The sequence below is a fragment of the Akebia trifoliata genome, chromosome 3, assembly GCF_017979445.1.
Source record: "Akebia trifoliata isolate Shusen 1 chromosome 3, ASM1797944v1, whole genome shotgun sequence".
NCBI lineage: Eukaryota > Viridiplantae > Streptophyta > Magnoliopsida > Ranunculales > Lardizabalaceae > Akebia > Akebia trifoliata.
Window position 1 is genome coordinate 35,667,506 of NC_141377.1, and position 53,218 is coordinate 35,720,723.

Here is a 53,218-nt window from a genome sequence, read left to right on the forward strand (position 1 = left end):
AATGACCATCTTTATACTTTCTGTGGGTAGACTGACTCATGAATGCTCATCTCCCTATTGCAGACTCAAACTAAAAATCAGGCTGATTGGTGATTTCTTGCCATCAGATCTCTTTATATAAAAACTTGCTCAAGTCTAGTAGCTAGAAATGTTCTTTAATCCAACATTTATACATCACCAATCAGACTGAGTTTTTGTGCGAGTCCAATAGGGGGACTAAACATTCTTGGGATAGTGGATCCGATCCCAATCTGTAGAAAATAGGTCCACATAAAATATTTCCATCTAAATAAATGATCACACAATAAACAAACCAACAAGAATAATAGGAACATGGCTCATTCATCAACTCCTTCATTTTTATTCTACCAACCAACTCTACTCACATAGGACTCTTCACTGCAACAACTCACATTAACTGATAAATTGGCACTACTAGCATGCCTCTTCTGTTTACAAAATAGATAATCTTGGGTTATTTTGCAGTAACTGCAATCTTCATCAATGCTTCACAATGTCCGATATGATTGCAGATAAAGTAGTTCTTACCCTTAACTAGTTCAATTTGTTCATTTCCAGAGTGATACATTGGGGATCCAATTGGGGTTTTGCAACTGTTGTAACCCTCACTGTTTACTACAACCACATTGTGGAACATCGGGTTGTACATGAATACTGCAACATGAATACAATTTTGATCAACAAAGATTATGGTCAACAACATGAATCCTATTTCACTACTTGAATTTAAACAAATGAGTCATGATATTTACCGAGTACATCACCGGCCTTGAAATGCTTTCCCTTGGGCCAATCAACCACATTAAAGGTCCAACCAGCTGAGTCTCCAACCGTATAGTTGGCCGCATGAACCGTGTGGCAACGAAGAAGGAGGCATAGTAGAAATGCAACTACAGCAACCAGAGCTAGTCTTGCAGTGTCTCTTCCTTGAGCCATCTCACTACAAATAACACTACTAACAATGGAAGAAGAAAAGATGGTAAATATTTACTAAGGAGGTTAGGGTTTTTATAGGAGTGTTTGCATGAATTAAATGGACTAGAAGACCAAAGTTACAACAATAGAAAGACATTACTGACAATCCCAGCTCACGTAAGTGACAGATGACAAAGATGCTAACAACCCAAACAGGTCATTGAGCTGTACTTTCAGGTATGCTGTGTCCACTTGGCAAAATTTTCCTCTGCTGAAACTGTCAATTAAAATGCTCATTAAATTTGGTCCCAGTGGAGGATTGTTTGAATTTTGAAATTATTTCAAAATCAGATCCTGAATAATAATAATAATAAGATTTTCACTCACCCATCGTGCACATTACCTTGAGATACAAGATAATTAATAGTACCTTGTGAATCCGAAATGACAAATGAAACATGATCGAAATGGATGACTCCCTAATTGTATCAAAATGACAGATGAAACAGATGAATCTTGAAGTATGCAAATTCCAAAAATCCCCTGCAAGTAAAGACACTAACAAGGATGTTTTTAGTGTGTAGATTAGCCAAAGAGTGAGCTTAAGCATCAATTGGTCAGAGGACCCCAAAGAGCATGTCATGTGGTGCCCAGATATTAAGTGTAGGATACTGACCTGCGTGTAACACAAGATTAGCACTCATCTAATTAATATTAGTAATTAATGGAAAAAACACCAATAGGGATGATTTGCCTTCCTAATTCTCCCAAAAGTTAGGTGATCCTATTTTCCCCATACGAATCCAAGCTATGAACGGAAAAAACACACAAAAACCTAACAAATTAATATTCACGTGTGCCTCTATGAAGGGTTGCCAATGTAATACTCTCGGCATGCATGCATATAAACTGTGTACAACAAAAACACACCCTACAAATAAATTCTCTCAAATACAATGAGGTCCCATCGACATTAACATCTTCGAAGGATCAGTATGTTTTAACATTCCTTGCCTGTGTTGGAATAAACTATAAATGACAAAGTGCAAAATAATGGAAACTGTGTTTTACCCCTGAAAAAGTCAAATAAATAAATCGTTTCCCTAAGAATTAAACTAATTGTATACTCATTTTCTTCAACCACTGGTCTCCTTCATTCACATTACCTATTGGGTTGAAAATAAAAAACCTGACTATGAGTTTTCTTTAACATCAATGATGTCTTCCACATTCAAAATTACAACTTATCCCCTTCTACACTCACCCCTCTAGAGTCTGGGCACTGGTTGAAAGATCATTCACTTCAAACAAAAAAAATATCACCAACTCAAGAATACATGTGAGAAAGGGATTGTTCCTCCATGAAAATATATAGATCTTTAGTAGTTTAGTTATGGACTAAATTCGGTTTTAGAATGTCCTACTTGTATATGTAACTCAAGCGACACAGCCTCTTCTATAAATCAAGAACCACCTATTACAATTAATTGTATAAAATATGATACAACATTTCACGGGCATAACACTCGTCCAAGACTTTACATTAACGGAAACAAAAAATTAATAACGTTCAAAAATCTCCGATTAAGCATCTTCACAAACGAGTTGGAGAGAACCCTACGCTACCAAAAAGGGCATTAGTTTTAGAACAAACTGCAGAGAAAGCAGAAGAATCAGCTCACTGGTTTCCTTCCCAATGAACACTAGTAATCTGCCTCCCAGTTCAAGGTTGCAAGTCGTTGAGTAAACCGAGTTACTCAATGATCAGTAAGGAAATCCTTCCCCTTTCGGCACAGTTACTGACAAAACTGAGTCAGATTGTATCATGATAGATGACCAACCCTCTTAACATTAATTCCATACCTACAAAATAAAGCTTGAAACTCAGTAAAAACATTTGTGCATTGGATCACTGAAATGAATGGGATCACAATCTAGTTACTCTTTGATTTGTCTATAAATCTCTCTCTTAAGAGAGAAAGAATGACAACTCCAAATCTCTTTGCAACTTTAGAGATTTAAAACTACTCATTTTCTTCCACCTTTTTTTTTTATAGATAAAGGGAAAGCAAGAAAAATACAAGCAACAACAAAAGGGAAGGTTAAGATGACCAACCCAAGAAAGAGAAGAAAAAAAGAAAAAAAAAAAAAAAAGAACAAAGCTATGACTCTGTTTTCTTTGAATTCATACATCCTCCCAAGTTGAATACTCATTTCCAACTACTCGTTCTCAAGATCATTCTAGCTTAGGTCAGAGATTGATAAATATCCATTTTGTCAAGAGTTGGTGGCAGCACTCTTAGACTTAGGAAAAAATCAGGAATTGTTTTCATTCATTCAAGACTGAACTCATTGATTCTTGGACGAATACTAATTGCTTTTATGGGGCTATGCCTTACCAGGTTATTGAACTTGCTCATATGAATGAAAATATTGGTGACATAACATAGATAGAGGAAGAGATGGGGTGTCAAAACACACGAGTTCTTCAATTCCAATGAAGTTGCAGAGTTGTACTATTCCATTAGAAAAACCATATGAACAGATATCTTAACACACACTTGTTTGCCTGGTCTCCCATCCTTTCCTCAAATTGATCAGCCTAGTATTAATTGTACCAGTTTCCATGAAGTCAATCAAAATTTGATAGAATCATATAAAATGCATATAGACAAGTTTACTAGTATATATATTGCTAAGCAAGCTAGACCAGTGGTCAGTAATTAGTAGGTGAAGGAAGGTTTTGAACCCGAGTCATGGTATCAACACTCAGACTTTAACCAACCTAGCAAGCAGGCACCTTCAGCTTATTGATAAAGGTTTACATGTGTGATTGGCATTGAGATTGAACCTTCCACATCTTCTTCTTGGCCAGTTCAAAAAGACTTTAAATCTATTTGGACTCGCTCATAGGGCCCTTTCAATTCTCTTTTCACTATTATAATCATCCAAAATACTGTTATGCACTAATTATATCTAATTTCCACCTCTCATTAGAAAAAACCTATTACAAAGGTATCAAAATAATTTTTCTTCCGAACATAAATGTAAATGTGCTCTGACTAGCTTCCTGGGCAACTTCTTGATCAAACTTCCTTATGGACTACCAAGGACCATATGAAATGCATCCATGGGGACGACAACACACCATATGCTCTCTTCATTGTATATCCCAACGGAAAAGCAATCCTTTCCGGGCCAATGAGAGATTGGCAAATCAAAATAGAAAATGGGATATTGCTGACAAAGGTGACTATCACAGAGTCCTCAAAAAGGAGAAAACGTTTGGTCACTAGCACAATTCTTGCATATTTTAACTTGACAAGTTGATAAGAGAGTGGATGTGGCTTTGTCAAGAGATACTACTTTTCATCATTTCTAATAAGACAGTTTCTAAATGATCTCATCAATGGAACATCGACACTTTTTTTTCCTACAACCCATAAAATACATTATTGAAAGAAAAATATGATGAGATCTCCTTTCATGCATGGGCCATCTTGAGAGAAATATAATTGATATTACTAAAAAATATACTAAGATCCATCACAAAAATCATGATAAAACCGAATAAGTCCATAAATATGCTAGAAGAATAGAAACAACGTATGAAGTTTCCCAAAACAATTATGATAAAGACTCTCAAAGTCAAATCCAATAACAAAGGGGATTACTCACAATCCCAAAAATCATGGAGATAGATGTACTTGGGATCAATGAATGAAAATCCCCAAAAGAGAGAATGATACTAAAAGATAAAGATAAAAAAGCTTTATAAATAAGAATACAAGCGCAGTTGAACATCAAAATTTCTATTAAAGAAGGACTACTGGACAAATGCTTAACTTGAGCGTCGGAGTGTCTTTGGCATGCAACTCATTGGCAATAATTTTGAAGTGACAAAAAGAAGATAGAGATATGAACAATATGTGGAATGGATATTGATGTATGAAGGTACCCAAAAAACCTATAGGGACGAATATATTGTCATTCCCTATCACGAGAAAACTCGAGATATGATCAATTCATGGTATATCCTACCATGACTTGTGTGTTCCCATTTTTAGACCATGCAGCTTGATAACAGTGAAATTTGTTTATTATATCTTAGTCTTCTTTGTAATCTCCAATCCTCATTGATGAGGTACCTGCCAAAGAAACTTCGATGCTCAAGTTAGGCAATGGTCTATTTGTCTTTCTTACTAAGAATTCAATTCTTAACTACGTTTATTCTACAATTCTTTGTTGCCTTTTTATCTTTATTTTTTAATCAAATTCCATTTTCACTTGAAATTCTAATTAATTGATTATAATCTCATATATCTCCATGATTCTTGGTATCACGATCGAGATCTTCTATATTGAAATGGACTGAGAGTGTTTAATATATATATATATATATATTTTTGACAACTTAATCTTCTAACATAATTGTTAACTACTCTCTAGGATCTATCCCAACATCTATGACGGAGCCATACTGAGCATGTCTCCAAATTCATATTGAGATCTTCAGCAATATCAATTTTCTCTTATCACAAGACAGTATGTGTATGATAAGGGATAGAATCATATTGATACATGTCCATAAAACTAACTCTCTTGGCCTCACAAGTCAACTTATTTAGCTTCTGAGATCATGCAATGCACATGCCACTCTAGGAACTTTCCCTACCTTTGAGCGAACATTATGGTTTTAGAAATGACACCCGTTTTTTTCATTGATGGCTACCATATTGTCTCTAGAGATAGTTGTTTCATGCATACAATGATGGCACTAGTTTTGGCAAATCATCAATGTTAAGTCAGTGATGTCACATCATCCTGAATGTTGTTTTCTTTTAACTTTAAATTGTCATCAATGTTTATGTCATTAGTGAGGGTGAAATTAATTGCACTAACTTAAGATGTGTCACTTTGAGATGTGAGAATTTTAGCACCTAAGAGCCATAAGAGGACTTGAGAAATTCTATCTCCTAATACTCACTATTCAAAGTCTAGGTACAGCCTAGATTGAAATCGAGATACTCCCTAATTCAAAGTTGGGGATTTCAGATATATCAAAATCCAAGTACATCATCTAACAATAGTGGGATTAGTATGAAATATAATTAGGCCAAGGGAATCTATGCTAACAAAAGAATATTTAGAAGGAATATAGTTGGCAAAGGAGTCCATCCCTTGGTTTAAAGGGAGTAATTACTATTTCTATAACATGAATGTTCTATTTAAAGGTCCATTTTCTGATTGGAGAAGGGAGAAAAAATTGATACATAAAGGCTTGTACTACGAAGAAGGTTAATGGATGAACTCTTTTGAGCCAAGGGAAGTGGTCTTCAATTTATGTAGCAAACCTCATAAGATGGATTAACACTTTCCCTCTCCCTTTCTTCTTATATTCATTTTTGTGACTTAAAGATAGATCCTATAAGATGCAAATCCTGTGGCATCAACTACAACCTATAAATTTTTCTTTCACTTCAAGCACTGTCAATGGGTAAATAAGGCTTGAGTGCTCTCCGCCATCTCCTTGAGATTTCATCAAGATTTATTTAGTGTAGAAGGGATACTACACAATTAGAGTTATCTCCTTAAAATATCATATAGAAAAATGACAGATAGAGAATGAGAGAAAGATCAATAATTGGTTTAGAAGCAATTGAAAGATGCAACCACCAACTTGTTAAGTTGGTTAAAGAGTGTGTTGACACCACAACCTAGGTTTAAAACCAACCTTCACCAACTAATTACGAACAACTAGCTTAGCTAAAACAACACCTAAACTTTAACTGATAGAATTTTAGGACCTTCTAGATCATTTACATCTTGGCCAGTTGACGAAGACCTCCATTCCATTAGATATTGTTCAAAGGCCATTTTCAACTCTTTTTTTTTTCTTTTGTTTCCTCTCATTGCTATGTGCAAAAGCATCCAAAATATATTTATGCGCTAATTGAACCCCGTTCCACACTGCTTCTTCAATTCTTTTCCCTTATTAGGAAAAGCTTGTTTCAAAGATTAGAAATATATTTCTGATTTCGAACATATATATATATGTGTGTGTGTGTGTGTGTGTGTGCTCTGAATAGCTTCGTAGGCAAATTCTCAATCACACTAAGAATATCATATGCATCCATGGGGACAACAGTCCACCACATACTTCATTGTACTCGCAAGGGAAAAGGAAACATAGTGTTTGGTTACAAAGACCATTTTTACATATTCTTTCTAATGAGTCAATATGAGTGGATGCATTTCTATCAAGAATTTTGATTTTTCACCATTTCTAACAAGACAAAGTTCCCAAATAATCTTGTTGACAAAAAATCAATGCTTCCCTTCGTAATATACAATTTCTAAATTATAAAGACAAAAATAAGATTTTATCCTCTATCATACACGTGTCACCTCGAGATAAGAGATGACTAATATTACCAAAAATCATGAGATGGATGGACAAGCGTGCACAACATGAATCCATTATAAAAGTGATAAAAAAAATCTAGAAAAGTCATTTAGATGAATATGTTAGAAGTTCAAAGGAACATACTAAGTTGCCAAAAATATTTTAAAAATAACAATAAACTCTTAAAGTCAGACCCAACAAAGGGTCTCAATCATGATCCCAAGAAACACGAAAATATATGTGATAGGGGTGACTCAATGTGAATCTTGAATAAAATGCAAATTCGCTAAAAGATAATGACTAAAAAGTCCATAAACAAGAGTAAAATAGACATACTTAAGTATTAAAATTCTTGCTAAAGAAAGACTATTACATTGTCACCTAACTTGAGCATCGGAGTATCTTTAACAAATACCCCATTGTCTAGAATTTCAAAGTAACAAAAAAGAGACTGACATACAGACTACCTGTGAAATGGATCTTGATGCATGTAGATACCCAAAAGTCCCCTAAATCTTTGGCTTTGTTTGTGGAACCACAAAGATACAAAGTTTTGGACAAGCAAAAGCCAACTACACAATCAAGGTGCAACATGGTCGTAGGCTATTCGAAAGTTGCTGTTGCAAGTTTAGATTATCCTTTACCAAAACTTGAATCTCATCATCATTGGAAGATTTTTTTTTTTTTTTTTTTAATAATTAGATAAAAGAAGATATTGAGAAAGCAACAATGAGAACATATAGACCATCTTCAAGAGTTGATCCAAGAAAATACTCGACTTTACCAATGGATGAAAAATGAAGGACCAAAGTGCATCCCAAAAAAAAAACATATTGTAAACCAAAGCTCAAGAACTACCCCGAGTTAAGAACCTGCAAGGAGAGGAAAGCCGATTGACGAATTTGATGCCATACCTTATCATGTGAAAACCCAAGATTCAATTGAATCATCAGTAGACCTTATCGATGAATATTTTTGCAATGCTTTATCATGAGAAAACCCAAGATTCAATTGATACATAGGTAGACCTTTCAAGACTCGTGCTTCTTTAATTGTGGAATGTGCACACCTTGATATCAATGCCATGAGTTGCTTGAATTTTAATGTTCTTTTTGTGGACTTAAATTCTCGTGGATGAGATATCTATCAAAGACACTACGACAATCAAGTTAAACAACAATTTACAGTCATTCTCAAGCAAGAATTCAATTTTCAACTATGTTTAATCTACTATTTTTAGACTTTTTTACTTTGTCTTTAGTAAATTCGTTTTCATTTGAAATTCTCATTGATTGACCTCAATAACTTTTGTCTACGTAATTCTTGGGATAATGATTTGAGGCTAGTTTTATATTGGAACTAATTGAGTCATTACTTGTATTTTATATTTTAAAAACTTAATCTTCTAACCTATCTGTTGACGACTTTCTAAGATCTATCAAGCTCAATGACAAATCCTTTTCATGCATGTCTCACAACTCATCTTAGGATCTTTGACAATATCAATCATCTTTTATTTTAAGTTAACATATGTACAATAGGGATATAATCATATTCTATTCCCACAACTGCCCATTTTGGGATCACAAGTCAAGTACTTGAACTCCCAAAACCATTGAATTCACATTTCATTCCATGAATCTTACATGCCTTTGGGAGAAACACTTTGCTTTTCTCATTAAGGTAAATTCCACCACATTTTCATCTTTTGAAGCACTATTTGGTTTCATCCATACAATGATACCACTCATTCTTTTAGAGAGAGAAAAAACCCATCAACGTCTACATCATTGATGTCTCATTTTCGTGATGAGTGTCTTTTTTTATTTTTTTTTTCCTGAAGGTAATCCTAAACCATTATCAATGTTTATATCATGAATAAGGAAGTTGCTAGATCTCTTTCAGCTAAACTTGTTTTAGTCCATCATCATAGTGTGTACAATAAACTGTGCTAAATGAAGGATGTACATGTGTGGCACCTTGAGATGAGATGTAAACATCTAACAATCTAAGAGTCATGAGCAGGCTTGAGAAATCTAAGCTCAAATACTCCCTAGTTCAAAATTCAAAGTTCAGAAAATACTGCCTAATTCAAAAATTGACACTCCCCCTTTCCCCTATAGTCTGATAGATATTGCAGCTACCATTACCAACTTGATTTGTAAACTATCAAATCAAATCGAGTCGAGTCGAGTTTAGATGGAAAACACAATTAAAATAAAATAAGAAATATTATCAGAGAAATCGAGATGAAGAATCGATCAAAGCTTGAACCCGACATCACCAAATATCATCCGAGTCGCAGACAGTTTTACCCTTACCCACAGCTGTGAAGCACTGCAAGCCACAAATCAATACCTTAAAATAGTCAGTTGGACTGCTTTGGCTATGTGTATGTATGTATGTGTTTGTGATTGAAAGAGAGAAGAAAAATGACCAACCGAGATGACATCTCTCTGTATGACAGTGAATGGGAGCCATGCCGTTTGGGTGGAGCTTATCAAGAAAAATATGCATACATTACTCCTAGAAAAGAGATGTATGGTTTTCGAACCCTAGATTAGAATCACGCACATGGTTTCTAAACCCGGTTTCCTCTCTCTTAACGACACCCACCACACTCCCCCACAAAGTCGGGCACTCTCCGACTCATCTCGTCTCGAACGAGACAAACATTTTCAAATCGGTTAAAATCATCATCTCGTCCATGTCAAAAATTGAGTCATTTCAGCTAAGTTTTCCGATACGTTTGAGACGTCTAGTTCAAAAATGGAAAAAATAAACATAGGATTTTAAATCTCGTTTGAAAATTTGGCTTGTCCATCCGTCTCGTCCATGCTTGATACCGATACAATTCGGACAATACGTCTCGATCTCAGACGAGTTTTGAAACTATGATTAAAATAAATTTATCACTAATGCTAGAATGATACAAACGGAGACACTGGTCGCACAAATGACATGGTGGCTCACTCATAACTGTATATGTTTTTTACTCGTATCTCACAGAAAAGCATCTACGGTCATGTGTGCGTGTGCACGGTTTTAAAACTCGATTTCGCATCTCGTTTCATCCATGCCTAATATCAAGTTGATTCGGATAATATGTTTAGTCTCGTTGAGTCGTCTCGTTTCGACATTGAGACAATGGTTTTTAACCATTTAAAAAAATCTAATGAAGAAGATGAAGTTTTTCATCCCATTTGGACCCAAACCCTTTGTTCTTTGGTTCACTTAATTGAGAAGATGAGCAAAATTCGATTTGTGGGTGAAAATGATAAGGTTTCAATCATGAAAAGTGGTAAAACTCATTGGTCTCGATTATCTCGGATGAGATTTTCGATATCTCGTCTCGTCCGAGACATCTTGTTCGTTTCGCGAGATTTAGCCAACTAAAAAAAGATCGTTCGTCTGTCTCATCAATGAGTTTTGAAACAATGTCACCATGTCATTGTGTCACCCTTGTATCCCTATTTGTGTCACCCTAGCATGACTCTAAATTTATATATATATTTTTTGTAATAATGTTGAAATAACCTGAAGTTGGAACCTCATATTGCATTTCTTGATGTGAAAATATATGGGAACCATAGATGTTTTTCATCGAATCTTCATGAAAAACATATATGGTTCATGTAGCTACATAATTTTTGAATCTGAAGATCACCACTATGGGGATATGGAGTCGTCACCATTCTTTTTTAAAAAAATGGTGTGAATGGTCACTTGGAAAATATTTTTTGAAAAATTGACATTTTGAGCATTATAGTGACTCTCGTACGGATTCGAGCATTGATCTACCTAAAAGTTAGGTAAGGGTTCTATTAGAGATCGGGGAAGGTGCTAAGCACCCCTCTCTCCTCACCAAAATGTGGTAACCTTAAAATACATAGTCATTTTAGAAGAAAAAAAAAAGTTGAAAAATACGATTTGTACCCCTCAAACGAAAGGGACATTAATTTTGGTCTAAGTCATGAGAATCACCTCATTGAGAGAAAGAATCTCAATATGACTTTACTTTAAGGTCAAAGAATTTTAAAAAACTTTAAGCTTTGATGGTTATGAGTCCATTCTTATGAAAGAATGGTCAAAATACCTTAGTCTCAAAATTAGTTTTTGTGATATGTGCAACTTGTGAGTAGAGATTAAAGATGACGAAGTTTTATTTTGAAAATGACTCCAATCCCTATAGTTTCGACCGAGTCGAAGCCTGATCTATCAGAGGTAGGGAAGGGTTGACATTACATCTTATGCCTTTCTAAACAAAAATTAAAGAGAGTGTGGGAAAGTAGAAGAGGGAAAATGGAAGGGATAAAAAAGGGGATTAATATATTTCTCTTTTTGTCCTTGTCCTACCTTGTTCTTGACTTATTTTTCTTAAAGATTTCTTCTTGATCTTCAAAATGAGAGTTCTTAACCTTGAAATTTGAACTTTAAGAGTGAAAGTAGGGAGTATTATAATGTAGGGATTAAGATTGTGAGAGAGGTGATTTTAAAATGTTGAGTAAGAATTTGAGAGAAATTTTAGAGAAATTGAGTGGTTGAGAATTTTTTTAGAGTTTAGAGATTTGAAAGAGAAGGTTCAAGCATTGGGAGTTTTGTGAAGAATAGGGGGGTTTTATAGGTTTTTTAGATGACTTTTAGGGGGTAGGAAGAGGCAAATGTAAAAGTTGAAAGGAAATGACATAGGTTTAAGGTATGAGGTTTTGAATTTTGGAGTTTAGGAAGGGTAATTTTGAGAAAGGGGTTAAGTGAGTTGTTTTTTTTACCTATATCCATGAATAAGATTTAAATGGGTTGGTTAAGCAACTAATACTTATGTTGAGTGAGGGTTAAGTTAAGGAGTATGGGTATTTGATTAAAATAATGGTTTGTGTAAGGGATTAGATGGTTAGGTTTTGAGAGGCTGAGTTGGATGGTGATATATGTCCAATTATATGTGATGAATAGGTTAGGTGAGTTGATTAAGAATAATGGGTGTGAGGATGAATTGTAATGAAGATTTGATGATGTTGGATGATAACATGTGGCGTGGGTTGATTAGCTTTTGAGTGTGATGCTAAGGTTAGGTAAAATGATTTTGAGAAGTAGATTGTGATGGTGACAAATGCCTATCTTGATGATCATATGTTATATGGACTTTGATTGGTTAAGGTTATGGATATGAGTATGGGCTTGAGTAGGGGTTTGAATTAGAATAAGTTTTTGCATGTTGGACTTAGGATTTGGTTATGGTTTAAGTTAGGTTGGTATTGGATTAGATTAGGGTTAGGTTGGAAATTGATTGGATGGGCGTACCTTGGAATTGAATTGGGTTAGGTTAGGAATTGATTTAGGATAGGATTTGAAGAAGGTTTGGGGTTTGGAAGTGGTGGATTCTAGATGGATGGACTTGGTAATGGGCTTAGGACTTGATTCTAGATTTGATGTTAGAGTGAGAATCGGTTCAGAAAAAAGTTAGAAATTAGATATGCCTTGTTGTGGGTTCATATGTCTATTAAGAGTCTTAGGACCTTTGATTTGAACAATAAAATTGAATTTTGAAGATTTGAGTCCTTAGTCCCGTTGATGATTTTTTTTTTTTTGTGGATAAAAACATGTTTTGGACTCTTTTTCGAGTAGGGGCCCGATCAAATTGGGGTGTCTACAGTTCCCATACACTTTCACATCAAAAAAGTGTGATATGAGATTCCACCTTGAGATCACTCCAGCACGACTCTTTTTGTATCTATCTCTATGTCCATAGTTACAAAGTTGAAGTAGGGTTTAAAACGACAAGGGAAAACTTCGGAAAAAAACATAAAAAATGAAAGAAAAAAAGGATCAAACATAAAAGATAAAAAAATTATGAAACATATATATATGGAAATGTTAAGCACCCAACCATTTATCCAACAATTTGCCCAACATGTTTTGTCCTACATGGGTTAGAAGTTTTGAAATGGGCTGTTTTTTGGTGAGGATGATCTCTATGGTTAGAAGATCTTCCTCACCAAAAATCAGCTCATTCCAAAATTTCTAGTCTCATGTTTACAAGTTGAAAAACCGTGCACCGTCCAATTTTTGTAAACCATTTTTGATGAGGTTAGAAGTTTTGGAATGGGCTGATTTTTGGTGAGGATGATCTCCTCACCATAGAGATCATCCTCACCAAAAATCAGCCTATTCAAAAACTTATAACCCATGTAGGACAAAACACGTAGGGTTAAGTGTAGGGTAAAACGTAGGGTGTTGAACGGGACCCATATATATATATATATATATATATATATATAGAAATTTATTTTAATTTGTGACTATGAATATTGATTTAAATACAAAATTACCTTAGTTAATATTTTAAATGACAAAAACACTATTATCAAATATTGAATGATAAAATATAATATAAATTAGATTATTTATTAAATAAAATATCTATAAAAAAAATTTACTATGATTTTTTTTATGACAAGGGTTCCAGATTCGTAGACCCGAGTAGCAAAAGCAAGGCAATTGGCCTCTTACAACACCATATCTTGTCCAAATTTCCCGGGTACATAAAATAACCTCACAAACCACATATACCGGGTAAGCAAGGATAAATTCCTGTGGAGGTAAGTAGGGATGAGGGGGCTTGAACTCAAGACCTCTCTCACTTTGAAATAACGCCTTGACCATTGGTTCTTTTTTAACTATCTAATGTACAAAATTACCTTAATTAATATTTTAAATTTCAAAAAAATCCTTAGAATATATTAAATGTTAAAATATTGTATGAAATAGATTATCTATTTAATTTTTAAAAAATACTTATATAAAATATACATCATGCATAAATCTTAAGTTTTTTAATGCACGTGTGAATGCACGTGTGAATTGAGGAACGATTTTCCTGAAGAAAATTGGCAATTTAGGATCCAAGGATCTTATCACATAAATATAAATAAAAGTAAAAAATAAAAAAAGAAGGGGAAAAAAAGGGGGTTTCAAGCCCAATCACATTCACACAAGGCTAAGAGCTGACGTGCTCTCAATCTGGATAGGGCGAAATATTATTTTCACATCAATTAACAATCATTAATTGGAAAAGATCAAAGACATATTCGGGATCACTAAAGTCTAGAAATAAAGTCCAAAGCCCAAAGCCCGACCTCGATTGTGGTCAGAGCCGAAGTAGATTACAACTGCTTTACAGCTATGGATGGAGACCAAATTTAGATTCTGGGTCCATGCTACCATCCTAAGGTCCATAGTTTGAGAGTTAGACCGATATCACACTTTCTTAAGACATTCATATGTATAGACAAAGACGAGGGGTTGTTAACAACGTTTTGTGATGATGAGATACTAGGGTGAACATTAACAAGAGTTTAGCACTACTAGAGAGATTGTCTGAGGTAGAGGACAAGATGACAATCCACGGAAGACTATTGCTGGTGGAACTCTATGCCAAAGGCTAAGTTGACCACCGAACAAACAATTATCGATGATAAGATCCACATCGTGTCTAAGGTCTAAGAGGTCAATATTATTGGCCTAGAGATCTGCTATTATATCCAAATAGCTTTTAAGATTTTAAAGGTTTTTGGATGATATGAAACGAAATTCTTCTGATCCTAAGCATCATAAAATAAATAACAGTTAATTTTTTTCAAATGTTGTTGACCGAAAATCAGATACTGACCTCAAAAACTGGTTCTTAAAAGCATGATCTTAACCATAGACAATGTGATCTTTCATTTCGTTTTAAAGAAGAAAGTGTGCATAAGGATAAAACAAGATAAAACAACAGAATTATGTTTTATGAAACTAAGTAAACAAGATTGAAGAATAAAAAAATGAACATCTCCTTAGTAACTCTAATAGATATTATTGTGTACATATAACAATAGTTTTTTTTTTTTTTTACTTTATAAAAATGGTGGGATTTTAGAAAACCCCAGTTGTTACATCCATAGAAAAAGGAGTAAGAAAAAAAATATATTCCCAGCAAAGGCCCAACGAACATTGACTCACAAGCATGCCAATATTGCTTCCCAGGCTCATTAGCAAGCTTGTCGAGTCTTCTGCCCATGCCAACAAAACATAAATTGACATGTAATGATCCAATCCAATACAATATATCTGACGCAGTCGAAGCAAACTTTGAATTCGAAGTGGGTTCATGTGAAGTATAACAAGGGTCATTACCGAAAATCGATTCAAGAGGATCTCCATGGTTAAAATCAAGTCTCTATATCTGTTAATATGTGAACATCAAGCCCCAACCCAGAAAAGAAAACCATATTTACATGGATCGGCTGTGTGCCTACGTCCACTATACTAGGCCTCTCTGGTTTCCCATCTGATTGGGCTCTCCCTTTCCCCAAAAAGGGAGTTATATCAAATGAATCTGAATCCCAAAATATCAAACTGCCCCTGGGCATGTGTGCAATACTTTCCTAATGTACAACACATCCCTAGTGATAAAATGCAAGACATTTATCACAACATAAGGCCGATGGAAGCTAGAGAGTTCTTACACCATGATGAAGAGCCATTGGTCTGAAGATGTGGGCAGGGCATTGGAGATACATTCGTACCGACACCTGAGATGAATTCACATTGCCACTTTGCCGATGAAGATAATCCCAATAGAGTAACATTGTTCATACAAATCCCCTTGAAGGGGGCGTCCTTGATACCCTCAAGGATTGGTGCCTTTCTTGTGTCCACACTGACCACATTACTTATGTAAATGCCTTTCACAATGGGAAGGGCCTTGGGATCCCATCCCTCATCAGGATGATCATTAGAACCTCTACTGAATCTTATGGGTATCTTCACCCTTTCCATGGTTATGTTACTTATGGTGATGTTGGTTATGTATCCGCCTCGCCCGTTATCAGTCTTCAAGCGCACCCCGGACGCAGAATCTCGAATTAGTAAATCCTCCACAACCACATTTGATATCCCTCCAGACATCTCACTACCAATTCCAACCCCAGAGCATGTAGGAGTTGTACCAGACACATTCCTCACTACAATGTTTGAGCTTGGACGGGCCATTTTTATTCCATATTGATCCCACCCACTTTTAATTGCTACAAGATCATCCCCGCTCTCGATGTAGCAGTCTTCAATACAGACATTTGTGCTGGAATCTGTGAAATATTAATAAGAGATTAGTAGTTTTCAAGGAATATAGAGATAAGAAGTTCCATGTCTTTGATAATTTCATACCTGGATCTATTCCATCTGTGTTAGGAGAATTAAGAGGAGCTAAAATTGTCATTCCTTTGATCACAACATTACTGAAAATAAATGAATGGATTCCATATTAGTCCTTTAAAAAGTAGAAGAAATTATATCAAACATTAAGAACAGCAATAGATTCTCTTTTTAGGGGGTAAATGGAGGCTAAGACAAAGAAAAAATAGGGAGATTATATTGCTATACCAACCTTTCTTTCATAATAATACACCAATTAAATTTAATCAAACACCAAATTAGGGTATAAACATACTAAAAAATGGGGTAGGGGAAAAAACCTGCAGTAAACAGGATGAATGGTCCAAAAGGGAGAGTTGAGGAAGGTGAGATTGGAAATGAGAATGTTGTGAGAATTCATTAATTCAAGGAGATGCCCCCTTGTGTGCTCCAGTGTTCTGTTCCACCATAGGTTCCACCACATTCTCCCTTGACCATCAATGGTTCCATTATCTCCTATAACAACCAAAACAAATTTTGATAAACAGAAAACAGATCATATTGGGTCTAACATCTATTGGAGCAAATATCAGTTACTACCATTTAGCATACAAGCTAAATTCTCCGTCTTGTTGAACTAGTCGTGATTAAATAATGAGTTTTTTCCTTCAACGATTTAATCACAATTTTTTTTCAAGAAATCATGACTTATACGAACTTCTTGATTAAATAAAAAACTTTATGATTAAATTGAATTAAAATGAAAGATGAAATTGAAACACTAGTCAGAGAAGGTGATGGTGGCTATTTTATTGATGAAGCATTAGATAGTGAGGATGACATTGAAAATTTTTATATTTTGAATGATATAAACCTTGAATATGTTGTGGAGTTGTGATTACTTGCTGTGGATGGCAAGGAATATATCTATATGATAACAACACCAAGTATGAACAATTACACAAACTTAAGCCTAGCCCAATTTCCTTCAGAGCTTTTTCCGATTTCACCAACTTTTTCAAAATTTTCCCTTGCCGACTCATTCCTGAATCCCAACTCGGTGACTAAGCCATTTAGTATGTGAGGTACAAACATATAGTTACTAATGGAAATGCATTATATGTTAATTTTATTATAAAGAATTCCCCATTCATCTAGACACAAATAACACCAAAATGATGGTCTACTCGCAATGTGGTAAAAATGATGCCATCAATTATTGGGACACATGGAATTAATTTGCTGGAAGGACTTGATTTGAAATCCCTCTCCCTAAAGAAGAGGATGAGGACTTAATTATAAGCCACTAAAATACATAATAAAAGAAGAATTTTTTTGTATGAAAACATATTCCAATCTAAAGAAAGTGCTCATGTTTTTTTTGTTTAATTGGACCTCAATAAATGGTTCAAAAATTCATAATTCCATGTTTATGTCACATGGATTCATTATGAGCTAGGTAACAAGGGATACCAAAACAAAATTCCCCCAACATACAGAGGCTGAAAAGTGTATTGCACTAGTAGCAAACTCTAGTCCCTCAATAAGAGTATGCTCAACAAGCTCCAGTTTAATTAGCATAAAGAACAATAAAACGTAGATTTGGAGATCAAGAGATGATCAATTCTACATGGGAAAACCTTCTTTGCCTTTAATCTAAAGACATAGCCTCTTCCAAATTGTTGGATAAGAGAGGTTTTTTTTTTAATGTACATCGTGGGGGACATTTCTGATGTGGATGTGTGTCAGAACCTTAGATGCTGTCATCGAGATCTCACTCGCATGTCGATGAAAAACATCTATGTTCTGACACACATCCACGTCAAAAATGTCCCCATGTTACTCCAACACATCTCTTTTTTAATACTCAAAATAGGGTCATTTACTATAGTAACTCATATTTTGGACAAAAATGCCCACCCACAATTTCTTTAGTAAATCTGGTGAGCTCCAATTGCCATTTGATGGGTTTTGGTAGAAGGCATGAAGATATCTCTTTTTATTTCAATGGGGGAGGAAGTTACAATTAAAAAAAAATTATTTTTCTAGGAATCACTAAAGAAATTGTAAGGTGGGGGAATCTCTGTCAACAAAAAAAAAAAAGCTATATTTTGCCATTGTCATAAACCTATGGAATTTTTATGGTAAAAGTTCAAAATAAAATGAAGAAGAAATTAAAGACAGCACAATTATAGCAAGAGGTACCAGTAATGATAACATCAGAGAGAGCATCTCCATGAATAAGGCTTATGTGTCTTCCACCCAATCTCTCCCTCCCTCTTCCATATGATGGCAATGCATCTATCACAGGCCACTCTTTAGGATTCTGTTTCACCACCCCCACCACCACAATAATTTAAAATTTAAAAATTAATTATTAATTAAATTAAATAATCATTTTTTTTAATTAATTTGAAATACTAAAATATCACAAACAAGAAATATGATGAACACTTTTGATGGAGTATGGGGGCCCAAACTGGGAGCCCAATTATGGCAAATGGGACCTTTGGTATTTAATAGGCCCTGGGGGAGAATAATTTAAGGAAAATGCTGGAATGACACAGGGCATTTACTGCTATTCTCACAAGTCTGACGTGGGATGTGCACATAACCATAGATGTATTTCCTCACGATACGAGTAAAAACCATCTACGGTTATGTACGCATGTCCAAGTCAGAATTGTGAGATCACAGTAAATCCTGTGTCACCCCAGCATGACTCATATTTTCCTTTAAAGAGAGAAATTAAACTTCCCTACTTTATCAAGTTCGTAGCCAGCAAACCTTTACTTTATGAATCAGACTAGCACGACTAGCTTAGTAAGATTTGAAATCTTACTAAGGGTCTTTAAGCCCACATGGATTATCAAATTGCCAATCCAACACCACATATAAAAAAAAAATGATTAAAACAAATCATAATCTCTCAACCTAATCAAAATTCTATTAAAATAAATAATAAAATTGAACCCAATAATAAAATATCCACGAAGAACAAAAGAAAAAAAAAATCAAGAAAAAAAAGTTTTTTTTTTTTTCCCCTTTTTCTTACCTGAGAACCCAAAACAACGGCACCATGTTCCAGAAAGAGAGTAAAATTACTGGTAAGATTGAAACTACCAGTAACCCATCTTCCTTGTGGAATATTAAGCTGAGATCCTCCTATATCTCCGAAACGTTTCAGATGCTCAATCGCCCTCCGAAACGCTTCTGTATTCGACGTATTTCCATCACCTACCCCTCCAAAATCTTTTATTGACATCACAACCTTCCTCTCTGATCCCTGCTGAAAAAACCCAGAACAACTTCGTGGGTCCTTCGAAAAACCAATTTTCTCTGTACCCGAAACTACCCATATCGGAAAAACCGGTTTTGTAGATATCTGAAGCAAAGAAACCGTTATAACTGTTAGAAATATCAAGAAAACCGCCCATGAAGGTCTTGTAAAACCACCCCAAATTATAGCAAAAAAGGGTTTCTCAACATCCATCCATACAAAACGAAGAAGAAAAGAAGATAGTTTAACAGCAACATATGTGGTATCGGTATCGGTTTTGTTTGGGGAGGAGTGATAATTTACGCGTTTGTGCGTGATACGCGTGGCTAGGGCGGTGTAGGTTAAGAGAATTTGGAAAATAGACAAAAGAGATAGAAAGACGTGCGGTTTGAGAAAGCTCGATGCGTCTTGTTCGGTGTGATCCGTGAAAAAACTTACTACTTTTTGTCTTTGGTCGTAGAGCTAAGCGCGCAAGCAAGGAAGGAAGTTTTCTCCGCCCTTCACGGATTCTTTTTTGAATCTCTAGAGTCAACCACGTTGGACATTGGCGGTGTCACTCGTTTGATATTAAATTGAGTTGCGTCTATGTGGCACGTTTTTATTGGAGAATATGCACAACTTGGTTAGGAGTCCTACGTGTTTCAAACTCCATCTAAAGCATGCCACGTACACGCCGGCTCTATTTATTTTAGAGAATTTTATTAAACGTAGGATTGAGATGAGAAGATATTTTTAAAGATTCTTATAAATGTGAATTACAAATACATCCGAAACATATGAGAGTGTAGTTTGAATTTAGAAAAATTACTAACCTTTGCAGTAACATTAAAGTGGACTTGCGTTGTACGTGAATTATAATATAATTCTAAACTTTTATATTATTATATTTAAAACTTGTAGAATCGTAATTTCAAACAAGAATAATATTTTTATTTATGAATATATAATTTATAACATCTTCTACATTTTAATTTTCAAAAAACAAAAATATTACCATGTCATTTTTTAAAAGGGGAAAAATATATATGTTACTTATTTTGTGAATAATATTTTTACATTTAACATGTTGTGACAGATATCAAGCTACATACGGAAATTCGATTATTGAAATTAATTCCTTCTAACATCAAAATAATTAATTCCAATAACAATATATCAAGAATGTGCTACAAAATAAATGCAAATAAGAATAAAGAAAATAGAGAAATGAACGCAATTACAATACAAGATATACGTGATTCACTCACAATGGAACTACATCTACAGGCAAATCGACAAGTAGAAATTCACTACTCAATGAAGAAATTACAAGTATAGAGGTTTATATTTACCTTCAATTCTCTGGTGAAACCCACAAAATATCTACCTCCAACTGTAGTAATCGATCCTACTCCCATTACCACAAACTCGCAACAACAATTTATAGATCACTCTCAAGTACCTTAAGCTTCTAGGTTTTATAAAAGAAGAAATAAAACATACATAGAGACTCGATGCTTCCTCACACTCTCTAGCAAAGAGAGAACCCCTTTTAAGATAAATCATTTTTATAGACAACAACTATCATCTAGGAATCTCTTTTGTTTCTCATAAACTAATGAAATGACATTACCCAAAATACACTTGGACAAAACCCATTAACCTTAAGAAATAAAAGAATGGTGATTCTATATCACCAAACCCAACAATCTCTACCTTGATAGAAAATCACCTGCCTACCATTGCCAAACAACCAAATTTACATTAGCTTGAAACCTAGAAAAATCGAGTTTTTTTTCAACTTTTCTACTTGAATCGTCTTCATTAGCATATCCACTAAATTCTCCTTGGTTCTAATCTTTATCTATCAGACCGTGCCTTCTCCACTTATGTGGCCCAACCTTTGATACCATAACCATATCAAAAAGTCATCATTTTCTCCCATCATGCTTGCATCTCCAACCATCATTTCTCTAACTAATTCACAGATTTTAAGTTAAAAAAGAATAAAACATGTTTCTTTACGAATTTTTATAAAACTCGGTGGAAAAAAAAAAGTTACTATAACTTGTTGTATGTTGCAAAGTATAAACTTGTAAGTTGTAACGTGTAACACAAGTTGACTTTGAAGCAGCCATGCTTCAAAAATTTGGAGTAATCCATCTTTTTAGGTGACAAATGTCCCTTTACATTTATTTGAGATTAAATCTTAATTTTTCAAATTGATGATTTGTTCCTTGACCTTGGTCTTCTTTTAAAAATATATGAACAATAACCTCAATGTCCTCATTATCGCCACCATCATTATTAACATCACCATTAACACCACCAATTTTCTTAGCACTATTACTATTAATATCACTGTCATATGGCTGAATTTTTGGTTTTTGAATTTTTAAAATGAAACAGATGATACATGTATAAAGCACATGTTGTATGTTTTCCATTTATCAAAATTTTGGCTGAATTTTAGAGTGGATTTTTGCAATTCAAAATCGAATAGAATTCGAATTTTTCATGAATCAAAATTTTGCTGTATTCCGAATTGCTAACAAGGGATCAGACAAGTATTTCAAACAAAGAAAGCCTCCATCTTTGAAGAAAAAAAGAAGAAGAAAGAAAGAATAAAAAACAAATATAAATAGGGAAATTATAAAGGCACTCCAAGAATTGATAAGGGCAACCCGAATAATTGAAAAATGATGAATTTAATGTAAGTTTTATAATTATTAGAGCACCCACGAAAACATCAATGTCAACATCTAGAAATCGACATATATAAAAAATGATGACATTTTTATGTCGACATAGAACAAAAAAGTCTTGTACATTTAGAAACATGTTGGCATTTTCAAAAAAATATTGGGTTGCTTTCATCTTCTAGGTTGCCCTAATCACAAATCCAATAATATGGGGGTGTCCTTTGCACACGGATGGCCCTAATGAATAACTGGGGTGCCTTTTTCTCATATAAATGCGTGGAATTGAAATCTTTAGATAGTTGAGATTATAAAAAAAAAAAATGATGAATTTTCTAAAGATGGGTTATGCTATTTTAAGGATTTAGAATTTTTTTTTAATACTTTTTTGACATAAAAAATCCTTAAAAAAAAACTAATATTTTAAAGTGGATCAACTCAAATAAAAACAACTGATCAGGTCAAGAATCATTGACATTATTCTTCTCTGAAATTGATTTGATAAAGAAAAATTAATAATAAAATCAAATATTGGATATATTTGAAAAGTATTATTCTTTGGATTATTGAACTATTTTGAATAATTCAAGGATTTTAAGTTTGAAAAGAATAAAATGCGTTTTTTATGAATTTTATAAAACTTAATGGGAAAAAAAATACTATCATAATTTGTTATATGTTGCAAAATGTAAACTTATAAGTTGTGGCATATAACACAAGTTGACTTTGAAGTGGTCATGCTTTAAAATTTGGAGGAATCTACATTTTCACGTGAAAAATGCCCTTTTTATCTTTTAAAAATAATGACATGACCCTCTACATTTGTTTGAGATTACATATTAATTTTTCAAATTGATGATTTATCCCTTGACTTCAGTCTTCTTTTGAAAATCAATGGAACAATAGCCTTGCTGTCCTTGTTATAGTCACCATCATTTTTACCATCACCATTAACATCAATTTCATCATCACCGTCATTATCGTATGGTTGAATTTTTTGTTTTCGAATTTTTAAAATGAAACAGATAATACATGTATGAAGCCTATGCCTATGCCGTACATTTTTCATTTATCAAAATTTTGACTGAATTTTAGATTAGATATTTGCAATTTAAAATTGAATACAACTCGAATTTATCACTAATCGAATTTTTGTCGTGTTCTGAATTGCTGGCAATGGATAGGTTTGGTACCGGATCAAAGCAAATCCGATCCAAATACGAAGTTTTTACTGTATGATCCATATCTGATCCGATCGGTTCAACAAAAACTTTAACCAAATCCGATTCGATTGGATGTTTAATCAAATCCAAAACCGAACCGATCAGAATAAAATTACATTAGAAACCCTAATGATTGGAGAAGAAATCCATGGAGAACTTGCTAGAAGTTTCTGGCGGCAGTGCCGTTGGTGAGGGCGGCGTGAATGTTGTTTGTGCTGTGGATGAGCTCTTGGAGGAGACGATGGTGTCAACTCAGAGTGGAAAATCCATAAGTGGAGTTTCTAAATTATTTGATTTTTCTTTTTATTTATTAATTTTATTTTTAAGAATTGTGTTGTTCATTTGAAACCCAAACCTTTTGATTGTTAAAAAAAAAAAAAAAAAAAAAAAAAAAACCCCTCTTCTCCTCTTCGACTTATTTTATGTGATTGTGGGGAATTCTTATCGATCGTTGGATGTTTAAATTCATGATGAGAATTAGATGCAATTGGAGAAAACTCAGCCGTTGGATTTGGCCTTTTATCAGCTTAAACCACTCTTCTTTAATTTCCAATATAAATTTTAAGGTTAATTTATATTTGGTTTTGTTTAGATATTTCTATTTTGCGTTCATTAAACAAAATTATTTTTTGTCCACTCCAAGTTGACTGTCTCGGACGAGTCAAGTCGTCTGGGACGAGATAAACTATTTAACTCGTATTTTATTTAAATATTAATAATATGTATTTAAATTCTTAAAAAAAAAAAAAAAGTTATTTTACTTAAAATATACAAAATCCCAATTGACTTGTTTGATTTTATTGACTTAGAATCTCTTCCAAGACCCCCCACGTTCATCTCACAAGATTCCACATAGTTGAGACGACATGTCTATCAGTGTCATTCATGGATGATACCAAAACATGACTCGGGCGATCTTGGATGAGATTTGAAGCCATGCATACAATGAAGTAAATGTTTGAACCTTTCTTTTTAAGGTGAAAGTGCAAAACATATAAAACTTTTGGTAAAACTATGTAACTGTATACCATGTTGTAGTGCATTTACCTTTTACACCTTTGATTTTAAAATTTTATTAAATTTTTACAAAATTATCAGTCTGTATAAAACACTTTTTCTTTTTTACTGTCTAAGTTTTTGTAGATTTTTTGGAACGATTTGTAATGTAAGAAATTAGTTTTGTGTCCTTGAGTATGGTTGGGAGCTTCATTTCTTGGAGATTTCCTATGTAGGAGGCAAGCCTATTTTGTATTTTAACATTTGGTTCTTAATTAGTTATTTAGGAATAGCTAGTGATTTGAATAGTTAGAGCTCGACTCGACTCGACTCATCGGAAGTCTTCCACAAAGTTTTGTGGAAGATTTTGTATTGTAAAACATTATGACCTTTTGTAAATATTTTAGAGGGTTTTTATGTAAAATTACGGGTGGGCCCACGTGAGTTGAAGCACGCCTTAAACACAAAAGACGAGAAAGTTTTACTATTTAGACCCTTTACAGTCTTTTGCAAAGCAAACAAGTAGGGCCATAGTTTACGAGGTTTGGTAATTAGAATTAATTTATTTGTTCTATGGCTATCTATGATTTGCCATGTACAAAATGAAAATTGTTTTCATTCTCGATTCTACAAGAATTATAATAAAAGCATTTCATTTGTTTCTTTTCCATGAAAGTTTTATTTTCCCATAAAATGTCTTGGTCATTGTGGAGGGTATTTATCATTGGGTACCAAAGGGCGACATGTGACACTTAAGGATTTGAGTTTAGTATGGATATACAAGGTAGTTCAGTTACAAATCAATCATGGGTTCATGTCTCAATTGAATAAAATCAGGGATTAGATAAAAAAAAAAGGTAAAAATTCTGGTGAGGGAAAATCCCAAAAAAGAAGGAATGTATGTGGATAAGATATTTACTAAATATATTCCCAAATCACCAATTAAGATCTACATTCTAAGTTGAATAAGGGTCAAATTGTTAATAGGATCTAAAGGGATCCTAGGGTTTCATCTCTATTTATAGATGGACAGAGATACTAAAATATATGAATTTTCCCTCTTCTAAATTCTACACTAATTTGGGTATTAAGGTTTTGACTTGAGCGTCAGAGAGGTATTGTTGCAGGCACACCTAAAAGCACGAGGAGTGGAGATCGCGAGGAATCGATACAAATCCCAAGGTAATGCAAGTTTTTGCATCTATAGTCATTTTTTGCCATATTCTTCCAATGAGACTCTTATGAAATTACTAAAGATACATTGTAAAACAAGTTTAGATTGGTCTTTTCTCATCCTCTTATCATTTCATATCACATTTATTCACGTTTCCCCGTTCTATATTTTCTTTCCTCTTAAAATTATGATTCTACTTCAATGTCGGCACTACCATGGGCTTGATCACTGGCGAAAATGTTCCTGGTTTCTAAACTCTGATAAATCTTTGTTGATCATGAACTTCCGACTTAGGAGCACAAACTTTTCAGCAACAATCAACTCTTTTTTCCCACCATCGGATCTTTTAACATTCTTCCTTTCATCACCATTGGATCAGCGCGCAACACTAAACTTCTTTCTTTATAACTCCTTGATGGTTGTTTTATTATTTCTGATTTTTCTTCAAAAGTTCATATTCATGTCCCATTCTTCAACCCTCAAGGCTTTTCTTGCCATTAAAAAAATCAATGTACTTTATCAATCGGTTCTGATCTTCCATCATGCACGCTTCTTAAATTTAATCTCCTTCAGATCTTCCAGTTGCGCATCTGTGCCATTATACATCCATCTCTTCGATATGATACATCCTTCGCCGTAACAGTCATCGCCTTTTTCATTGTTGTTGTGCCATTGTTATCACCCTTGAAGGATGAATGTTTTCGCTGTTTCCACTACAATCACCAAAGAATAATCTTTGAATGGATGTAACCAAACATCACAGCCACGAGACGTATGAGTCCAATCTATTCAAATTAAAAGGAATCTGAGTACCACAATCTCATGATTCTTAGCCCAATGCCTACAATGTCCCAACTTTTGTTCGGGTAAGAGGAAAAAAAGAAAAAGAAATTAAAAAAGGAAATTCTACCGATGTTGTACATGTACACAAGTAAACCCAAGTTGAGTCCATTCTCTATGTTAAGGCCCAAAAGAAGCCCTATATCTCAAACCTAATTAGTTGAGACCCTTGTTAGCAATCTCCCGTTTAATTATTGAAAAATTCATGAATTTTACATTTTTTTCAATGAAAGTATTATTCTCCGGATTATTGAACTATTTTGAATAATTCACGGATTTTAAGTTTCAAAAGAATAAAACACGGTATTTACAAATTTTATGACTTATACAAATTTTTATAAAACTCGATAAAAAAAAAAATGTTACTATAACTTGTTGTATATTGCAAAGTGTAAATTTGTAAGTTATGACATCAAACACAAGTCAACTTTGAAGCTGCCATACTTCTAAATTTTGGAGGAATCCAAATTTTTACGTGAAAAATATTCTTTTTATCTTTAAAAAATAATAATGACAAGACCTTCTACATTTATTTGAAATTGCACCTTAATTATTACCATCACCAATTTCGTCATCACCGTCTCTATTAACATCTATTTAGCACAGCTGAATTTTTGGTCTTCAAATTTTGAAATGAAATGGATAATACACGCATGAAGCATATGCCGCATATTTTTCATTTATTGAATTTTTGGACGAATTTTAGATAAGATTTTTGCAATCCAAAATCAAATAGAACTCATATTTTTCACAAATAAAGTTTTTGCCGTATTCCGAATTGCTAACAAGGTTTGAGACCAACTTGATTAATCTCCTTAATTCAGCCTAAGTACTAGAGTATCAGGGAATGTATCGTATTAAGTTGTATTATGAAGCACCAAGTCATTATTGTAGTGTAGCTAGGATAAGATCATGTAGTTATGATACAATGTCTTATGGTGTATAGAGAGAGGTACACCAAATCGGTTTGATAATGTAGTTAAGGTAATTAAGTAACTACATATAACTCCATGTATAGAATTTCTATTTAGTAAGGGTTTAACCGGAATTCCTATAGCGGCGAGTTATGGGTTTATAGCCTATAATGACGGTTTTAGCTGTTGCTATATCCTCTTTTTCTTTTAGTGATATTGTTGATGAATGGATGTTAGAAAAAACGCCCCATGCAGGAAACAAGTACTAAAAACAACTAAATTGATGGAAGAATCCTTTGTTGCATGATCATAATGATGTCTGATGAAATCAGGATCGTTGATCAATGAATGCCATTTCTTACATACTTGTTTACATCTTATTAAAGAACTACCAGATGTTCTTTGGAGTGTTTCAGTAATGAGATGATCAGACAAAGATTTCAAACAAAAAAAAAAAAAAAAATTGAAAGAGTAAAGGTAAATACGTGGAAGTGAATATTGAGACCCATCATTCTTGATGCATCTCATTGCAGTAAAAACACATAGAGGTACACGTTTTCTAATTTGATTAGACGTTATGAAAAATCCAAATTTTCTAAAGATGGGATTATGCTCTATTAGGAATTATAAGACAAATTTTTTTTTCCATAAAAAAATACTCAAAAAGAACTGATCATGTAAAAAATCATTGACATTATTCTTCTCTAAAAATTGATTTGATGAAACAAAACCAATAAAAAAAAATCAAACATTGGACACGGAATCCTTATGAGTAGGTGTACTACTGGATCATTAGTAGAATCCATGAAGAACAACTCTAGATCAAGATCAAGAGATAATCAATGATTCCTTGAGAGAATTGGTTCTTTGATCATCTTTATTAACGTCCCAACTGATTCGTGTATTTCTTTTTTCATCTCAGCCGGTACGTAGGGTACTTTACTTGAAACAATAATACTTAGACAAGTACCCTAATTAGAATCATACTTTACTTGAAACCCTAAAATAGGGTTGACCATCAATACCTGGTTGTTCGGAATGTTTCATCCAACCTTTTTATCAAATCATCATTCAAATCTTTGGTTTCCGTCTCTTAAGCTCTTTTAACTCCATCACCTTGACCTTCATCTTCCATTGATCATTTTGATGATAAGAATACTTATTTTTGTTTAATCTCCTTGTTGATGATGAATTAAAGAGGTGGAAATTTCTATTCTCTTTTAATACGGAGAAGCTGTAGAGACAATCAAACAAGGAAGATGGTAAGATTTTTTTAGAGTGCTGATAATCTGCCTTAGGCACGTGGCAACTCAATCGACTTATCTAACGTGACAAGCTTAGAAATCGTAGACGTGCTTTTCTCGGGAAACAGAACTATGCTTCCCCATAAAAAGGTGCAATTTTGTATCCCGAGGAGAGAATATCTACGATTTTCAAGCCTGCCACATTAGATAAGTCAATTGAGTATGCCATGTGCCTCACATGACATTTTTTTTAATAGTATATAAAAGAAATTTGTAGATAGACAAGTGTATTTTAGTTAACTAAAAATGGGTCGTACCAAACAATTCCATTTTTATATAGGTAGTAGACTATTATTATCATGATAATGATGATGTTTTAGAAAATCATTAAAAAAAAGCTTGATTGCAACAATAAAATGATATGATCTTTCATTTTAGGGATAAAGGTAAAAGTGAAAAAAAAAAACATGATAATTTTGTACCATAATAAAGTCATAGTTTCTTTAAAAATGATGATTTGGATGATTTACACATACCCTGTGTTTTCTTTTGATGAGAAAATCGTTAATTTTTTTTGTAAATTAGATTGATGGTGTGTGCAGTGTGCATATGCTTATCACAAGAGGCAAAGTTGTCAATTTCTTTTGGTTAATCGACTCTCTCTACAAAAGCTTGTTTTCTAATTTTTGTTGCTGTCGTTGTGTGCTCATATTCTATTTCAATTGGGATTTGGGAGTCTTTCTAATTGAATGGTTATTGATCATTGCTTCTCGTTGATGTAGGCTAAGGTTGAATCACGTAAATCTTTTGTTCTTTGTGTGTGTGTTTTTTATTTTCTCTTTCATCTAATATGTTTCCAATCGTGTGTGTGAAGATTTTCGCAAGACCTTCAAATAACAAGCTGGTCTCAAAGCTTGGGTTTCAACCTAGACATTGGAGTTTTTTATTCGGTTGATGATTGTTAGATGAAATGATTTTCTATTTGTTTTTTTTTTTACAATCATACACACTTTCTTGTGCTATCTTTCTTACCCATTAATTTATTGTTGAAATTAGTCATTTTGGCTATTATATATATATATATGGGAATTGAGAATAGAATGAATTAGGAGAATGTAACCATAAAATTAGAGAAATAAGAGTTGTATGATTAAAGTAGATCATGCTTCTAGAGTACTACTGCTGCATTGTAATCAAGTTAAATGAATTTTTTTATTAGATGATACTAAGTCCGATTATGTTCTATGGAGTTGAATGTTGAGTCACTAAAAAGTAACATGTCAACCATTTGAATGTAGGAGAGGTGAATGTTAAGATTGATCAGGTTTGGGCCTCCATAGAGTCAAGTACGACTCGCCTCATATGTAGATGTTTCCTTTTGGGAATGGTTGAAATAATTAGCATACTTGATCTTTAAGGAGGGGCACGTGCCCAACCCCTCCCCATTAACCAAAAATCTGTATTTTTGTTCCCATCTCAGTTCTAATATCGAGATCTTAGAAAAGCCCTAATTTATATCAATAGATTTGACCATTTTGAGGAACTCAAATCCATTAGTAACAAATTATCCAATGTACCTAAATTTCCTCTTAAGATGTAATGTAGGGGTGAATTAACAATGGGAGCACTTCTTCACAAGAATTTTTTAAATTTATAAGGATTTCTGAACCATTGTGACTGATAATAGAGGTGGAAAAAATAATCTGCCACTATTGCAACTGCAATGTTTTTTTTTTAATTTATAAAAGTCCTAGTGTCCCCTACCTAGACAAAATCCTAAGCTCAAACCCCTTACTGTAAGGTTTTCTTATCCTGTCCCAACATGCATAGAACCACAAATTTTTCTTTGAGAAGAGCTATTTGCAAAGCCAATGTTTATAGGACTCTTTTTAGGAAACAACAAAATTAAGCCCCTTTCAAACTGAGAATTAGGAGTAAATTAGAGTTTGAACCATTTTGTGAATTTTGGAGATTCTCATAATTAAAAGCTGAGTCTATGATCCATGTATGTAAAAGGTCCAACGATTCCAGTTTCTAATTAATAAATTGACATTGGACCAAATTACAAAAACGAATAATGTTAGGTTCTTTGAAGAGGCAATGACAATATTGTAAGTTTACGTTTAAAAGAAATGTCATGTTTGTAATTATTTGTTGGATTAAAACCACACGTGAGAATTCAATCTAAAACAGAACTACACAAGAAAAGAAGACAAGAACATACAACACATCAAGATTTTACGAGGTTCGGATCCAAAAACTAGAATCCTACGTCCCCGGGAGGCTTAACACCACCAATCCACTATCAAGAACCAAAGTAATACACCCTCAAACAGTACAATTCTCTTCTCTCTTCACTGTTATAGGCTTTCTTAATGGTCAAACAAGACTCTTAGGACAAGAACCTTGAAACACAGTCAGAAAACCTCACTTCCCTAAACCCTTTTACACCCAAAGATCTCCTATGAATTCTATTCTCACAATGATACATATAAGACCCTTTTTTAGATCAAGGGAATGAGAATACAACAAAGAAACAACCTGTCCTTAACCGATCAAGAACAAGAAAAGGAACTAAATAACTATCAATTCAGCTACCTCATAAAACTAACTTAACCGTTAGTCACACGTGGCAGCTACTAGTTTGTAAACCACCAAACTAACAATTCTCCACCTTGGTTCTCAAATTCTAGCAGATGTTGGCAGTGTTAAGAGTGCTGCTTTAATCACTCGCCTCCTTCCATCTGAATCAAGTCCAAGTAGTGACTGAACTTGTTCAGTGGAACTATTTTAGTTGCCATGTCTGCAGGGTTGTTGGCAGTTGAGATCTTCTCCAACCTGACTTGTCCCGAGCTCACTACATCTCTAATAAAATGGAACCTTACATCAACATGCTTTGTTCTTTCATGGAATACTGGGTTCTTGCAAAGTTGAATTGCACTTTGACTGTCTGATTACAAAACAGTCTTTGCTTCTGTGACTTCCAATTCCTTGATCAAACCTTGTAGCCACAACCCTTCTTTTATAGCCTCTGTTGCTGCAATGTATTCAGCCTCAGTGGTTGATAGAGCCACTATAGACTGAAGTTGCGATTTCCAACTCACTGGACCTCCACTTAAGGTGAAAACATAACCAGTTGTAGACCTTCTATCTGCATCTCCAGCAAAATTAGAATCAACAAAACCAACTACCCCAAACTCTTTTTCATTTCCTCCAAACCTCAATCCTACACTCAAGGACCCCTTCAAATACCTTAGTAACCATTTCACTCCTTCCCAATGATGTCTACCTGGGTTGGACATATACCTACTCAGATTGCTAACAGCATGAGCAATATCAGGTCTTGAACAAACCATGGCATACATGACAGATCCGATGGCATTGGCATAAGGGACATTCTGCATATTCTTCTTCTCTTCATCATTGTTTGGACATTGGACAGAAGAAAACTTGAAGTGTGTAACCAATGGAATACTAACTGGTTTAGCATCCTGCATAGAGAATCTCTTTAGCACCTTTTCAAGATAACTCTTTTGTGACAAGAATAACCTTCTCTCTTCTCTGTTCCTGGAAATCTCCATACCAAGGATTTTCTTGGCATACCCCAGATCTTTCATGTCAAACTCTGACTGTAGTAGAGTTTTCAAATTTGAAACTTCTTGCTTATCTCTGCAGGCCAGCAGCATATCATCTACATAAATGAGCAAGAAAAATCACATCTCCTGTTTTCAGCTTCTTATAGTAAAAGCACCCATCATAGTTGCTCCTCTTGAAATCAATCTTAATGACAAAAGAGTCAAACTTCTTATACCATTGGCGAGGTGATTGTTTCAGACCATATAAAGACTTTTTAAACAGACAAACAAAGTCTTTACCTCCTGGTTCTTCAAACCCCTCAGGTTGGGCCATGTAAATTCTTTCCTCCAAGTTACCATGTAAGAAGGCAGTATTTACATCTAACTGCTCCAACTCCCAATCAGACTGAGTTACAATTGCCATTAACACCCTAATTGAAGTGTGCTTCACAACTTGAGAGAAGATTTCAGTGTAATCAATCCCCTTTCTTTGTGTAAAGCCTTTGGCTACTAGTCTAGTCTTAAATCTTTTGGGATCCTTTGGTGTTAAACATTCCTTCCTTTTAAGCACCCACTTGCATCCCACAATCTTCTGATTAGGTGGTTTCTTGACCAAGGTCCAGGTATGGTTTTTCTGCAATGATTCAAACTCTTCACTTATTGCAGTGAGCCAATTACTAAAGTCATTGTTGTTTACAGCTTCAACATATGAATTTGGTTCAAGTTCTTCATATTCCTTAACAGTTGCTAAAGCGTAAGTAATGAGATCTGCATAGCCAAACCTCACAGGAGGTTTAATGGTTCTTCTCTGTCTATCTCTTGTGAGACTATAATCAGTAATGGTATCATCCTACTACTACCCCTCAACAACCTGTTGTTCAGTGATTTGGTCTGTACTTATATATTTTGATTGATCAGTTTCAGCATCTGGTTGGTCAATTTCAGTTTCTAGTTGAGTTATAGTTTCAGGCAACCCAAGTAGCTCCACCTCAAACTCAAAATACTCCTTATCATCATTAGACAGCTTTTGCATGTAACCAGTTGGTGCATCTTGTGTTCCTGCAAGGTTAGTTCTAATACAAGGCATAATATCTTCATTAAAAACCACATCTCTACTGATAATGGTTTTAGTTCCAGGTGAATTTTTAACTAATAATCTGTGTAACCTTTCACACCTTCAGGGTAGCTAAGAAGAACACATTTTATTGATCTCGGTTCCAACTTTCCCTCATTTTGATATGCAAAGGCTTGACAACCAAAAACCTTTAGATTGCTATAGTCAGCTGGTTTTCCATTCCAAATTTCTTCTGGTGTCTTAAAATTCAAAGTACTTGATGGTGTTCTATTGATCAAATAGCAAGCTGTTTTTGCAGCTTCAGCCCAGAAAAACTTTGAAAGACCAGAGCTATATAACATGCATCTCACTCTATCTAAAATGGTCCTATTCATTCTCTCAGCTAGGCCATTTTGTTGAGGAGTACCTCTTCCAGTCTTATGCCTCAAAATACCATGTTCATGACAGTAAGAACCAAATTCATCACTACAAAACTCAAGACCATTATCTGTCCTTAGTACTTTCAATTTCTTTTCAGTTTGGTTTTCAAATAAAGTTTTCCATATTTTAAACTTATCAAATGTTTCATCTTTTGATTTCAGCAAGTATATCCATACTTTTCTGGAAAAATCATCAACAAAAGAAAGAAAGTACCTCGAACCACCAAGAGAGGGAATCTTGGCAGGTCCCCATAGATCTGAATAGACATACTCCATTATCCTTTTGGTGTTGTGAATGGCTGTTTTGAAGGCAAGTCTATGTTGTTTTCCCAAGATACAATATTCACAAAACTCCACCTTGCTGATCTGGTCACCACATAACAGTCTCTGCTTGTTAAGTTCGATTAGCCCTTTATCACTCACGTGGCCCATTCTTCTGTGCCAAAGTTGAGTCTTATCTGTACTGGACCTTGTTACAACACATGCAATTTCAATACAAGTTTCTCCATGAAAAATATAAAGGCTATTTGTCCTGTGGCCTTTCATGACAATTAGTGAGCCTTTTGAAACAAACAACTTCCCTTCTCTTCCCTTGAATGTGTATCCATCTCCATCAAGAGTCCCAAGTGACAGTAGGTTTCTCTTGAGATCAGGCACATGTCTCACATCTTTCAAGATCCTGGTTATCCCATCAAATATTTTGATTGCAACAGTCCCAATACCAATCACATTGCAAGTAATGTTATTTCCCATAAGAACTCTGCCTCCATCAACATTTTGATACTTTTGAAACCATTCTCTTCTTGGACACATGTGGTAGCTACACCCTGAATCCAATACCCATCCTTGAGAAATTTGATCTGATGAAGCAGTCAACACCTCGGCACTGACAAATTCTTCCTTGACAATTGATGCTTCTGCAGGGGTTTGCTCAGTTATATTGCCATTGCTTCTTCTTTCTGGATATAGTCTTCTTATGTGGCCCATCTTATTACAGTGATAACACTTTGTTCTTGAGTAGTCCTTCTTGCTAGTCGATTTGGACCTTGTGTTTGATCTTGGTCGACTATTGTTATTGTCCCTCTTAGCTGGTCCTCCTCTTGCAATAAGCCCTTCAGCATTGTTTGTGAGCTTTTCATTGCTTTTCAAATCAAGCAATTTTGAATTCAGAGCATTGAGTATGTTATCAATGGATATTGTCTCTCTTCCATATTTAAGAGTTTCTTTGAAATTCTTAAATGTTTTAGGGAGAGAATTCAACAGTATAACTGCTTTGTCTTCTTCATCAATCTTTATATCAAGATCTTTAAGATCCAGTGTCAGCTTATTAAACTCATCCAATGAGTCTTCAACTGACTTGTTTTCATCCATTTTATACCCAAAGAACATTTCCTTTAGATAAATCCGATTTGGGAGTGCCTTTGTCATGTATAGTTCTTCTAGTTTCCTCCAAACTGCAGCAACTGTCTTTTATTTGGAAATTTGACGAAGAACCTGATCAGACAAACACAAGATAATAGAACTATAGGCCTTGTTAGCCATTTCTGCCTAATCTTTAGCTGGCATATCTTCGGGTAGACTTTCCTCTGGTAATAAAGCTTTCTCCACGCCCTACTGAGTTAAGATGGCCTTCATCTTCATTTTCTATAACAAGAAATCATTTTTCCCTGTGAATTTCTCAATGTCAAACTTAGTTGTTGACATTTTCTTGATCGAATCCTTGACCAAGCTCTGATACCAGTTTGTTGGATTAAAACCACACGTGAGAATTCAATTTAAAATAGAACCACACAAGAAAAGAAGACAAGAACATACAACACATCAAGATTTTACGAGGTTCAGATCCAAAAACTGGAATCCTACGTCCCCGGGAGGCTTAACACCACCAATCCACTATCAAGAACCAAAGTAATACACCCTCAAGCAGTACAATTCTCTTCTCTCTTCGCTGTTATAGGCTTTCTTAATGGCCAAACAGGACTCTTAGGACAAGAACCTTGAAACACAATCAGAAAACCTCACTTCCCTAAATCCTTTTACACCCAAAGATCTCCTATGAATTCTATTCTCACAATGATACATATAAGACCCTTTTATAGATCAAGGGAATGAGAATACAACAAAGAAACAGCCTGTCCTTAACCGATCAAGAACAAGAAAATGAACTAACTAACTATCAATTCAGCTACCTCATAAAACTAACTTAATTGTTAGTCACACGTGGCAGCTGCTAGTTTGTAAACCACCAAACTAACAGTATTTTATTGGTAGCATTAAATGGATAGAATGAACTATACACCTAACTATTCTAACTCATTTTGGTGTAAATTTCTTCACAATTTCATAACTTTTTCTTGGGGAAATTTAATCTTTGTAAGAGCTATAAATTCATAGCAAACTCAATTTAGAGATTCTCTGAGAGAATTTTTTCCAATTTTTACTAAGAAGAACTGAGACAAAAAGATTACACGCTGGGAGGAAAAAAAATTCACATAATCTAAGAGTCACACTTACACATGAAATCTCCATATATGTAAAATTAATCTAGTTGACCTAACTACAGAAGTCCCCACACAAATGAATATACTACTTTGGTATCTAATTAGTAATATAACGACTCCCTATCTTATAAGGTCAAAGTGCGCTTATGTATGGTTGATTGATTGTTTATGCTCACTGGCTCGTATGGTAAATGTTGATCACTGAGCTGACTTCATCATCCTCAGGATTCGTAAAATACTATGTAGAAGTACCACATTCTTATGCATGCATGGACAATCGCTCGCATTAACTTGAAGCGTCGGGAGAAGAATAAACTCCTCTTTGTTATGCTCTTTAAAAAAGAGTCGTTTTGTAATTGTTCTACCAATTATAGACAATCTTGTCCACCTGGATAAATCCCAATATTGATTATTGAATACCGAGTCTGAATTCCATAGCTTCCGAGTGTCAGAAGCACTTAAAAGTCGATGCATATCTCTAATGTGACAAAATGATTTTAAGGAAGGAAAATTACTTAATGGACCCTCACGGAGGGATTTATTTCTAAATATATAGTCACTAAGTTTTGGGCGGTAGCTTGAAAGGACATTTAGTACTAAACTTTTTATTTCTTTATTGTCCCTTATTAATTAATGGCGAACTCACCACTTTTTATTTATTATCGAACTTGACAATAAATAAAATGGTGAACTCGACATTGGTAAAACCCACCAATTTTTTATTTTTCAACTAAAATACATGGAAATATCAACTTGAATCATGAGATAACAATTTTTTTAGATGATTTCATACCAAAAGAATCATTCTTGATCGATATTCATCCAAAAACTAAGGAAAAAAAGTGAAAAAATAATTGAAAATGACTTTTTCTTTCTTCTTAAATCCTTTATGACAAAATGGAGTCTTCGAAATTCAATTGAAATGCCCAAAATCCATTTTTTTTAATGAAAACGATGACTTTGAATGGTTAGGGCATTCAATCATGAGAAATGTGGGAGATGAGGTCCATGACCCTTAAGAAAGAAAAAGTTTACTAAATAGACTATTAAGAGACCACCCAAAACATAGGAACCATTTAGAAAAAAGTTCCTTCGCCAGGGTTCTTTAAGTAATTTTTCCTTCGAAGAAAGATGTGACATGATTGAGTAAAAAAAATCGTGATAATATGACTTGTTAAGTGGCATACTCAAATGACTCCACGACATGACAAGTTCAATTACCATAGATCTATACACCTCGGGATACACGATTGCACTTTCCCATAAAATGTGTATCCCAAGGGAACCGTGTATCTCGAGGCGTACAGATCTACGATTCTCGATCTTTTCCACATCATGGAGTTTTTTGAGTATGTCACCTGGAGAGTCATTTCATTAGAACTCTTAAAAAACTATAACATGACTAACCAAAGTGACAGCCTACGAACCCTTTAATTTTGACCACTCACTAACAGAGATGATGTAAAAGCATATTTCATTTTATGTTTTTTAGTTACTCTAGTTACACTTTTGTACCGTAAAAAAAGACTTGGTCTCATAATGTAAGATTTCATTTTTATATTTCTACCAACTTTAAAACATTAAAAGGAAAAGATAATAAAATTTTAAGGATATTATTAAAATGAAACGCAAGAGAGTAAAAATAATAAAGAAATGAAATAAAGTGGGATAGTGTGGACCCCACTTATTGGAATGGAGTCTCCAAAATTTGACCGCGATGTAAGAAATCCAATTTTTTTGAATAAAAAATGATGAATTTGAATGATTAGGGTAATATCAACATTTCAATCGTGAGAAATGTCTATAGAGAAGTTTAGAGATTGTTTTGAAAAGATGGATTTACTTAATGGACTATTTTGATAACCTGCAAGAATCAAGGACTAAATTGAAAAAAGAGTTCACGTTAGGGATTAATAAGTAATTTTTCCTAAATATTACCGTCGTTCAGAACTATAAATTATGGTTAATGTTCCAACAGTTTATTTTGACTATTCTACCCTCATTCTCGTCTAAAATTACTCTTTACTATCTTTGCCCATCTCCATCACCAATACAAGGTACAAGAGCAACTAAAGAAAAAAATAGAAAAAAAAAACAAAACAATGTACCAATTGTCGAATTGATGGGCGAAATAACCTAGACTTGTACAACTGCCCTATGTGTCCGGCTTCACCTTCGGAAATACCGTTTTGTGTCTTTCACCTAGCCTATAGAAAACGACATAAACCAACCAAATATGATATTGAAAGAACCTTCAATATTCAACTATTTGTATTAAAGTATATAAACTCTATAGTATCATTTAATCATTATCAATCCACATCAATGATCCGTTTACCTAGATGTCGTGTGCATCCAAAGATTAAGAATAGACAACTTGAAGATTAAGAAGTAAAAAGTATAAATAAAAGTGAAGCTGAATCCAAATAGTGAGATTATTTATAAATACATTTGATTTAACAGAAGATGACTTTAGATAAAATTGAATGAAAGAACATGATTCATTCAATAGGCCTTGAATTTCAAGATAAGGCTTTCATGCGTAGGGTTGTCAATGGATTTGATTGAACTTAAAATTTGATTTATTCCATTTGTTGAGATTGTATCCAGAAGGACGTTATTGTTTAATAGATCAATATCATAAATGGGATTATTGGGATCTGATTGCTTATCCATTTGATACAAAGTTGATCCTTGTCTAATCTAGATCCTATACCCATATAAATTCTTTAGTTTTACATATAAATAATGAATTTCTAAGGCCCCCCTCTGACATATGCTCTCAGACATGGCATGGGTTAGAATCACATTTTTTTTTCTTGAGATACACAATTGCAGTTATTTATGGGGATGTGTAGTTGTGTATCCCAAGAACAAAGGCCTGTGGTTCTCGCCCATGCCACGTTAGGGGACATATGTTAGAAGGGGCATAAGAAAATCATGACTCTTTATATATTTATCATTCTACATTTCTATTCTTCTAAAACCAAAACTCACTCGCATGTCCTTGATGTATATTGAGAAAATCTTGAATTTTAGGATTGGATCGAATACAGACAGCCCAATTGATGATGATGAATATCTTTTTAAAATATAGATATAAGTCAATTATTGAGTGCATTAAATAAGACAGCATGCAACAATGAAAGAAAACCATGGAAAGCTGACAGAGCACAACCCTTGTTAGCAATCTCCTATTTAATTCTTAAAAAATTCATAATTATTTTTTTCAATGAAAATATTATTCTCCAGATTATTAAATTATTTTGAAAATTCACAGATTTAAAGTTTTAAAAGAATAAAATCCATTTTTTAATGAATTTTAATATTATGATTATGTGACGCGGGGAGGGGTGCAGGGGCATGTCACTATATGAAAACACAAGGGTATCTCAAAAATCACCAAAACTAATGAGATGGCTAAATCACCCAAAACATTGAGGGGCCCAAGAAGTGAAATGAGGCAATTTCCAAGCCGGGGGTGGTAACTTCGCTCCGCCCCTTGTCACCAATCACGTTATGGGTCAAAAAAAAAAAAAAAAAATCCTCGATAGGATTAGGACCCAAAAACTATTCCAATAGGCATTACTGGAGGAGATGGGTCCAACTTCCAAGCACAAGTTGGAGATTCGATATGCGAGTTTTAAGAGCCCTTACTTTTCAGTGAAACTACAAATATGCCACTCGAAATCTGCAATACAAGAACATGGTTCGATGCTTCAGGGTTGTAGAGGATTAAATTCTATGAACTTTGAAAAAAAAAAAATCCAAAATAAGTTATTTTTCATTGTTGAATTTCAATTTTAAGTTTGGGCGTTGTGCGGACGTTCAGTAGCTGTCAATTTTCAAAACCTCATATCAAACTAAATTTTTTTTATTTTTTTTATTTGTTTTATCTGAGTTTTTCGATGAAACTTAGAGGTCTGTGGTGTTGGGTTGCAGATGTGGTAATCCATTTGGGCAAAACAACCCTTAGTAAAACTTAAAATCTTTACTAAGTAAGGAAAATGTTTCTCTTTGTAATATGTAAGGGCCAATTGAGAAATGAAAATGCTTGCTCCACCATTTGTATGGTGAGCAAACAACCCCTAGTGAGGCTTAAAATATTTACTAAGTTAGTAAGGAAAATGTTTCTCTTTGTAATATGTTAGGGCCGATTAAGAAATGAAAATGCTTGCTCCAACATTCACTTGACTTGAAAACATCAGTTGAGCTGATTTTTTTATTTTTAGCAATTAGAAAATCAAGCATTTTTAGAAATGGGCTCTACATCAATACACGAGCCAACTTATAAAAAACATAAGAAGGTGCATTAATACATCATTTTTTTTAATGATAGTGTCTAGACCGTAGGCCCAACTAGATGGTGAGGCAACTAACCTTTTAGAGTACCATATCTTACTCAAATCCTCTGGATATAAATAATACCCCCACAAACCACATATACCAAGTAAGCTGGAAAAAATCCTTATGGAGGGCGAACGAGAGATACATTATTATGATGATCAAAGCTTTATTACCTCTAAAATTTGGGATCCATTGAATGAATCATGTTCTTCCATTCAATTATGTCTAACATATATTTTCCTTTCGAAGAGCAATCCATGGTTAGGAGAACTCAACCAAACCCTAAGGGGTTGGTGTGGTGGCAAGCCAAACCTTGATAAGCTCCTCAAGAAGAGTAGGCCAATGTTCAAAACCCTAAGAAGCAATGAATTCTTTGGGGCCACCCTATAAGGTCCGGTTGACCCTTGACTGAATCAGTTGCACATAGGAATTTTCGAGGGGTGGTGTGAGTGACCATGGGATTAGTCTCACTAAGAGGGTAGGGACAACCATGATACGCGAAAAGAAAAGGTCCTTATGGAAGAAATGAGAAGAAGCTTTTGTCGAAGGCCGAGTCCAACACCTGAAGTTGCATTAAGGATATCTTCGTCCATATGCCCTCTATTATCAATACTTCAATCTTCGTTCTTGTGAGTCTTCTTCTCATACAAACATTCAACTTACATTTTTTCTGGCCATTCGATTAATTCAATGGCCAGGAATCGTTAATATGGTGATGAATAAGGTAAATGCGGAGTTAGATAGCTATCCAATTCTGAGAGTATTGGATCTATAATCTTTCCTATATCTTTTCTTTTTCCTTGCCCTTTATAACAAACCGGTTTGCTTGATTTATTTGAAGACTTGATTGAGGGTAATTTGAAAATTCGAAGCCACCCCAATTTTATATATCTCTTAACATTAAGCATTCTCATCAAGTCCCACCTTCATCTTCTCTCTCTCTCTCTCTCGCTCAAGGCAAGAATCATGGATAGAGAACCAGAGGAACTCCAATTCTTAGGAATTTATGGCATCTACAAGGAGGCCTTCAAGATCATATTGTCTTTACAAAAGATCTTCTCCAAAATCACCCTAACTCTTGTCCTCCCTCTCTCTTTCATCTTCTTAGCTCAAATCCCGATATCCGAGTTTCTCATGTCGAAGCTCCTCCACCATAAAGTGGCCTTGCATCACACTAGATCGGGTAGTATAAGATACGATAGCATCTCTTCTGAATGGATCACCTTTTGGTTATTCAAAGCCACGTACCACCTATTCCTCCTCATCCTCTCCCTCCTCACGACTTCTGCTATCGTATACACGATCGCGTGTCTCTACACTTCTAAAGATATCACCTTCAAGAAGGTCATGAGTGTAGTCCCAAAAGTATGGAAGAGACTTATGGTCACCTTCTTGTGTAACTTCTTCATCAATTTAGGGTACAACTTCTTGTTTGTAGTAATCATTATTTCCTGGTTCCACATGGTTGGAGATACGGGTTTCTTGGAAACTATGATAGTGTTTGCGATCTTGTACGTGATTGGATTCGTGTACATCAATGTCATTTGGCACCTCGCGTGTGTGGTATCGGTATTGGAAGATGTATATGGGATTCAAGCCATGACCAAGAGCAAGGCCTTGATTAAGGGTAAGATGTGGGTTGCAAGCGCCATCTTCGTTATGCTTCATATCTCTTTTGTTGCAATACAGGTAGCATTTCACAAACTTGTTATACATGACAAGTCAGGAGGGGTTCTAAGTAGGGTGAGTTACGGGATCGTTTGTTTCTTACTGTTAGCCATGTTGATTCACCTTGGTCTCGTTATCCAAACAGTTATCTATTTTGTCTGCAAAGCGTACCACCATGAGAACATCGATAAGTCATGCTTAGCGGATCATCTCCAAGTTTACTTGGGGGATTATGTGCCTTTGAAGGGGAAAAATGTTCAATTAGAACAATTTTATGTTTGACATATTGTAATCCTTAAGAGTGCATTTGTGGACGTTTTAATGCAATTTCTAAAAGTTCTGTTTGGAATATTGTTGCCAGCTTCTGCTATTAAAGATAATAATTTCAAATATGATTGGGCCTCCTTTTCTTTTTTGTTTTTGTTTTTTTTTGTTTTGTTTTGTTTTGTTTATCTGGAGTTTAGAATAATTAAAAAAAAAAAAGCAAAATTAAATGAAAAGAATTTTTCATTTGGATTAATGTTCATCTCTAATTACAAAATCCAAGACCAAATTAAAGTAGGATGAAAGTTAAGTGATTTTTCTTTTCGTAAAGTTTTCTAGTTACTTGGGGATTAGGTTTTGGTTTCATTTATATAAAGTGAGGGTATTGCAACACAAAAGCATCCCGATCTGGTAGGTAGTAGTTTCGAAGGGTGGAAAAGAATCCCTGTTTGTTAGGCTATTGAGAGTTTATTAGAATTGAAAACTGAAAAGGGCTTCATTTGGTCATAAATAAGAGGTGGTGATTTGAGTGGAGGGGTTGGATGTGTAGGAATGTTAATGGGCCAGGCTTCAGCTGGTTATGGACCGGGCTTGGGTTTAAAAATTTAGTAGGAAATTTTTTTGAGTCAGGCTTGAATAGATCTCTCTAGTTTTAGCGGAAGGTAGCTAGGCTTATGATGATCTAGCTGGTTTCAAATCACGTTGAACCTGTTGTGGTATGTGGAGCCTGATAGTAGTGGTCAATATGGATGTACTGTAAATCAAGCCACACCTTTTCAAGGGTATTTTTTACAATTTCATTAGTATTATGTAATACCCATTTAAATTTCTATATATATATTTCTCATTTTTTGTGAAAGAGTGTAATCTATAATTGCGAGTTTTCTCTTCATAGTGGAATCAGTGTGATCTGTGGACGTACCTCAATTTTGAAAGAACTACATAAAATCTCTGTGTTTTTGTGTGTGATTTGTATTTTGTTTTTATTCGTTTCTTGGTTCAATTGTTTCTGTTTTTCTCAACAGTACCCACTTTCACGCTGACTACTAAGTACCAACCACTCTTGGTTGCCTAGCAATGCAGAGGGTCATGATGATATGAATAGGTGCTTTGGTATGGTGAAGTTTAGATTGAGAATGTGTAGATGCTAGTGAGAGAGAAATAATTGATAAAATGATTAATACTGAAGCGGGAATCGTGGAACTAAAGCCTTGAAGTTTTCTTCTGTGAGAAAGTTGATGCAGGTTGTGTTCTTGGTGTAGTTCCAAGGGTGGTTTGGACTTGGGCTGTGATCTACACAACCATTAAGGCATAGGTGGTGGTGGCAATTCACGAATATGTTTACAAAGGGTGTTAGATGAGAGTCGTATTTGTGAATTTGATCCAAGTTAGAAACCGTTGTGGTTTGTTGCCAGAGCTTCCTTATAATACCTCGGGTGGGTTAACCAATCTAAAAAATAGTTCTCGAACGATTGCCTCTCTCCACTCAACAATGATCCAAGACCTCCCTGAACTCTCAACCAGCATACTCTCTCATAATTTATCATTAAGAGGATGTGTCTAAACATTCTTTGAATCCGTGCACTTTGGGGTCATCAGTCTAAAGAACTCATTCCTCCATGTTATGGTTTGCAGCCGAGCTTGATAGTACTGATCAACAAGGAGTTAATGTTAACCAATCCACAGTTTTCAATGCTGGCAGGTTCAGGGGGCAGCACGCCCTTTGGTCGGGTGTCTAATCCAATATTGGTACATTGCTAACCCTAATTTGTTAGGGGTATTTATGATAATTTTCCGCAGAAGAAACATTGTAACTCTATTTTGGCCTTTTGGAGCATAGTAACTCTATGTCGTATGTTTGCATCTTCTAAAACTATTGCTGTAGTTACACTCCACACTTGTGCCAAAAATTCCAGACAGACCGTATATCTTATGCATGTTAGTCGAATTCATACACACTAACATCCAAATGTGCAAAAAAGCAAAGAGATAATCACAATTAATACTCGTATTCGAGAAAATGGTCTGACATACACGGAAGGAAGGCTCTAGTCTAGTGGCCTAATTGATGACTTCTTCAGGGCCCTTATTATTCACACAATGATAAAACTGATTAACCAACTCAACTTGAAATTTAGAATGGCTCCAGAAGTAGGCTTATATGAGCCAAAGGAGAGAAATGAAATGTCTCTGCTAGTGTAGTGTGGCACCATGGGGTGAAGAGGCCATTGGATCGATATTGAGGTTTTTCCATCTTCCTTCCTAATTTATTTTACATCCAATTTTTTAATTAATATTGGTAATTTTATTTTCATCAAACATTCATGTCTCGCCTTGCTATGTCCGGGTTGGATTAGGGTAATGGGCCCATATGCAGGCTTTGTGGATTTCTTTTGTTGACATATCATTTTGAAATTCAAAAAGATACAGACAATTTTTTATACACATCCTTGTTTATTGAGTGGTGCTGGGGTGATACAAAGGGAGACACAAGGGTGTCAAAAACTCGTGGTGTCGTGCACATTACCGTAGATGCTTTTCCACGAGATACGAGTAATAAGCATCTATGGTTATGTGCGTGCCACCTCATCATTTTTGTCACCTTTGTGTCATTCCAGCATTTTCCTTGTTGAGTGAACTTGATTGCGCCACATGTCATAAGTGGAAAGTGGTTCGCTCATCAAGCATCAATAATCCATTACTCATGATGGACTGCATCTATGCCAAGGAAATTTGGAAAAGACTTCTGATTTGGTGCTTGATTAATAGGCAAGTTTAGGATTGGTAGGAGGAGCACTCTTTGATATTCAAGGGTTCCTCTCCATCCGACGAAGTGAAGAAGGTGAGGTTTTCTATGCTTATATTTTCCACATTTGGAAGGCGTGAAAGACAATACATTGTTCCAAAAAACTTTAATTTTGTCCAAATACATTGGTCTTTGACCATATTGTGCATGCTGTTCGGATGAAATTCATGACCATGGAGTTGAAAGTTGAGGATTTTTCTTACAATAGAGCCTTCTTTGATTCGTGGGCTATTTCAACATCTTTCTACCATTTCATGCAAGTGGACACATTCACGTCAGTTCAGTGTCTAACATAGTGTCCTGCACAGTCTCCCAAGGATGACTCTTTAGAGAAAATAGTAGAACGATCAATTTTCTCACAAGTATGCTTAATGGTTTAGGTGAGATCGAATCAAACCCTAGATCCCACCCAAGAGAATTGATTGATATTGTTAGGGCGGCCCCTATTTTAATCGTTAGATTGAATCCTTTGTCCTTTAATTCTGGTCTGGGGTCCACCAAACCCTCGATCACCTTCCCCCTCCCCTCCCTCCTCAACTAGGGAATTTTTTTTAGTGGGGATAAAGTTTGGTCCATATATATATGGGAAGCGTTTGGAGGCCCTAAAAACAACAAAACATTTTTTTACATATGGGTGAGAAGTTTTGGAATGGACTGATTTTTTGCAAGGATGATCTCTATAACAAAAAATCAGTCCATTCTAAAACATCTAACCCCAATTTATAAATTGAAGAATCGCGAACCATCAATTATTTGTAAAGCACTTTTAATGGGGGTTGGAAGTTTTAGAATTGGCTGGTTTTGTTTTTTTTTTGTTTTTTTTTATTTTATTTTTACGATGATCTCCTCACCATAGGGATCATTCTCGTAAAAAAATCAGTCCATTCTATAACTTTTAGTCTATATATTGAAAAATGTTTGGTACAATGTTTGACTCTCTTTAGGGTTATATATATGTGTGGCATTCGGAAGCCCTAGAGAGATCCAAATATTGTGCCAAACATTTTTTCAATGCATGGGTTAGAAGTTTCGTAATGAGCTGATTTTTGGTGAGGATGATCTCTATGGTCTTTAACTTTTTTCTAAGTATCCATCTACAATCAATTGGTCTTTATTTTTTAGTTAAATCTACTAATTCTCATGAATGATTTAATAAGGTTGATTCTAATGCTTCTTTAAAGATGTATATGATTTTAGGTTAATAATTCGTGCGGCTCTCTATCAAAATCAGAATGTCCAACTGAAACATTTTAGAATGGAACTAAATTTTAAACCATGCACACAATACCTCATTTATAATTCCTCGAGATCCTATAACCTATGATAAACTAGTTTGAAACAACAATCAAATGTATCGAGTTGGTAATCTTTTAAAATTAGGATAGTGTTTGGACACACCAAGATTTGATAAAGGGAAAATTACTTAAAGGACCTGACAGAGGGATTTTTTTTCTTCTTCTAATTAGTCCTTGAGTTTTGGGCAGTTGCTTGATAGTCCATTTAATGAAACTTTCTTTTCTTAATGGTCCCTCAATCTCATCACGCATTATAATATTTTTGAAATGAGTTGTGTTGGAGTGACCTCAAGTTGGAATTTCATGTCGTACTTCTTGACTTGGAACTGGATAGGAACCATAGATGTTTTTTTCACTTGTATCTCAATGAAAAGCATATATGGTTCCCATGTACACTTTCACGTCAAGAAGTGTGATATGAGGTTCCAGCCACGATTGCAATCATTTCCGATGATTTTTATCATGAATAGTGAATGGAAATGATATACTTCTAATTTTGAACATTTAGATGTATTTTTTGATCAATTTCGACGATTTAAAATAAAAAATGAAGAACAAAATCGAGATTCAAAAAAATTGTAGTGTTGAGCTCACCACTTTTTATTTATTATTAAGTTCAAATTTTTACTGTCAAACTCACCAATTTTTATTTATTGTCGAGATCGACAGTTTTATTTATTGACGAGCTCACAACTTTTATTATCAAGCTCACCAATTTTTATTTATAGTCAAATTCACCAATTTTATTTATTGTTGAGTTTGACAATTTAAAAAAAAATTTGTCAAACTCGATAACAAAAATGTTGAACCCAAAAATATAAAGTGGTGAGCTTGACGCTGGTAAAACCCATCCGTTTTCATTTTTTGAGTTTTTCCAACTAAAATACATGGAAAGTTCAACTAAAAACTTGGCCTAACGACTTATGTAGATAATTTCAAACCAAAAGAACCACCCTTGATCGTTTTTCATCCCCCCGCCCCTCTCATCACACACACACACACAAAGCATAAAAAAATCCCTAACTCTTTACATATATCTTCAAAATGCTTTAAAATGACTTTTTCTTCTTTCTCAAATCCTTTCAATCGGAATGGAATCTCCAAAACTAGACTAAGATGCCGAAAATCCAAATTTTTTGGACGAAAAGAATGACTTTGAATTTCGACATTTCAATCGTAAGATATGTGTGGAGTGGGGTTTAAGGATTATTAAGAAAAGCCCTAAAACTTACGGACTAATTAGAAAAAAAATCTGTCCATTAGGGTCTTTTATGTAATTTTCCCTTTGATAAATGGACACTCCCAGTTGTATGACAATTTTGTCCTAATTGCAAGAGAACAACTGCACTAGTCAAAGCAATAAAGGAATAAAGCAGCTCATCTTTTTTGACAAGGAGGGACCATTTATCAAATGAAGGGTGTGCCCACTACTTTCCATACTTTGAAAAATATCAAAATTACTGAGCTTCATAGAAAATTTGATCAAGATGTTGAAAATTTTAACCTCTCATATTTTATTTTCAAATTTTAACTTACATTAGTAAGAAACAAAAGAATATCATGGCATGCTGTGGCCTAGCATTTTGTAGGCATTGCTTGTGAAACTCACATTGTCTTGGGGTAATTCTTATTCCCTTCCTCAATGGTTCCAACATGTCATCTCAGTGCTTCTTGTCTTCATCTCTCACACAAATGAAGCCATCAACTTAATGGACTTGCCCAAAGTAGAATGTGCGATGTGACTCGTGTAGAATTTCAGAAGTTATTTTGGACCATTTTCATGTTTTGGTGCTTAGATTTGGTCTACATTAATTTCAGCATGTTTATATCTCAGTATCCAATAGGTCATTTTATTGCCATATTTCACTAAATTAATATCATGTTGGCAAATCTATCAGCTATTCCATGCTTGCTTAGGCACATTTCATATCGTGTTTTAGTAGAGATTAGCTTTGCTGGATAGAATTAGGTTCTCAACACCTTCCAACTCTATAATCTGATCATCGAACTTGAGTTTGCTTTCGTACCCTTTCTCCTATTTAAGAGTCATTTTTGGCATACATCATAAAACTAAGCGGTAACTTTAGTCTTAGATATTTTTTACCTTTTCATCCAAAAGGCAGAATCAACACACTCAAAAGAGACATTGATTTTGGATCCCAACGCTCACAATTACAAGCTCTAATTGGGTAGTAGTTCTAATGTAGTGCGCTATAATCATCAGTTTAAATGGGTATCATCCACTCAGATAGATCAAATCAATTTCACTCTTTAAGTGAACAAAATGTATGTTAAATTTACAACCTAAAGTAAGATAAAAGAGGACATTAAGAAATAAGAGGGCCCTCAGATTGTGTTACTCTGAACATTAGGGGAGGATACTCTAAGAAACAAGAACAAGAGCATTATAAAGAGTAAGAACAAAGAGGGGATTTCATACATTTAATTTTCATACATAAATTATATTTTCCAAAATGGTTATTGAGAGTAGTATATGTTCATAAATGGAAGCTTGTATTTTTTCCACAAAACCTCCACATTGAAAGAAAAAAAAACAAAAACCAACTCAAGCATCTACTAGACCATATTGTGAATTACATTTGCTTGGCTCCTCTACCCACATAGATCTAAGCAGCTTAAGCAACACCCTAGCTTTGTTCTTGGCCCTGCAACTACACTGACTCTGAAGTAGTAGAAGAAGCTGTGTCAAGACTCCTGCACAAATCGCCTTCTCTCGTATACTTAATGAGTCATAACAGATCATCAAGAGCGAGCTAACCGCACTCTCGCTGCCTTCGTGATCCGATACTCTGAAAACCATCTTAACAAGGATGTTAACACCATTTGGATGATTAATTATAGCCCGTTTCGCACTTTCAAGTTCTAAGAGGAGTTCGAGTGTAGCCAATGCACGCGAAGCTTGATGTTTATTAGCACTCGTAAGGTATGTTACAAGGCCATCGATGCCACCTTCACTAATGACATTCTCTCGGTTCAATTCAGAAGAACAAAGGGCAGATATGGCTACACTCCCAGCTTCAGAAGCTTCGGAGTTTTCGTGTAGAAGAGCGATTAATCTTCGCAAAAGGCCTTGAGTTTTCCCAAGAATTAAACAGAGATCTTTGGTTTCCAATGATGATGCAATTGCCTCAACTAGATAACACAAATTCATCTTGATTTTGGGATTCCCTTGATCTAATAACACCATAAATGATGCTAAATTTGAGGCTTCTTTAAGCATATTTAGCGATCCCAATTCGCTAAAAGGCAACAACTTTAGAACACAATTGAGGGCTTGTTCTGTAAGCTCTGAATCTTCTTCGTAGAGTTTTGCTTCGGTGGCACGATTGAGATTTCCGAATAACAATCGCAGTAGTAGCTGAAAGAAGCCTAATTGAATCAAACAAGAGCTTCTACAATTCATTTCTTCAGACAAAATTCTGATTCTTCCTAGTGTTTCAAGCCTTGTTGTGATGGTGGACTCTTCAGATTCAAGGTTGTTCTTCAATGTAGCCAAGTAAAGATCGGGTTCGATTGGAATTAAGTGATTGTCTGTGGTGAGCCATTCATGGATAAGATGTCGAAGTGTGTGGTTGGGAACAATGGATAGATCATGAAGCTTCTGCATTGTAACTGGGCATGTGAGGTTCCCAGCCGAAAGCCATTTCTCGATACTTGATCGATCATAAGTTTGACCTGTACATAGTGTTACTGGATCTGTGAACAAATCTAGACTGATTGGGCATCTAAACAAATGAGGGATACTCATTTGATCATCCTTCATCATTGAAACACAATAATTCAAACAGAAAGAAAGAAAAAAAAATGGGCTTAATTAGATTCAAAATCTAAGAGATATGTAATGAAGAACAACAATGGACATTGAGAATCTACACAAATGGGTTTGATTAGATTACAAATCAAAGAAATGGGTAATGAAGAAGAACAAAAGACAACAAATATATATTAATATTTGTGTGAGAGATTTGATAATAAAACTAAAAATGCAAGAAGTGAGTCCTCAATGCAAGACCAATGTAAGGTCTGAAATCAACAATAGAACAGAACTACTGACACTGAAAACCAAGGAGGTGACAAGAGATGAAGAAAATGAAATTGGGTTTTTCAATCAAAGCTGAGAAAACTTCTTTCATGACAGTGTCAGGAGAAATGTAAGCCACAAAGAGTGAGAATGGAGAACACTTTAGCCTTTAGGTAATAGAAAGATGTGAACTTACGGTTAACATTAGAACACTGTGAACTGAACTTGCAGATCACACTGATAATACAGGAGAGAGAGAGAGAGAGTAAGTGTGCTTAGTTGGACAAATCAGATGAGAACACAAATATACAAACACTAGAGATGGCCATGAAGATCCTTATCCTGGTGAGAACAAACAAACAAGATGAAATTATTGCTGAAATTGAGCACAAGTCTCAGTCTCAGTCTCTCTCCCTTTCTCTCTCTTAGTTTATCTATTTAAACCAGTCAAACTAACCCATCTAAACTGTTTGAACAAAATAATGCTCTCTTATAAGATATCTATTTAATTAATCAGTCAAACTGACCCACCTACACTATTTGGACAAAATAATAATGCTTTTGACCATTGAATCCACCTAATCTAATTAAGAAAAAAAAAATTATGAAAAAAACAAAGAAGAAGAAATAAGATAGATAGTAATGATGGTCACACTACTCATGGGAAGGTTAATTGATGTCCAAAATGAAATACAACAAAAATGGGCCCTTCTATTTGCACTTACTGTTTATGTTCGATGCACTCACTTACCTCTATATACATTAACGCTCCAACCCGAAATGTTTTTTAAGTGGATGCAATGAGGGGTGCAAATAACCTGAACCGAAAGAAAAAGTACAAATTTCCCAGAGATTAGTACTGTTCTTCAAAGATCAATACAAAATTTTAGAGTATCTTTAAGAGCATTCTACCATCTCAACCATTTGTTTGATGGAGAGCCTCACTTTTTTTTCAGGCCAATGTTCCCCAGACTTTAATTTATTAATCTTTCCATGCCCCATTTCATGATTTGTCAAACAGCTAAAGAAAATAAATGCACTAATATTTTATGGTGACATAACCAAGATTATTTTTATATGATCAAGCACATTAAATACATTTTGCTGACTTTTAGGCCTTGTATTTGCTCTTTATATATATACATACAAATGAATGAGGAGACATTAATTTATATTAGTTTCATTATTTTTAACGATGATTGACCAAGATATAACAATTGAAATACTATAAGCAAAAACATTTGATAAGGAAATCATAGTTCTCATATAAGAATCAATCAAGATCGTAACGATGAGAAATTGGGAGGCCCCACCAACACATTGCATCGTACTTTGTACTTTGTAGTCCCAATTCCCATTCACTCAAAGATTGAACAGTGATTGGCATTACAACTACCAAATAAAGTATTTGGTATGCTTAATTTTAATTATGAGATTTTAAATTTACATTAGCTTTGGACAAAGTGGAATGGAAGAATCAAATTTGTACAGCAAACCATACATCTTTGAGAAGATTTTATTGTTGTTTTGATTCTTATTTTTAATAAGCTCAAAAAAAAAAAAAAAAAAAATCTTTCTATTTCCCCTATTTTTCTCATCCTTAGGCGTCTCTATCAAATAACTAGCACGGCCAACAAATGCTGTCCAAAAAGTTCAATTAAAAGGCCCAGCTACAATAAAATAATGCAAGTGGGAGGAGAAAGACAGATGCAATCCAAAAGGAAAAAAACCACAAAACAACAATAAGTAATTCAAGTATAGGAATGCGGACAAATATTTTCTCAACAAAACCAAATATGGAAGAAAAAAAAAATTCTTATAATGTTTGTCTTCGTTTAATTGCACCAAAGAAAATGTCAAGCTGAGACTTGCATTTTAGTTAATGAGAGAATAACATGAAGATTTTCCAGCAATAGGAACAAAAAAACAAAAAAAATAATTCATTTTCTTGGGAGGTCAGGTCAAGAATATCTTCTTGCCAAAATGAGAAAATAGTTCTACATAGAAATTTAATTTTCTTGCAAAATACGTAATCATGAAAGCCTGTATCAGATTTTCCTAGTAATTTTAATCATACAGACAACTGAAAATCCAATGATAAAGACTATAATAAATCCAATAATTAACTTCGTCTCCTTTGAACTCAATCTTGTCTGCCATTTTAACAATTCGGCCATTACCATGAGTAGTAGAAGTACACGACAAAATCAGCTTGATTTATAATTCTAGTTTTTGTATTTGACCAATTCTTTAAGAGAGCTGATATTACCATACCAATATTCTTTTGTTCCGTTTCAATTAATAAATTATTTATAAAAATAAAAAAAATACTAAAGTGACTTAAAATAACCCTTGAAGTAGCAT

General features: G+C 34.5%; 4 protein-coding genes across 4 annotated transcripts; 1 reads left to right on the top strand and 3 right to left on the bottom strand.

Annotated features, from left to right (window-relative positions):
- Positions 1 to 341: 341 nt before the first annotated feature.
- Positions 342 to 9,936, bottom strand: LOC147406618 (basic blue protein-like). The gene is made up of 3 exons (XM_086434750.1): positions 9,784 to 9,936; positions 774 to 9,679; positions 342 to 675 (listed from the first exon to the last, which is right to left on the bottom strand). Exons 2-3 carry the CDS (start codon positions 955 to 957, stop codon positions 476 to 478), a joined length of 384 nt encoding a protein of 127 aa, XP_086290876.1. The 5' UTR covers positions 958 to 9,679; positions 9,784 to 9,936; the 3' UTR covers positions 342 to 475.
- Positions 9,937 to 15,449: 5,513 nt separating this feature from the next.
- LOC147406619 (Pectin lyase-like superfamily protein) lies at positions 15,450 to 20,252 on the bottom strand. Its single transcript, XM_086434752.1, has 5 exons — positions 19,569 to 20,252; positions 18,719 to 18,839; positions 16,855 to 17,029; positions 16,547 to 16,617; positions 15,450 to 16,467 (listed from the first exon to the last, which is right to left on the bottom strand). Exons 1-5 carry the CDS (start codon positions 20,004 to 20,006, stop codon positions 15,809 to 15,811), a joined length of 1,464 nt encoding a protein of 487 aa, XP_086290878.1. The 5' UTR covers positions 20,007 to 20,252; the 3' UTR covers positions 15,450 to 15,808.
- Positions 20,253 to 41,745: 21,493 nt separating this feature from the next.
- LOC147406620 (uncharacterized) lies at positions 41,746 to 42,729 on the top strand. The gene has a single exon (XM_086432551.1). It carries the CDS (start codon positions 41,746 to 41,748, stop codon positions 42,727 to 42,729), a length of 984 nt encoding a protein of 327 aa, XP_086288677.1.
- A 6,514-nt stretch (positions 42,730 to 49,243) lies between these two features.
- On the bottom strand, positions 49,244 to 51,268 carry LOC147406621 (U-box domain-containing protein 26-like). Its single transcript, XM_086434753.1, has one exon. It carries the CDS (start codon positions 50,597 to 50,599, stop codon positions 49,379 to 49,381), a length of 1,221 nt encoding a protein of 406 aa, XP_086290879.1. The 5' UTR covers positions 50,600 to 51,268; the 3' UTR covers positions 49,244 to 49,378.
- Positions 51,269 to 53,218: the final 1,950 nt, after the last annotated feature.

Bases quoted from the DNA above. Each gene is read 5' to 3' on its own strand.
- LOC147406621 (XM_086434753.1), bottom strand. From the start codon at position 50,599: ATGATGAAGGATGATCAAATGAGTATCCCTCATTTGTTTAGATGCCCA.
- LOC147406618 (XM_086434750.1), bottom strand. From the start codon at position 957: ATGGCTCAAGGAAGAGACACTGCAAGACTAGCTCTGGTTGCTGTAGTT. The intron at 676-773 runs GTAAATATCATG...TTCATGTTGCAG, and splicing joins CAAGGCCGGTGATGTACTCG to TATTCATGTACAACCCGATG.
- LOC147406619 (XM_086434752.1), bottom strand. From the start codon at position 20,006: ATGGATGTTGAGAAACCCTTTTTTGCTATAATTTGGGGTGGTTTTACA. The intron at 17,030-18,718 runs GTACCTCTTGCT...TGGTTGTTATAG, and splicing joins CTCTGATGTTATCATTACTG to GAGATAATGGAACCATTGAT. The intron at 16,468-16,546 runs GTATGAAATTAT...AATATTTCACAG, and splicing joins CACAGATGGAATAGATCCAG to ATTCCAGCACAAATGTCTGT.
- LOC147406620 (XM_086432551.1), top strand. From the start codon at position 41,746: ATGGATAGAGAACCAGAGGAACTCCAATTCTTAGGAATTTATGGCATC.